We start from the raw sequence: 60,832 nt of genomic DNA on the forward strand, positions 1-60,832 counted from the left end.
CTCAAGAGCATAATGTATAAGTTGATATCACTAATGAAGATAACACATAATTGGACACTTATGTAATAGACATGACTAGAACTTATCAGATCGCTAGAAAGGCCACAGCTTGTATAACAGTGTTGAACCGTAGGACCATCATCCAGTCCTATGAGAACTATGTGACTGACCCGTCTCGTCCACTTGTTGAACACGTACATGACATCTACGAGAGATGTATGGCAGCTATAGATGCGGGACTGGAGATCACGCAAATTGAGGTCGTGAATAACCTTATACATTCACTTCCACCTCAGTGGGGAAACATGGGAGTCATTGTTAGGGACGAGATGCTAGAGGGTAACCATCCAGAGCACCCAAATACGATTGAATTTGGTATATATTGTCAAACTTTTCTAAAAAAATGGAGTGAGAGTTTAGAACCCCAACCGGAGATAATTGAGCCTAATAATGAGGTTGAGCCTGAGCTCGAGCCCGAACCTCGGTTTGAATCAGACTCAGAGGTAGATCTCGAATGGGAGCATGAGGATGACTTTGGGTTGGACTTAGAGGATGATCATGAGTATGAACCTGAGCCACAAGTTGAGATGGACCTAGAGTCAGGGCCTGAGATGGAATACTCCTCCGAAGATGAGGCTCCACCAAAGAAGATTCGCAAGATTCATAGGGATTAGAAATTTAGATTTCCATTTTCTTGTGATATCTTTTCCTTTATGATTTTGAAAAAAAAAATTCTTTAATTAAATTCTAAAATTTAATCTTTATACCTTTTACTAAAAATATATTGAACTAACTTTACGGCTAAGGTACACTGGTTGAGTAACGTTTCCGTCCATGCGGGTCGGGGCATTACAGCATGGTATTAGAGCACGAGTTTAGTCGATTCTGTAGACTTAGTGTATTTTATTTATGAGATGAAAAAATATATTGAACTAACTTTACGGCTAAGGTACAATGGTTGAGTGACGTTTCCATCCATGCCGGTCGAGACATTACAAATCCAGCCATATTTGATCGAGTACAAAAAATTAAAAACAAGTCACAATGGATCACATAACCTAATCAAGAGCCACACGACTCATGAAGGTATGTAAAATGTGGTATTTTAAGTACTTTTGGAGTATTTTTCATTTAAAAAAAATGAAACACTTCAAAAAAAAATTCCAAAAAAAAAAATATATATAATATTCTCGATCTTTATAAAAATTATCAGAATTTAATCTAGTCCAAAAAATATTTTTGATTATTTAAAAATTAATTTTAATTGCGTATAAGAAAAAATCAACAATATTTGAGGGACTAATTTGTAAATTTCTAAATTCCATTTGAAAAGTCAAACGGTAGTTTTATTTGACTTTTCAAAATTTTAACCTTTTTTTAATAAAAAAAGGTGGGGCTTTGAACGTCTACTACACGCCCATTTGCAGCGGTTATTCAATGGAAAAAATTTCGTTGATTCGTCTCTTTAATCTATTTTGACGCTTTGAGTTCATCTGTGTGGTTAGATTTTACAATATCAACTTTTAAGGCTGTGTTCTGGGCCCAAGCAGATACGATCAAGACTGAAAAATTGGAAAAAAAAATTACTGTTCATCTTTAAAAGAAAAGATAGAATCTTCAAATTTTTAACAATATTTCGAGAGGTCATAACTTCTTCATTCCAAGGCCAAAATTTATATTCTCTATATCGTTAGAAATATCTCGAGAATATCTATCTAACCATAGCATCACAAAATATAGTGTGGAAAAAGTTATCATGTGATAGAATTTCAGATTTTATCGTTTTTCATGCAAAAGATCATATCTACATCTAAAATTCGGGAGGCCATAACTTTCTCATTTCAAGCCCAAAATTAAATGCTCTTTGTATCATTGGAAAGATCTTGAGAAGATATGTACAATCATACCAAATGGACAGTATGAAACTCAAAGTATAAAAAATTATCACTTGATGAAGTTCAGGATTTTATTAAGTTTCATGCCAAAAAATCATATTATCATCCAAATTTCAAACCCTCATCACTTCTTCGTTTTAAGTCCAACATGCTAATCTTACTGCATAGAGATCAACAAATAGATGGCAATAAATTATCAAATGATGCCACTAAATATCACATAAGGTTTCAAAACTTTTCACACAAGATTCATAACCCAAATTGTATCATGTAATGGAATATTTAAGCATTTATGACAACAAGAAATTCAACCTTATGGCTCTGTTACCAATGTAGGAAATCGCAGCATGCTTTGACATGAATTTCAGATTAAGAAACTTACTTGAAATGATGAATTCCAAGATTTTTGTGTGGTTGAATCATCTTGGCCTCCAAGTGTCAAAATCTGCATTTTTTTAATACTCTAATAGTCCCAATCCCGATCACAATGGAAAGGAATTATTATCCACAATCTAAGTGTTTTTTTTTGTGAGATTTTATGCTAAAAATATGGTTCTAGAGACTTTCCAATTTTAGTGTCAATTTCCTTACGAATTTTCACCTATTTTTCATGCTGTCTTTTTGTCCACATTTTTCATATCATCAATGGAAGTTATATGGGAGTTAAAAGGAGGTTATTTGAAGTTGTAGATTTGAATTCCAAATTCAAATCACTCCTTCCAACCCTTTCAAAATTTTGCAGGTTGGATCACCCCACATGGACGACCCATTACCCGTATTTTCCAACATTATCCAATTCAACCCAATTGAACTTAAAAAAACCAACTCAAACCATCATATTGAGTGTTTTGGATTGGGTTGCCTGACCCTAATATAATCTCTCCCCACAACCTTAATTCTTTCATCCTCCTACAACATAGTCCAGTCAAATGAATAGAAGTTGTCTGGTAAAAAAGAACAAAATAAAAGTAGCGGTCTTTGTTGTATCTTTGATTCCTTTTGTTGGTGTTGTCATTGGCGTGGTGGCAGTTGTCAACCGCAATGCATATTCCAACAATGATCAACAGACAATCTTCAACGAAGGCTGTTACCACCATTTGTGCTCCTACCTAGGACAAGGATGCCTACGTTAGGAGTCTCGACACTATCGTAAATAATCAAACTGCCACCCGAAAGGACTACGTCATGACCGCAATTCAAGCCACTCTTGACGAGGTGAAGAAATCATCTGAAGTCACCAGCAAGATTGTTGGCAATCTTATTCCATGGTAGGTGACAGGGATATGCATACACTCTAGGATTGTGGAAATGAGATCGGTTTATGCCCTTCAATCATCATGCCTAAATCAAATTGAGAAGCCTGAGAACAAATCTGCCATTGAGAATGGCATGGTAAATGCTAATCTCAGTTTACACACAATGCCATCAACATAATTGCCGAGCTTCCTGAAGTCCTAAAGGCGTTTAGTATTCATCTCTTGGAAGCCGGATAGATTGGTGAAGATGGGTACCCAACTTGGTTCCGGTCTGCAGACCGTAAGTTGCTAGAAGCACACATGCAGTTGTCGCCAAAGATCTTCATGGACAATTCAAGACAGTTGCAGCCGCTATTGCTACATTCCCCAAGAACTTCAAAGGCAGGGTACATCTATGTCAAAGCTGGTATCTACAACGAGTTCATCATCATTGACAAGAAGAAGCCCAATGTTTTCTGGTGATGACTCTGTTGATAGATAGTCACTTTTGCAGCCATTTGTTTTTTTTTTTTTTTGTTTGATTCAATCTCTTTTTGGAATGCAATTTTGCTCAGAATTTAACATAATTGAGGTGGCAAAATAGACTAATAAGATCTTGCTACGTGGAGAAGAGAACTAAAAAGAGAATACAACAAACATCACATATTAAAGATTTGTCGCTCTGGATTGACAATTTCAACGAAGAAAAAGTTGGTATTTATTGAAGTCCATTGAAGGAATTCAAAGGAGACAAAATTCGTCTTCAACCTTCTCTTTGGAACTAGAATTTTTGGTAATAAATATTCAATTTTATTTTATTTTTATTTTGTGTTATTAGCATATCGGCTATAAACATCTTGTGTTTAGGATGATGATGTAAACCCTAGCTAATTCAAGACCTCTCTTTTAATTGAGTTGATTGACTAATGCTATGGTTTTAATTTGTGACTTAATTTGTTTTTCAGAAGGTTCGAAATTGGTTTAACCTCTACTTGGCAATCAACATAATGTCCTACAGATGTTAAGAAAAATTGTATATGCTTTATGCAGTCAAATTAGATAATCTTGTTATTGAATGCCTTTATAATATTTAAATCTGGGAAGGGCATATTTCAAATCATGTGCAGAAATATGTCTGAATTAACTTGCGAGAGGTTGTTAAACAATATAGAATTAACCATTGTCAATCTATGGCAAAAATCAAGTTAAGATAGAAGTTGTAGATTATCACGGATACTAATGGTGGTGAAAAAATCGATGTTTCGACCCACTTTAAACATAGAAGGGAGAATATATGTTTATACGAAATTTAAATTTATCAAAAATAATTTACTATTAGTCACAAATGATATATAGTCTAGATATATAATAAATAAACTTTCTAGCCTAGCAATCAATGAAGCAAGAAATTAAATGTGCTGAAAAGTAAATAACACCAATTATTGTTTACAAAGGAAGAAAAAAAAACATGACGAATTCCTCAATTGAGAAAACCTCCGGCACCCTGTTCCACTAAATGATCCAATATAAAAAGATTGATATTACAAATGTGATCAAGACACAAGTAAACTTTAGTAAGCTCTCACTCTCAATCTATAATTATCCGAATAACTTATCGGTTGTGAACTTTGTCTAAAACCACTTGATAAATTTTCCCTTGTGGATCTCCAAGAACGAAATTATTATTCTTTAACTGGAACTCTAATCGCCTTTCAGTTTCATTGGAACTCTGAAGACTATATATGGTAGAGGATTTTGTGATGTTTTATTTTTCAGATGTGTACGAGGACTCTAATAATGATTTGTTTCTTCTAATCTAAGATCTTCTCTTTGTTTTTTTTTTTCCTCAACACACAATGAAACACACGATTTTCTATTGTATATAAATATTATTTTATAATTTTAGGATCCTTAGGAGTGTTTTGAGATTGAAATAAACAAAATAGGATTTTCACTTCCTAGACTACCTCAGAGCGCCATCTTGACATTCATTGAGCAACCAATATCAGGAAAATGTGATCAAGCACCTTCTGGACATTCATCGAGCATAGAAATTTGGAAAAATGAGCTCGAGCACCTTCTAGAAACTCATCAAGAAAATGTGCTCAAGCACTTTAATGATTTTTTTATGACACTCAACCAATTATTATAACCCATCAACACGGGAAAAAAATCATGAAGAATTCTTCAATTGAGAAAACCTTCAGGCACCCTGTGCCACTAAATGATCCAATATAAAAAAAAAAAAAAAAATTGATATTACAAATGTGGTCAAGACACAATTAAACTTTAGTAAGCTCTCACTCTCAATCTATAATTATCCGAATAACTCATCAGTTGTGAACTCTAGAACTTTGTCTAAAACTTCCTAATAAATTTTCCCTTATATCCAACAACGAAATTATTATTCTTTAACTGGAACTCTAATCGCCTATCAATTTCTTTGGAACTCTGAAGACTATACGGTAGAGGATTTTTTTGATGTTTTATTTTTCAAATGTTTAAGAAGACTTTGATAATGATTTGTTTCTTCTAATCTAAGATCTTCTCTCTGTTTTTTTTCTTCAACACACAATGAAACACACGATTTTCTATTGTATATAAACATTATTTTATAGTTTTAGGTTGTTTAGGAGGGTTTAGAGATTGAAGTAAACAAAATAGGATTTTCGCTGCCTGGACTACCTCAGAGCGCCATCGTGACATTCATTGAGCAGCCAATTTCAGGAAAATGTGCTCAAGCACCTTCTGGACATTCATCGAGCACAGATGTTTGGGAAAATGAGCTCGAGCACCTTCTAGAAACTCATCAAGAAAATGTGCTCAAGCACTTTCATGATTTTATATGACACTCAACCAACTATTATAACCCATTTAGTTTTAGGTTGTTTAGGAGGGTTTAGAGATTGAAGTAAACAAAATAGGATTTTCGCTGCCTGGACTACCTCAGAGCGCCATCGTGACATTCATTGACCAGCCAATTTCAGGAAAATGTGCTCAAGCACCTTCTGGACATTCATCGAGCACATATGTTTGGGAAAATGAGCTCGAGCACCTTCTAGAAACTCATCAAGAAAATGTGCTCAAGCACTTTCATGATTTTATATGACACTCAACCAACTATTATAACCCATCAACATAATCTCAATTACAACTCGATTTAATAATTTTTGGACACGGAACTTGCCACATCTTACTTAGACCTAACAAAATCCTCCTTTGACATTCTGCGATATAATTATTTATAAACACTACCAAAGAATAAAACTCTAATCCCCAACATGAATTTAACAAACCAAACAACTCTTACGACCACACTCTATCTCAAATGCTTTTTCATACATGTTTCCCGAAATACAACAATTCAAACAACACATGAAACGCAAGAGGAAACTACACGTATGAAATCAACAGGTTATCAAATAGTTAAAGAATGCAAGCATAGTCATGTAATGACTCGAGACACATGCAACATAGAATACCCACATGCTTATACCAGCAAAAAAAATAAAAAATAAAAAATTAGATCATCATTATACTACTATCCCTTTTTGTCACAAGTGATCAAAGGGGCACTCAAGATTCCTCTTTTCTTTAAAAAATGATACAATTATCAAATATGAACTCCTAACAACTTATCAAGTGAGCATCACAAGAATAAGAAATTGATCATGCATACGAGTAACAATAATGAGATAATCCTACAAAACTCTCTCTACGCTCATATGAATTTCAAAGTATAATAGACCAATGCATATAGTGTGCATGCTTATACCAGCAAAAAAAATAAAAAATAAAAAATTAGATCATCATTATACTACTATCCCTTTTTGTCACAAGTGATCAAAGGGGCACTCAAGATTCCTCTTTTCTTTAAAAAATGATACAATTATCAAATATGAACTCCTAACAACTTATCAAGTGAGCATCACAAGAATAAGAAATTGATCATGCATACGAGTAACAATAATAAGAAATTGATCATGCATACACTATATGCACTATTACTTTGTGAGCATGACTTAAGACCATAATTTTCTAAAATATAAAAAGAAATCATTGGTGTAAATATATATTTTTTCGAAATAAAGAAAGGCAAATTCAACACAACTATGACCTATTTAAAGAAGATAACTCGAATTAATTTTTCATATAAATTTGTCTCCCTATATATATGAGCATAATTTAAAGCTCATGAACACAATTTATATATATTTTTAGCTGTTATCTTTATTTTAGTCTTACATTTTTCTTTCAACAACCTCTCTCTCTCTCTCTCTTTTTTTTTTTTTTTGTAATAATTATTTTTGACACTTGGGAATATAGAAAGAGCTAAGGTTACCTAGTTAAAACTGAATTGACATTGAAGGTCACTCCACCACACATAGTCCTGAATCTCACACACAAGTTCAATCTCACTCACAAAGAATTAGTGTGTGTAGTGAAAATGATACATGAAGTAAACTATATCAAGTACTCCAAGCCAGTTCAATACTAAGCTAATGGACATTTTTGGCACACAACTTATAAGTGCAAAGTTCAGAAGATAACAAATTGAATGTGTTAGATCTTTTTGTTTTATAATTTTAACTGTTTTTAATTAAAACAAGAAAGCAGCAAAAATGAGTCAATAGAATCAGAAGATAAATAAACTAAAGTGAATCCGTGTAAGAATAAGTGAAGAACATGACCTAAATAATGCACGCATATAAAATACTACTCAATCAGTAGCACAAACACCAATGGTTTTCCTAAGAAATTTAGGCTAAGACCATCCATAGGTTTCGTACAAAGTTTTGTCAATTGGTTTTTAGTGGAGATATGCTCAACATGATCAATGAGTTCATTTTAAAAAAATAAAAAATAAAATTCAAAGCCTTCTAGAAGAAGAGGCTATCTTCGTCTAGTATGTCACCATTTCAGTCAAAAGATTGACTTAAATGGTTTTAGAAAAGCAATGACATCATTACACCAAAAATGGTCATTTGCAACACATAAAAGGGAACATTCGATAGTGAAATGCTGCTAAAGGGATCTATTGCAACATTTTAATAAGAGAATGTTGCAATTAGTTAGTGTCATTGAGTCTTGGCAATTTTTTTTAAATAAATATTGCCAATGTTACTTTTCTCAATGTTTTTTGAACATTGCGAAAAGTTTTACTTTTGGCAACGTTCAAAAAACGTTGCAAAAAGTCTAATTTTAAACATTGCAGAATATCATATTTTGCAATGTTTGTCGAACGTTGCAAAGAGATATATTTTGCAGCGTTTTTCGAACATTGTGAAAAGTCTAACTTTCGCAGCGTTTTTCTACTTCCCAACCATACCCTTGCCTTTTCTCAACAGAGGCACACACAAATGGGTAATCTTTCTACTTCCCCACCCTAATAGGACGTTGGTGAACACAATGGCTTCCTGAAGAGGATAGTGATGGAATTTTAGCAACAGTCATCTTCTATTGCTATTACCAATGGATTAACAACAATTTAGCGACGATTTATTTATAATTTTTTTGAAATTATATATTAATTTACTGACTGAATTACCAAATGGAAGTATTTTGTTGGAACAATTCCGTTGCTAATCTATTAGTAAAAAAAAAAATAATGAAGTAAATAATACCAAGAAAATTTTCAACAGATATTCTGTTGGAAACTATATAAAAAATAAAATAATTATTGAACATTTTTTTCTTATAAAGAAATCAATTAAAAATTTTAATTTTCTCCCTAATATTTTCAATTTTCTCGGTTTGAAATTTTTCGTTCTCAAACATATATTCTCACCCTTCCACACATTTCCCTTTCTAAAATTTCCAAATCCTCTCAAAAATACTAAGGGAAAATTACAGTCGAGGTACCAAACCTTTCGTTTATTAGTATACCTTGCCCAAACCTTTCATTTGTACCACCAGAGGTATCAAACCTTTCAAAAATTCGCACCCGAAGTCCAAATGGATGGAAACCGTTAGTAAATCCGTTAGTTGACCTAGAGTCAACATTTTAACCAAATTTTGACTGCATTTTTAAGGGTAAAATGGTAAAATTATATTTTCTACAAAAAATAATTGAAATGAAAACATAAAACACAAATACACTTTATCTTCTCCACATACCCTGCACACACCCACTCCCAAAACCAAAACCAGGAATCGGAACCACCACTGCCACTCACCTCACTGTCGAAAATCAACACCAAAACACCATGGAAAATAATTTCCTCTTCCATTCACTGTTTTCAACAAAATCAGTTTGTAAATGTGTAAATTTCTCTATCCATTTCTATGTAATGAGGTCATCTTCAGTTCTTATCCTTCAATTCTGTACAATCCTGTTAATCGACTCACCACTTCTGCGCTACAGGTTTTAAAAACTTAGAAATGCGAGTACAAAAACTTTGCTCACCGCTCAACCCTTTCCGGCACTGATTCTCCAATCGGCGGTACCCTACACTTGCACAGAATTTATGCAATTATTGATTGGCAAATCTCGCAAATGATGAGAAGCATATACTGAGTTTTCGTGTTGTGGGTAGGAAGCATAAGCTGAATGATTATCATCTGTAATGTCTATCTATGAGACTGTTGCATTTCTGCATTTTTGGTCGTTCAAGCTGGTGGATCTAGTGATGGCAGATTTCCAATGACTGCCATTTTGCTCAATTTGTGAGGATGTGGTGTATTTGTTTGAAACAATGATGTAGAAGGAAATTATTTGCCATGGCATTGGTGGCGTTTTCGGCTCGGTGGTCGTGGTCACCAATGCAGTGGAGGTGGATGTGGGTTGGATTTTGGTTGATTTGATATGGTTAGGTGAAGGGAAGACAGGTGGGTGGAAAGAAGATGACTAATTTTATTTCATTTTTTTTTGTTTTTTTAATTTAATTATTTTAATTCTTTAATATAAAAACCTAATGTTACATTTTTACCCTTTAAAATTTGGTCAAAATGTTGATTCTAGGTCAACTAACGGATTTACTAACAGTTTCCATCCATTTGTACTTTGAGTGCAGATTTTTGAAAGGTTTGGTACCTCCGGTGGCACAAATAAAAGGTTTGAGCGAAGTCTGCTAATAAGTGAAACGTTTGGCACCTCGGCTGCACTTTTCCCAAATACTAATGGCCTCTCCACCAACTCTCCTGATCTCAACCTCCCAATCTGACACGATGGTGCAGTTGATCTCCACCCCATCTTCCCCTCATTCCTCTCCAACCTCTCCTTAAACATTCACCATAGCTTTTCCCACCGCCGCCCCTTGTACGAACTCCTTGTTTGCTCTTCCTTCGCCCACCCTGCCTCTTGCATCCGCAAGAACTTCTCATACTTTTGTATCCATTACATTTCCCTAATCGTGCTCTCCCTTATTTCCCACCCTTTTTCGTTACTTGTTCTCTTAGCCCTACTTGGGTCATGGCTTTTCCTTTACTTGTTCCATGGCTAAGCATTTGTAATTGGATTCAATCAAATTAGGTCGAAAGTAATGGGATTGAGGATATTGGTAATCCTATTTGATGGTTATTTGAATATTACGGTGAAATTATAATTTTTCTTGGTAGAAGAATATACGATGAACTGCCTCATCATTAGGGAAAATTGGATTGGGATTTTTGAATCTAGATTAGATCTATCAGCTGCTATTTAAAATCTGTGTTTTGGATTTTTTGGTGTAGGGGGTTGAAGAATAGGAGAGTGAACTAATTGCAGCAGGGGCACAAGTTCAATTCCAAGCAAGCTAATAATCGATTGCATTTAGCCTGCTTGTCCTGCAACTAAATATATGGTCGATTTTTGCACATTTAAGTGTGTGAGTTTAACCTTCTTTTCCTTCAACAAAATATATGGTTTACTCTTCAGTTGATTCGTGTTATTTAGGTTCCGTTTTAATTGGAATTTGTTTAATTGTGTTTTTATTTGGGTTAATTTTCGATGGGCCAATTTGTGAAGTGTTTCTCTTGCTATGGCATCTTTGGTAACATGGATCGATTAATTCTTATTAGTACTAAGTAAGACAACTGTATGTGCAAATCCTTGTGTCCTTGCTGTTTTCCCATGTTATTGATTTCTACTTACAGTATTTCTCTCTTAGAATTATATACTGTTGAGCAATGCTTTGTAACTAGGGATGTTAAACTGGCCAAGTGGCTCATTAGCTTAACCACTTAGCTTGTTAAAGCTCAGGCTCGTCACGAGCCGAGCAAGGGTAAGAGCCAATGAGTCAAGCTCATGAGCGGCTTATGGGCACGACTCGCAAGCCATAAGTTCACAAGCTCAGCTCATAGGCTAGTCAAAAATTGTGAAGAAAAGTTTGAAATTTTTCAAAAAAAAAAATATGGAGCTCGTGGGCTCGGCTCGACTTGGCCCACAAGCTCGCCCCTTGAGCACAAGCCAAGCTCGAGCTAGAGCTCGACTCGTTATTAACAAGCCACAGGACGAGCTGAGTTGAGCTCATGTGTTTAAGTGCCAAGCAGAGGCGAGCCAACTCTGCTTAGCCCGTTGCCATCTCTATCCATAACTCTCTAGTTGTAAGGTGATTCTTGAAACATTTCACTTCATGATCCTCTTCTTGAAATAACAATAAGGGCTTTAGAAACTGTGAAAACCAAAATTGTTTATGCTCATAGTCATGAGCAGCACTAAGGGCTTTAGAAACTGTGAAAACGAAATTAGTTTAATGTATATAAATATTGTTATACTCTATTTAACGTAAATTATTCATTTTAATTTCGTGGCTTGTTATATCCTAAGTTTCAGTGCCGTGAACAACTTTGTTAGTACAAAAAGTAGGTAAAAATTATGAGTTCATATTGAAAACGAATTTAAAGAAAAATACTTATCATATAAGATAACAAAGTATATTCTTGGAGTTTATTGGTTTTCACTAGTTAGGTGACAATTGAATTTATGAAACTGGTTTTCTACTAGGTATATTATTACAAGAATTACTTATATCCAAAACGTTTTATTGCACATTGACTTTAATCCAAATGCCTTGTGGGTATGCCTATAAGGGTAGAAAAATTGCGCAACTTTTACTTGACAAATTTGTTTGAACATTGATATTTTTATATTAACTAACTTGGTTTAGGCTACATATTAAAAGTAGCATAATGTACTTTTCTGTTTCATGTAAGTCGTTGTTCAATAGGTTTGTCCATTTAGTGTTATTTATCATATTTCTTGAAATAGGTATTAAATCTCATTTGTTTATAGCTCCAGTTTGATCCCCATTAAATTACATTCTATTTTCCTCTCTCTTATTTTCAACCACACAATTTTTCATAAAATAATATTACACGTAAATCGAAAATTTTTCCTTCTTTTTCAACCACTAATTTTTTCAACAAAACACTATTCCTCACATTTTCATTACAAAAAATGGGGGCCAAACAGGGCTATAGTTAAAAGTGGGATCCATGGAAGAGTAACAATTAAAAACCTCTTCTTTACTTTTTTTGTGGAAATAATTAGTAGCATTGTTCAGAGGAAATACAGTTATAAAAAAAATTGATGTGCTTGCTTCTTTGGTCTCCGTACATGCATATAATTTTATATTTTACGTTATCAGGCTTGCCATTTGATTAATTGCTCAATTTCTTCAATGTCTTAAAAACAGTTTCTTCAATAAGGAAAAAGTGCTCGTGATTGATGTTATATAGTTCAAGTACTTTAAGATTTTGGATAATGGAGTTTTGTGAAAAAATTAGTATGTGGTTGTTAAGGCTAAGCTCGTATGAAAGATTGTTGAGAAGAAAATTTTGGAGGCCGATGAGGCTGTTTTACTCATTGTTGAGTCTATTTTTTTTTTTCATTTTTTAAATGCATTAGATTTTTAAGTGCTTTAGAATATTGGATTTAAATTTTGTACGAATATTGTTACATTTTGGAGTTCAATTAATAATGACTATTGGAGTTATAAGATATTGTTATCTTTATCATGTTTTATTGTTGATTTATGTAAATTGTTGTACAAATAAGAAATTGAAAAATTGAAAAAATATATAAAATGGCCTACGACAACGGTCAAAAAGTGTTGCAAAAATTTGGATATAAATATTGGCAACGGTAAAAAATGTTGCAAACAGGTTATTGGAAACGTTCAAAAAATGTTGCGAAAAGGTTATTTGCAACACGAAAGAAAGTTGCGAAAAGGTTATTTGCAACGTGGAAAAGACGCTGCAAAAAAGTTTTTCAAAACGCTAAAAAAAGTTGCAAAAATGTTATTTGCAACTCAGAAAAAACACTACAAAAAAGTTTTTCTTAACGTTCAAAAAACATTGTCATATCCTTCACTCTATGACAACATTGAGGTTTGCAACATACGATAAAACGTTGCAAAAGGCCTTTCGCAACCTTTCCTGAACGTTGTGAAAGGCAATTTTTGTTGTAATGCATGAAATCATTATAGTCCAAACCTCTCCTATTTTTGTAGTCTTGTTTAGGCATAAAATGTTATCAAACTTCTTAGATCTACTAGAGAAAGTACATAGTTATGCATTGGATTTATACGTTTCTATTTTGTTGACTTTATTCTCTAAGGTAAGGACTTCTCAATATTCAGCTCCTTCATCTGCCCGCACTGGACTTTTGGGCCCAAACTTTTTTTTTTTAACCCAGTAACCCAATTCTCTTTATCCAGCCCAGAGAGAGAAGCCCAATTGTGCAATGCCATGACCCGTTTTAGACCCATTCATATCAAAATTCAATTGAATCAATTGTTGACCCAAACCCATTCATTCATTTCAAAATCTCTACCCTTCGTGACTTTGTTTGTGACGACTTCGCACTTCGCTACCCACTTCCCTCTCCACTGGTAACAAAGCCCGTCGTTCCCTTCCCTCTTCGACAACCATCGTCTTCGACAGTCGTCACAGTACAACCGCCTTTCCCTTTTCCTCTCCGACAGTCCATTATTGTATATCTCTTACTCGAGGCTCTCATCTTGACATCTCACAGCTCCGACTCTGACTCTACATCCTTAGCTCTGCTAAGGCGCCAAGCGCCAACGCCAACCAGCCGAGCCAGCAATAGAAGAAGCCAAATTCCAGAAAGTAAAAGGCGAAGCCCCAAAATTTTTTTCCCTTATTTTTTTTTTTGTTATTTCAATTTGTGTAAATTGTAATGATATTTGTTTATTTTTCTTTTTCTTTTGTTTTTAACATATAAAATTAGCACTTTGTTCTTTAATTGCTCGAAGCGGCACAAACTTCCAGTGGACCACTAGTTCATTGTTGCCTCTAGGCTCTGGCTCTCTCGGAATCTGTGATTGTAAGTTCAAGTTGCCTAGTATTTGGAAATAGTATATATTGCGTTGTAAAATTGTGATTTGATTATGTGAAATTGTGAATTGGAGTATTGAACTGTGAATTGATTAAGTGAAATTGTGAATCGCACTAGACAAATGGTATATATAGGTATTGGCGTATTGCACTATGAATTGATTATGTGAAATTGTGAATTGCACTGAATTTTGTGAGTTGCTTCCAGTATTTGTGATTCATTTGACATCTCGAATTACTCCCACTCCTAGTAGTAATTGGGTGATCAGTGGATGAATGATAGCACAATTGTTTATGTGGAGAAAGATATATTTTTGAAGCTCGATAATGAAGTTATTGTACAATGATATCAAAATATGAAAACTCGCAAAGAACAAGTGTAATATATAAATTATGTCATTTTTAATATTAATGTACTATTGTTTTATTTTTTTATCGTCATTAAATCCATGACCAAAACCTCAACATTCGTCGTCGAAAAAATTTTGCCTGCACTGAACTAAAATCCTGGCTCCGCCCCTGTTCATAATTTAAGTTTGTTCTTCAAGTTTAGCTAAAAGTTTTTCCTCCTTTAACTGAAGAATGTGTAAATTCTTAAAAGTAAACCTATTTAGCTTCTTCAATTTAAGATTCTCCTCAAATAATTGATCATAAGACTCTTGGATATTTTGCTCATCTTTAGATTTTTCTGTGAAGATTGCGTTTGTTCAAAGATCTTGACTTTCTCATCCTCCTTTCCAATTTCACTCTTTACTATGGAAGTCTCACTTTGATTCTCAGAACTAGACTCATTATCAGTGAGAGTGACATTCATTATTTTTCATTGAGTCTTCTTATAACTTGGACACTCGGCTCTAATATGTCAAAACCTTTGACACTAATGCAATCTAATAGTTTGAGACTTCTTGGTATACTTAGTATCTTTCTTTTCTCTTGTATTTATTAGGATCACTCTAGAATTTCTCCAAAGGTTTCTTATTCTTCCTAAAATATAATTGAATTTCTTAACAAATTATGTGGCCATCTCATCCGCTGTATTTTTTGTCATTAGTCTCATCACTCATCTCTTCCTTGACAATGTTGATTGTTATAGACTTATATTCTCTTATACTGAGGTAGGGTAAGCTCGTAGGTTTGGAGAGAATCCACAAATTCTTCTATTATAACCTGATCTATGTCTTTGCTTTCATCAATAGCTATGATCTTTAGTCTATATACCTCTCAAATAGAGACCTTAGAACCTTTCTAACTATTCTAGTCTCAGGGATCCGTTCACGTAAGTTGAATCTGGTGTTAAAATATATCATTCAGTTTGGAATACAACTAATCAAAATATTCATCATCTTTCATTCTTATCTAGTAAAATAGAGTTGTCAACATTTGCAGCATAGGGTTCTTTGCATTTTAATTTACTCGTGTGGTTTCAAGAATGTCCCAAGCTTTCTTAGAAGTATCTCACATGGACATACGTTTGAACTCATTAGGTAAGATAGCCATAAATATGGAATGAACACCTTCTCTATTCTAATTACACTCAGCTAATTCATCGTTAAATCCATTGAATATATCCTTAGCTTTATCAACACCATCGACTCTTAAAGAAGTGATTGTCCAACCTTGATTACACTCACCAAAACCCTTTCATCCAAGGGATTTCAAGAAAGATCTCATCCTAACCTTCCAATATGCATAATTGTGTTGGGAATCTACTTAATCATGCTCAACGTAAATAAAAACGGATTTCAATTCTCACCAAGAATCCCTCTGTATTTAGATAGAAATTGTACCTTTCATTGATTTTACAAACTCCTTTGCAATTCTTGCTTTGATTCTGCAAACTCCTTTGTTATTCTTTCATTCCAGTAACCATGATCTGCCACTCATAGCTGTCTAATTATCCAGTCTCCAACGGTGATCCACATAGAGAACAAGATTGCAGGATTATGGTTTGCTTGTTGTGCTAGCAAGAATGAATTCTGTACAAATTTTAAAAATCCTAGTCATATTTATATAAGTCCGAATGGCCTTGGCCTGACCTGGCCCAATATTTAATTAACTCATTTAATTAAATTCGGTTCGTGAATTAATTAGCCCGATTAATTAATCCACGCCCATAAATAAGCAACCCAATTAATTAATTTATCCAATGTTTGTTAAATTAATTAATTGACAAATCACAATTTTTCAGTTCTCTTGTTGTGTGAGACCCATCAGGTTCCCGATCACGATACTTAACAACGTGAAATATTATTTTGATCTAATCAAAATTGATAAATTAAAATATCCTTTTAATTTATCATCAATTCACACTCGTCATCCCAGATTGACATCTAGCAATGTGTAAAGACAATACATGTGACGGGAAATGTCACGTGGTATGGCAAAACCAAACTCGTTTGTTTACCTTAAAACTATAATTCTTTCGTCAATATGATCCGATCAATTACGAAATATGGAAGTACGTCAATCTCCATTATTGATCATATCTTTCACTCCACAATTAAGTCAATATAAGTCGAAAACTCTTTTTCGACTTATGAGTATACCTTAGCCAAAGACTTCATTATCGACTTAATTGAATGAAATGCAGATCATAATCTCTTACTATCTAAGAGTGACGAATCCTCTATTGTTCATTCACAACCTTTATATGATTCTTGACATACCTGAACAATGTCGTATTAACGGCTCTTGGCAAAGCAACATCCAAAATCATCAAAGCATGACTGTACTCATATAAGGTACTATGACGTCTTCAAGTCAAAGGACCAATCCCACTACCGACGTTAGAGATTAACCACTAACACTCAGATAGTTATTCATGTGGAAGCTCTTAGTGGGTCTCCAATATTTTGTTCTATAACAAAACATCCATGTATTCATTTAAGTGTCACCACACTTTAGTTTGTGAGATCAGCTACTTACTTCACAAGGAAGAAATGCCACACGTGATAATCTTTCCGTAATAACGATATCTGTATCTCATTATTACTTACGACCACGAATGATTTAAAATTTAATCATATATAATTTGTATCTCACAATCAAAACTCCTTATGATTAGCAAATTACTAAGATTTGAACCTACAGACTCTATTATTTAATTCAATTGAATATTAATTAATTAGATAATAGATATGTCATAAATCGCATCAACTATATACTGAAAGGTGTTTATGTCCAAAATCGATTGGACTTAGGGCATAACACTTACAAATTGCCCCCCATCAATGTATTGTGGGATAGATAAAGATCTACAAGTGCTCATCTAAATTGTCACGGACAAGAATCAAATTAGGTTATAATACCAATTGAAAAAAAAATGTTGTTTCAACCTACTTTATACATAAAGGGGATGAATAGGCGTCTATGTGGATTTAAATTTATCAGTGATAGTATGCAATAAATCACAAATTATACAGTCAAGATATACAAGAAATAAGCTTTAGAAAACAACAATCAATGAAGTAAGAAAGTGATGTAGTGAAAAGTAAATACTACCAATTGTTCACGAAGGAAAAATCTTTAAAGAACTCTTTAGGAGAATAAACCTCTAGCACCCCATACCACCAAATGATCCATTTCAGGAAGATTGAAATAACAAATATGGTCTAGACACAACTAAACTCTAGTAGACTTCGACTCCCAATTTGATAATAATTTGTTTTTTCTAATCTATAATTCTCTCTCTCTCTCTCTCTCTCTCTCTCTCTCTCTCTCTCTCTCTCTCTCTCAATATACAATGAAACACAGGAGATTTCATCGTTAATTAAACATATTTTGCAGTTCTAGGTGGTTTATGAGTATTTGGAGATTGAAATAAGCAAAATCGGTTTTCCCCACCCGTGTTCATCGGCCACATCAAATTCTAAAAAATGTGTTCGAGCACCTTTAGACATTCATCGAGCATAGAAAATCTAAAAATTATACTCAAGCACCTTTTGATCATTTATTGAATACATATAAGTTATTCCACTTCCATGATTTTTGATAACATACTCATCCAACTATTAACACCAATCAACAAACCACAATCACATCTCAACTTAATGATCTTTTAACATGGAACTTACCATGACTTAAACCTAACGTGGGACTATGATGCCTTGCACAATTTTCATATAGATAATAAGTAGAACAGGGCCGGACCTGATGAGAGGCCCAAGAGGCCTCCGCCTCAGGCCCAGATTTTTAGGGGGCCCAAAATTTTTTCCTTTCATTTTTTTTATTCTTCTTTTTAATAGAGATGGGAGTCGGGAGACCAGACCTGGAGACAATCGTCCACCACTTACCCTGCACCCCTGCAAAATTCAAAAATCAAAGCCCTTCTAAAAGAGGAAAGTGCAAAGGCGGGGCCGCAACCGGCCGGCGCCCGACGGCTACAGGCATGAGGCACGGCTGACAGCTCTCATCTCGCCAATGATTTTAGAAAATCAACAACCCTTAACCAATTAAGTTTAACCCTTTCTGCAGTGCCGGTAGTTGTAATTATTTAATTTATTTCACGCTGCGATTTGGCGGATTTGCAACTTTGCCTGTGTGGCTGTGCCTGCGCTTGCGTTTGCTGAAACAACTCTTTTTTATTTTCTCATCTTTATCAATTCATATGAGTAATGCTATTATGCTATGCATTAATAGAAAATGAATCTTATAAGTAAATTATAACCTTAGCCAAACATGCTCAGATGCTCTTTTGTTTCAACTGAACCTTTAGGCTTTAGTTTCTGCTTTCGCGTTCCTTTCGTCGTAGGCTGCTGGCTGTGTGAATTGTGATAGACTGATAGTGTGATGATAAGTTTGTTGAGTTGGGTCGGGTATGGAGAATTGGAGAAGCCCTGACTCGTATCTTGGTGGGGCAAATTCAGGTCTTTTATTTCAACTGAACGGCTAAACCTTTAGACTTTAGTTTCTGCTTTCGCGTTCCTTTCCTCGTAGGCTTCTGGCTGTGAATTGTGATAGACTGATAGTGTGATGATAAGTTTGTTGAGTTGGGTCGGGTATGGAAAACTGGAGAAGCCCTGACTCGTATCTTGGTGGGGTAAATTCAGATGGCATGATTTGCAACTGGATTTTCCATATTTGGGAAGGGTAGAAATGTAGAATTTCTTGCCTCATTCCATTTTCAAAGGGGCTTGTTTTCCCCACATCCACTCATTCAAATTGTAATAAATCTGAATTTTTGGTTTAACTCTAGTTTAATAATCACATTAGACAATATTAATGTACTAATATTTTTGGACCAATTTGGGATCCTTGCAGGTTATTGATAGTTGTTGAGTGACTTGAATCAAATACCATGGCTCCTAAATATGCATCTGGAGCTCAAAAAAAGAAAAAGAGAGAAAGAGTAGAGGCATTAATTCGAAGCCAGACTGGAGATATGGAGAAGTACTTTAATAACAAGAAACAAAAAGAGAAGGAAGGAACACCAGAAAACTTATTGATTGAGGAACAACAGAATCAGAATGATAATGACAATGTGGATGAATGGAAAGAGAACGAGGAAGTGATTGAACCTGCCAATGTGGATGAATCAAAGCAAAATTAGGCAAATAATATTCAACATGAAGATTTAAATCAAGACAATTGTTTTTCTTTGAATTTTGAAGATCCCGAAAATTGGAAGGACATCCACATTGATCAAAAGACGAGGGACTTTTTAGTTGAAATAGGTCCAAAAAGAGTTGATGGCATCTTGTTTCCCAAAGATAGTCAAGGTAGACATTTTGAATCATAATACTATAAGCGGCTACTTGCAAATGGGCAGATAACTGATAGAAGATGGTTAGTGTATTCCATTTCTTTAGACATGATATTTTGTTTTTCCTGCAAGTTGTTTAAAACAAAAAGAACGTTGAAAAGTATTGGTCAATTGGGTAACGAGGGATATAAAGATTGGCATAATATGCATCGTCGCCTTACAAATCATGAAGTGTCTAAGGAGCATATAGGCTGCATGACTAGTTGGATGGAACTAGAAAATAGGCTTCAAACAAAGGATACAATTGATAAAAATATACAATTGGCCATCAACAAAGAAAGAAAGCATTGGAGACAAGTACTAACGAGGATAATTGCTATTGTTAAATGACTTGCTAAAAATACTTTGGCATTTCACGAAAATTGTGAGCAACTTTACGTGGAGAACAATGGACTTTTTTTGCAAATGATAGAAATGGTTGCTGAATTTGATTCAATAATAAGAGAACACATTCGACGTGCTCAAGCACGTGAGATTCAGTTTACATATCTTGGTCCTAAAATTCAAAATGAATTGATACAAACTTTGGCAGGCGAGGTGAGAAGTGCAATTGTCACAAAAGTAAAACATGCAAAATATTTTTCTGTCATACTTGATTGTACTCCAGATGCGAGTCATGAGGAGCAAATGTCTCTAGTAATACGATGTGTGGATGAATCAATGGACTCTTCGATGGTACAAGAATATTGGATTGAATTTTTGAAAGTAGACGATACATCAGGACTGGGACTTTTCACTGAACTTACGAATGTGTTAACGAATCTTGAGCTTGATGTTGACAATATAAGAGGTCAAGTGTATGATAATGGAGCTAACATGAGCGGGAGACATAAAGGTGTACAAAAAAGGTTACTTGAAATAAATCCTAGAGCTTTCTATACTCCATGTGGTTGTCATAGCCTGAATCTAGCATTATGTGACATGGCAAATTGTTGTTCTAAAGCTATGTCCTTCTTTGGAGTGATACAACGCATCTATACAGTGTTCTCTTCTTCTCCCAAACGATGGAAAATTTTTAAAGATAAGGTTGAAGGTCTAACACTTAAGCCATTGTCCCAAACACGTTGGAAAAGTCATGTGGAAAGTGTCAAACCTATAAAAGAGCAATCTGTATAAATAAGAGACGCTTTACTTGACTTGGCAAACATTGCTGAAGATCCTAAAACAAAGAGTGAAGCTAAGTCATTAGCAACATATGAACTTGAAAATTTTGAGTTCTTACTTGGTATGGTTATTTGGTATAAGTTGTTGCATGCTTTCAATACTGTGAGTAAATTTTTTCAAGCAGAAAATATAGATATTGATGAGGCCATCAAGCTTTTAGAAGCACTTATTTTGTTTCTCGAAAATTATGGAGAATCTGGATTTGCCAGTGCCATGGATGAAGCTAAACAAATAGCGGTTGAAATGGGAATTGAAGCTGTTAGTTTGATGAAAGTGGCAGTGAAGAGGTAACACTATCAACTGAAGAATCTTTTCGAGTTGATTACTTTCTCTTTATAATTAACCAAGCTCGATCTTCACTTCAAACTAGGTTTGAACAATTTAAACATTATGAAGAGACATTTGGATTTTTGTTTAATTCGGAGAGATTAAAGAGTATGGATGTTAACAGTTTGTTGAAATCTTGTAAGAATCTTGAGCAGTATTTGAGCCATAATGGACATTTAGACATTATTGGTGATGACTTATGTACGGAGTTGTTAGTTTTGAAGTGCTATTTACCTGGAGAAACAAAAAGAGCAATTGATGTGCTAAATTACTTGAAGAAAATGAATGGTTGTTTTCCGAATGCTTGCATTGCTTACAAGATTTTGCTCACTATACCGGTTACAGTTGCATCGGCAGAAAGAAGTTTCTCCAAATTGAAATTGATCAAACCTTATCTTCGATCAACCATGTCATAGCAAAAATTGAATGGATTAGCTATGTTGTCCATTGAAAAAGAAATGGTTGAACAACTCGACTATACAAAATTGATTGATATTTTTGCCTCAAAAACCGCAAGACGAGTTGTATTTAAATGATGGTTTAGAACATTTTCTTATACATCTTTGTATTGCTATTTGATTATAATATAAATATTTTGAATTTCATTTTTATTTGTTGCTTTATTATGGATTTTATGTTAAAAATTTAGTTCCTTGAAACTCTTATAAATAATATGAAAAAAAAAATCATTGTTTGCTATGAAGTAGGGGCCCAAATTCTGAATCTCGCCTCAGGCCCCGCGAAACACAGGTACGGCACTGAAGTAGAATAATCAGTAGGCTTATGGAACATCTCATTTAACAATTGATTATGTGATTATTCAATTTTTAGCACAAAATGATAGAACACAAATTAGAATCTAAATCCTTGTGGGAATGATACTTGTAATGATTTTAAATTTTACTTGTCAATGACATGTATGTTTGTAGGATTTGAACAAACAAGTAACTAAAGTGAAAAACGTTATAAGTTAGGAGTTGATTACATAAGTTAGGACTTTTTAATTTAAGATGATTGATCCATACCTACAACGAATTAATGATACGCTTTTGACCATAACAACGACGAGAAGAGAAACTGTGAAAATAATAAAACATAAGAAAGAAAGAAAATATTGAATATCGTTTCTCACTCCATTTAGACGGTTTTCTACTTTTCCTGTCATATCAACTAGGGGTAGTCCTAAACATATTGTATTTGAGATGAACTTTTGTAGATATTGTATATTTTAATTTATGTGGCAACCTTTTGCGTGCTATAAATTTTAGCATTGGAGTTGGTCAAAGTAGATGGAGCATTCCAATACTCGAAACTAACCAAAATTAATGGATCAATTACATATATACACACAGTACACAAACCAAAAAAAAAAAAAAACTTAAAATACGATAAATCATGCAAGTAGACAAAAAATAAAAATAAAAAAAAAATCGCTTGATGAATAGTTGTTTTTACTAATCAAAATAAAAAATAAATATGTTACTTATTTTAATAATAATTATGTAAGAATTACTTCTTGAAAAGGTAATCAACTTATAAGTAAATAACTATGTCTTTAAACAGATAATGTTTTTCTAATAATCAAGGTTAAACACAAGTATATTACATAATTTGCCGCTAACTTAACTTTTACTTAAAATATTTTTTATCAATCCCTTTTAATTCCAATAATTCTTCTCTTGTGATTAAAATGAATTTCATAAAAAATAGGATGATAATAGTGTTTAATAAATTTAATGAATTTAATCAAGATACACTATAAAGCACAACTTTCATGCAACCATAAAAAATAGGATGATAATAGTGTTTAATAATTTTAATGAATTTGACCTAAAAAAATGTGTCAACGAAATCCCGACTGCGTTCCTTTCATGCAACCATTACCTGTATACTCGAACACCTCACTAGGAGGCGAAGGCCACGGGTCGAGAAAAGGGTTCGATGACCATTTACACTCCAAAGGTGAAGTCAACTGCCAGGCAAAATATATAGAGTGCAAGAGACTGGATAGGGGTTTGGTTAGGGTTAGAAAAAATATAACTTAGGTGACATGGATTCACATATATATAGAGAAATGGATGGGTCAAGTGGGGCTAATGGGACGAGTTTCAAGCCGAATACAAAGTCATTTAATTAAATATGCCCAATCAATTGAATAATTGACGCCACATCAACATATATGGGACTCTCTCCGTCATGCGTATGCCATGCAATTTATAGGCTTAACAATAGTCCCCATGTCCGAGTCTTACATTCTCATGTGCAAGTCGGACTTCGAAATGTAAGCTTTCAAATAGGCTAGGTCTTATAAATTGTCTCATAAAAAATAAGTAACTCCAATAAGCGAGGACTTACATACTGTCTCGAAATATGCATAGATCTTAAATAGGCAAAGGCTTATGAATTGCCTCAAGAATATAAGTTGATCCAATAAATGAGGACTTATGAACTACCTCAAAAATATCTGTGCGAGTCTCAATAAGCGAGGACTTACATATTGCCTCGAAAGATGTGTTATATAATTTGTTGAAATTTTAGCAACATCACCCTATAATATGGATTCAACCAACCTGTAATACAATACAATAAATCCATTGCACATGTACAAAATAAATATAAGGTCCCTTTGCACCTCCAAATAATGACAATAAAGAGAAATAGTAATAGTTAAATTTCTCCAAAACATAATGTGTAGAAGGTCTATCATGCATCATAGTAAATCATATGCTTCCAAAGCTAGTGTAAAAGTATTGTTAATGGGAAGCAAGTAACATGTTGATGATGTAGATAATGTGACATACGTACTGGCAGTAGTGAAAAATAGAGTTATAACAAGCTAGCAGTGATAATGTAATGATAAAAAGATACCAGTATCACAATAATCCCACAAGTCTGAGTGGAATATTTATATGTGGGTTGGACTTGACATATAAGCCACTATAATGAAACTAATGCAGAGGCGAGACTTTGAATATGAGCAGTAGAGACGATGTTCTGAATGTAATTAGCAAAAGATATGCATCAGATATGATAGCAGAAGCCATGCTATGAATATATATAGTTATGATAAGTTGATATCCTTAATATGGGTGGTACATCCATGTTAAGGGCTTTCTCCATGTTGTTTGGGCCAGCCATAGAACGAGTTAACCTCTAAGGTAGCAAAGTGTGGCTCTTTATGGGAGGTATCACATTTGTCCTTGTGGAGGTTGTTTTACTTCCTTACAAAGGGGTGGCTCTTCCGTGTAAGGGTTTCCTTTATGGTGCTTGATATAGCCATAGAAGGTTTTGTCTTCGTAGATATTAAGGTGGGCCCATCAATTTCCTTACGAAGCGATAAATGACATCCTTGCATGGTGAATGGTTCATCAATGCCAAAAGCTTCCTACATGGTGGATAGTTTATTCATCCATGGGATAATATAAGATCTCTGAAGATAAGTTGATGTGACATAGCTGAAGTAGAAGCAAAGCTCTAAAATATATGTAACTGTAATGCAATAGCATGATGAGCTCTCTAAAAATAGATATAGTTATGTTATAGCTAATGCAGAGACATGGCTCTGAGTATTAAGTAGCTTGTGATAAGCTGATGTAGAGGCATCATGAAGTTTATTAAACTATCGAAGACTTATAAGCTGGCCTCAAATAGACGATGTCTTATAGCTTGGTTCAACGATATCATCTCGCATAGCGAGGTATCTTGTAGAGTGATGAATAAATATTAGTAGAGGGCTAGTCATGAACTGTCAGAGTCTTATAAGCTAATCTCGAATAGACGAGGACTTATAACTAAGTTCGTCAATAGTGAAAAAGGAGAAATAATCATCTCGCGAACACAAGAATAAACATTCGGTGAAGCAAAGAATAAGCATTCGGTGAAGCAGAGAATAAACATCCCACTAAGAGCTCTCAAATTAGCGAAGTCTTATAAGCGGCTTCAAATAAAAGATGTCTTACAGCTAGGCTCCAGATAGTAAGAGGTGGGAATAAACATCTCATGAAGTTAAGAATAAGCATATAGAGAAGCAGGGAATAAACATTTCTCTAATAGCTCAAGAACTGTCGAAGTGTTATAAGCCGCCTTGGATGGACGAGGTCTTACAGCTAGGCTAAAAGATAATGAAAAATGAGGAATAAACATCTTGTGAAGCCAGGACTAAGCATTTGGATAAGCAGAGAATAAACATCCTGCTAATAACTCTCGAACTATCAAAGTCTTATAAGCACCTTGGACTCACGAGGTCTTACGGCTATGAATAAACATCTCGCGAAGCCATAAATAAGTATATGAGAAGCGATAATAAACATCTCGTAAATCTAGAAATAAGCATATGGAGAAGCAAGGAATAAACATATTGCTAATAGCTCTCGAACTATTGGAGTTTTATAAGCAACCTCAAATAGACGAGGTCTTAAAGCTAGACTTGACAACAATGAGAAGGCATGAATAAACATCTCGCAAAGCCATGAATGCTTAACAAGGCACTGAATAAACATCTCTCGAATAGCTCTCGAACTATCGGAGTCTTATAATCTGGCCTCAAAAGGACGATGACTTACAGTTAAGCTTGATGATAGCGAGATGTGAGGAATAAATATCTCGTGAAGTCAAGAATAAGAATCTGACGAATAGCGTTCTAACTATCGAAATCTTATAAGATGACCTCGAATAGATGATGTCTTATAGTTAGGCTCAAATCATGTTTGATTAATGCAGCCATACAATGAGAAATTTTAGCGTTGAGCATTTGGTCGAGCATCTTGTATTCAAAGTTGCTTTCTAAATTCTTGGAAGAATTAGCTACAAGCAAACACTTTTTCAAGAAGAATGTTGGGCTAAGCATTTTAGCAAATAGATAGTGCACGAGCCATAGTTTGAATAGATTTTGGAGCTTCGCAACATGATTTTTTAGTTGGGTTGCTACCTGTCGAAGCTACGGAGTCCTCGACGACCCTCGATGGTAGCAATCGAAGGCTGAAGATTGGCTAAGTTTTCAGCTAAAGTCTCGCCTACATTTTTCCTATCATTTTTCTCTACTATGAAACCAAAGATAATAGTTCTTCAAAATTGGATTTTATAGCTCCAAGTATTTAGATTCCCACAACAACATTTTGTATTTGCCATAAATTTTTTGGCTGAAGAATTCCTTTTCTGTGTTGAGATGACCTTCGAAGCCATTTTTTCTTCATCTCTTGTTGTTGTCTTTGATATTTAGCCCCTGTTTGACCCCCATTTTTTGTAATGAAAATGGGGGGAATAGTGTTTTATTGAAAAAATGATTGGTTGAAAAATAATAAAAAAATTTCGATTTACGTGTAATATTATTTTATGGAAGATTGTGTGGTTGAAAATAGGAGAGAGAAAAATAGAATGTAATGGAATATAATTTAATGGGGATCAAACAGGGGCTTAGGTGGAGAATCTGCTTCAAAAATATTTATGCTTGAAAAAACTTCATAATATTATAAAATAAAATTTAATTAATTAAATTCCATACCCATACCTACCTAACCCCAATCCCCACAAACCCTGTTCATATTTGTCCCATTTCATTTTTCTCACACACTCGTCCCCACCTTATATCAACATCGACAATCATCGAGCGCAGTGACAGGCACACGATGACAAGCACATAAGCGGTGCGATTTGTTTCTTTTTCCGTCCCTAACCTATACCAACATCGTCGACTACCGTGCACGGTGACAGGCGTATCATCGTTGACAGATGCTCGACGACAAGCACATAAGATGTGCAATCTGCTTCTATGTGGTGCGTTCGAAGCAGAACCGGGATGCTGACATTATATCAATGCACCCTGACGTTCACAGGCTGTGAAACTGGAGCTGTCCCATGCACGCAGGTGGTGTTGGTGTTTGGTCAAGTTGCTAGCGTTGCAGGATATGCAAGCGCTATGTTGGCGGCCTTGGGTGTCATTGTTGTGGCTCTTGTTTTTTTTTTTTTTTTTGGCGATGTTATCGTGGAGATGTTGGATGAATAGTGTAGTTTATGGAAGCGTCGTCACAATGCTTAAATTTGCACACATTGATGGGGGGTTGCAAGCTTTGCAGTGGCGGTTTGCAGGTCATGGTTTCAGTTGTTGTTTTCTGGTGGCGAGGTTGTTACCATGGCGGTGGATGAATAGTAAAGTTTAGGGTTTCAATTGTAATTTTTTTAATATGTGCCAGATTCATCTTGGACTAGATCGATTGGGAGGTGGTGGTGATTTGTTTGTGGTGATATTTTGTGTAGGGCATTTTTTTGGTTGATATTGGTGATGGTGGTGCAAGGAAAAGATGTTCAACGATGACGGGAAGTTGAGGAGGTAGAGGTGGCAGTGATGGTGGCTTTGCTGGATTTGGTGGTCAGTGTGATTTTTGTTGGTGACAGCAATGGTGGTGGTGAATTTGACAGTTGTGGTGTGGGGTGAGAAAAGTGCTAGTAACCAAACTGTAAACAATAGATTGATTATTTTGTGGATTGGTGGTGGTGGCAACGATGGCAGCGGCGACGGTGATTATAGTTTTGAGAATTTTTTGGTTGGTCTTGGTGGTGTGGTCTGGTGATGTGGTCACAAGTGTTATTATGACCATTAAATTGATTAATCCGTGATCAATAAACAATATATAACCAATGAAAAAGATCAATTATGATCAAAAAATAATGTGTGACTTAGAAAATTGTTAATTTGAAATTGATAATTTGATAATTTGTGACTGTATATTAAGTTGTGACTTATAATATTTGTGATTTGTGATCGATATATAAATCACAACTTATAAATTTTTGATTTGTGATAGTAAAATAATTTGTGACATATAAAAATTTTGATTTGTAACCAAAAAATAATATGTGATCATTAATTTGTGATCAAATTGTATAAATCTGTGACTTAATATATTTAATTAATAAAATATATAATTAATTAATTAAAACTAAGTAAATTTTAATAAATATATGATTTTCAAAATTTGAAACCTTTGTTCTTATCTTTGAAATGAGTAAATACTTAACATCTTATATATGAATATTTCTCTTTAATTAAATATGGTCAATCAATTGAATATATAGTTGACGCCGCATGGACATATATAGGATCCCCTTCGTCATTTGTATGCCACGTAATTTATATTTGTAACAAATATGTTTATATATACACGAAGCGCAAAAAGGGAGCCTTTGCTGGTAGAGTTGAATGTAAAAATTGCATAGTTTATTGATGGTCAACAGAATACGTATTTAGAATACATTTTCTGGTATAGAAAAATTGTTATGCCAGAAATAGCTAGGTTAATTATAAATGCAAATATAAAAAATAAAAAATGATACATTCGATCTAATAAATATTTTGTATTAGAATTGAGAAATTCTAAGTCCCAGAAAGAGCATATGCACAAAGAAATCGTGAGGTACAAAGTGATCCTAAATTCTTGACTGTCCTACACTAATGTGCGTTGATGTTCACAATCCGAGTTGGAAAGGTACACCTGTGTTCTTCAACCACTGGGAACCAGAAAGAAATTGGCCGGGAGTGTATTTGGCAGCTTCGCCTGCATTGAGAACTTTGAATTTTGTGAATTCTTTACTTCTTTTACTGGTGTCGGATCCAGGGCCGCGGTTTGCAAACTCATAGAACTCACAAGTTTGATGGAAGTTTGCGCCGTCCCATTTCATATAGCCCTCAGGGCGGATCAAATCACCCAACTCGCTTTGCATAGTGACGGTAAGGGCTTCTGCCTTCCATGGGCGCGCGAGGTAGGTGGGAATTTGGAATCTCAATGGGAAGAGTTCCTTTTCTGGAATTATCCTGCAGTTCTGTAGGACCAATCCATTGGTACCCCTAGCCACTTCTCTTCCATCAGCAGTAATGGTGTTTTGTTGATTGGCATTTGGCTTCCTCACTATGATCAAACTGTTCTGAATAACTGCATCGCCCATGCCGAAGATGAAGTCGACCGTACCAGAAATGACACAGTTTCTGTAAAATTGACGGAATGCGTGATAGTATAATGTATCTTGGTAGCCCTCAATGCTGCAGTCGAATATAGCGGCCATGTCAGATTGGACACGAAGAGCCACAGCTTGGTGGCCATCTGGACCAGCATCGTTGCGGAACGTCAATCCCCTAGCGATGAATCCGTTTCCTACAGCAGCTGCATATAATTGTGTTTCGTTATCATTGATTTTCATTTACCATTCTGTCATGACTCGTGATATATATATATATATATATATATATATATATATATATGTATGTATGTATGTATGTATGTATGTATATATTTAAACTTACAGAATGTGGCAGTTTTCATTGTGCCAATCTTCATGATTCCATAGTTTCTGTTCCCTGTGATAATGCTTTTCCCAGGGCCATCACCATAAATGAAAACATTGGTCTGCTTCTTGTCCATGGTGATGAACTCTTCGTAGACACCTGCTTTGACATAGATGGTGTATCTGCCGTTGAAGTTTTTGGGGTAAGCTGCAAGAGCAGCTGCTACTGTCTTGAATTGTCCACTACCATCCTTGGCGACAACTGCATTAGGTGCGACACCCCCTTTCTGGTGTGCTTCCATCAACTTACGATCTGCAGCACCGAACCAAGTGGGGTATCCATCTTCGCCAATCTCGCCCACATCAAGCAAACGACGACGGTTGGCCTGCAGATTTATTGGCACATTAAATGTCTTTAGAACTTCAGAAAGCTCAGCAATTATGTTAATGGCATTGTGGGTAAGCTGAGTAGCATTTATCATGCCATTCTCAATGGCTGATTTGTACTCGGGCTTTTGAATTTGATCGAGGCACGACGACTGAAGGGAATAAACAGCAGTCATCCAACTCCGAAGCTCATTTGCACGATCTTGAATGGTGTGCATATCGCTTTCACCTACGCTAGAATACGATGCCTGAAGTGTATCGATGGCATAATCTAACAAGTCCTTACAGTCTTCGACTGCCATGTGATCGTAAGGATCATCATCCTTGTTAACAACAGTCTTGCCGGTGACATTAAATGATTTCTTCACCTCGTCAAGAGTGGCCAGAATTGCTGCCATGATGTAGTCCTTCGGGGTGGCTGTTTCATTATTTGCTACAGACTCGAGGCTCCTAACGCAGGCATCCTTGTACGTTGTAGGAGCACAAATGGTGGTAACAGCCTTCATAGAGGCTGACATGTTATGTTTATCATTGTCGGGAGAGTCACTGCGGTGGACAACTGCCACCATGCCGATGACAACACCGACCACAAGAACCAACGATACAGCTGAGATGGCAACTTTTCCAACCATTATATCGTATAAATATAAATGTTTCTTCTATTTTGTATTTATATTTCTCCTCTCCTTTTATTCAATTTTTTTTTTTCCTCTTTGCCCTGACAACTTCTGTTTGTGTCAGGACGATGTTCCAGACAATGAATGAATTGAAGCTGTGGATGTGGATTATATAGATGCTAAGTCAACACGAAAATGGGTGACGACGAATGGCCTATCGACATTTGAGCTTATCCGGGAAAAGTCATAGATATATTAGTGGAAGATAGTTAACGAGTTGCCTAATCATGCGCTAATTTCAAATAATTTAAAGGAAATAAAAACCACAAGCTAAGGGGGTGTCCACAATTGAGATTGCAATGAATTTTGAAAGTCATTCTAAATTTAGGTATTTTCAATTGAGATTTTATTGGATTTTAATTAAATTCATTAAAATTTAGGTGTACCCTAAATTTTAATGAAATCCTTTAAAATTTACTCAATAATTAGTGGATTTATAAAGATTTCATTAATAGAACGATTTTAAAATATTTGGATGGATTTCAAGCTTAAAAATACATATAAGTAAATCTTTTGAAATTTCACCATATTTGATGATATTCTTATGAAATTTGTAAGAATCTATTTAAATTCACCAAATTCATTAGAATTTATAATCATTTAAAATTCATTAAAATTTTAGTTGAGAACACCACCGTAAATTAATTCAAAGAAACTTAGCCGCTGATTGGTATAGATTTAATTAATTTTAATAATTTATTTCATGGGATCTACAGCTTTTATCAACTTTTCTATCACTTATTTTATCAATTTTTTTTAATATCAAAATCTACTAAATATATGATTTTTTGCAAAACAAAACACGACTTCATTTGAAAATATCACAACACTTATTATTTCAAACTACATAAATACTCTTATTTATTAAAGTACTAACTGATAAAGTGCTAACTGATTTATAATAATCTATCAACAACTAGAAGGAATACAATCCACAGAATTAATTATATTAAAGAACTTGCATGTTGATATCTATTATTTAACGGTGGTTACTAAGCTAACAAACCCAACCCAAATCATGATGGAGTCCCCGAGTTTGTGGTTCAACCATTAGATGAAGGATGGATCAGTACCATTTGAATTTAATATTTTTGAATATTCAAAGATTGATATTACGCCTCATCCAACAAGGCTCCAAGAATCGATCACGTGGAAGCCACGTAACAATCGAACTTAATCTCTGACTCTCCATCACTATCCTACTCGACCTATCCGAAATCCTTGGGTAATTAAAATAATGCACTCCATTGACCACCCATGAAGGGGTCAAACCATACATGAATGAGGTGAGGCAAAATAACCTTCTATGGCACCAACCCGAAGCTAATAAGTCTCAATCACACAGTCGTAAGGTGGCTACATTTTAGAATCATTGAATGCCCCTAAACTAGGACTGGTGGATGATGTCTATGGTAAGGCGTTTCGGCCATCAAGGTGAAGCTGTGTTTCCTCATCCAACGATAATCATTTCACCTCTTTTAAACGTCACACTTAGCCCTCGTTTGGTCTCCATTTTTTGAAATGAAAATGAGTGGAATAGTATTTTTTTTTTTTTAAATGAGTGGCTAAAAAAGAAGGAAAAATTCTCGATTTACTTGTAATATTATTTTATAGAAGATTGTGTGATTGAAAATAGGATAGAGAAAAATGAAATAGAATTTAATAGGACCGAACGAGGGCTTAATGTCATTTGAAGGTGATTCAATTTTATACACTCATAATAATATTGCTCTTTCATTACTCTTTTATACACCCTGGTACATGTACATTATTGTGGCTTACATCTTCTATTCATCCCACAACTATTTACATATATTCAAATTGATCGTCAGAGTGCTCACGACAGCCTCTTCCACCTCTGAAGCCTTGGCCACATTCTTCTAACAATTTGTACTAGTTTGTAGGAGATAAATTATGTGAATATGAGAGGAGTTAGAATCAATTGGCTAGTCAGCTACCTCAACTTGGGCCTTCAACTTCGTCTTTTCCTTGTTTGTAGCCTCTAAAGCATCAAAGGTTATATTTTGAAGGTTTTTGGATGTCTTCACTTGTCTCGTTAAAAGATTAAGTTCAGATTTGAAGAGGTGGACTTCATTTTTTAAATATTTATTTTCGCAAGTCATGAACTCCAATTTCGACAAAATTATCCTGAATGGTAATCCTCTAATCTCCTTTGAAAGTAGCAAGCTCTCATCGTATTCATCTAACTCATAAGATATCGCTGGTTTATCTTCGTACTCTTGGTATTGTGGAGTTTAGCAAGAATATTTCAGCAAGCTCGCCTTTCTATCCTCATGATGAGATTATACTTCATTTCTCGGGAGCTTACTTTCTTCCTTAACTTGTCAAATCTGCTTTGAGATCCGATAGCTTGGCGGTTCTACCATCGCTTGTGAAGCAAACTGTTCGAGTTATTGGATGCTCAAATATTGTGACACTGCTAATCGGATGGAAATAAAAAACTTACGGTAGGCTCAGGATGGGTTTCTCCAGATTCCAAGTGAAAGTCTATTTTGGGATTTAATGCCATCGCACGTGAGAAAGAGTTTTTCGCTGTTAAAGCTCTTAGACTTTCTCCCATCTCCTGTGTTCTCGTCGTGAAGATCTTCATCCGTTGGTGGAAGCGCTTGGCTGAAGAGCTAGCTTTGGGCAGTTTTGCCATCTCTTGTTTTCATTCTGGATTTATATTACTGTCCTCGTGATTAGCACTTAGAATTTCATTTCGTTTTGGATTTGTATTACTACCCATTGTCCAACCCTAATCTCCTCTTTGTAACTTGGGAAAATTTATTAAATTAATTTCGTTTAGTATGTTTCAACATTTCTATTGTTTGTCTTATCTGTTTAGCGTTGGGGAATTAGCGCTGGGATGGGTGGCGGAAAGGAAGGGTGATGACAACCAATGAGAAAAGGGTGAGGAGCCACCAAAGGTAGATACGGATGGCGAGCCACTTCAGCAATTGTGCTAGGTCAGGTAGGTGGTTAGAGCTACAATAGGGTTTATGCAGACATTTCCTTTTTCATTTTTATTTTTTGTCTTTTTATATGTTAAATAAATATAAGAGCATTAATGTCTTTCAATATAAAAAAAACAAATATATCATTTTAAAGGTAAATGGACCATAGCTGATGAGTAAAGACCAATGATACTTCAAAAGCTAAAAGATTTATTTGGCGCTGAGTAAAAGGTTGGTGACAAAGTTGCAACAAGGTCTATAAATCGAGTGTCAATTTCAAAATTTCCCAAATATGGCAACTAAAATAAAAGAGCCACTTTTGTGGCACTGTTTCAATGAAGTCGTGTAATTTTTATTGAATAATTGATGCAAAATCCCTTGGACCTCAAAAAAGCGAAATACCCCCCATCTTTGCAGAATGATGCAAAATGTCCTAGATGACCTTTTAAGTACGGAAGACAATATTTTCTTTTATTTTCTCAATAAATTTGTTGTAAACTGATAAATATACCCCCCTTTGAATGTACCAAAACAGGGTAGCCTGTGGACTTGTATTGAGCATCCTGGTAAGATGCATCTGGCTGCTTGTTACCATTTAGGAGTTGTTTGGTAGCCATTTTATTTTGTCATTAATACATTTTTGAACAGTTGGTAGTCACTTGTCTGGCAAACCATGCGACAGTGTGCAATGCATAAACTTTCCTTTTTTCTCAAACTATCCCTCCCACCGACAGAAGAACTCTCTCAGCTTGGGGCTGAAACCGACGACATTCTGCATCACAATCCTTATGACCACCAAACCTTCCACACACAGAGGAGCCGATTTTCACTGTGGTGACTGTCGCGACAAGTAAGAGTGCGGAAAAAGGTGCTCGACGTCGACCATTTCTTTACAATCAGTAGCCTATACCAAATCACCGAAACGAAGCATCTCCGCCCAAAAAAAAATGGAGCCCGTCGGCATACGGGTACTTTCACTTCCTTCACCATTTCTCCCACACTTTCCATTGGTTTTCCCTCATTCCTGAGGGACCTGTTCTACTTTCCAGCCAGGAGCCATTCCACAAGGCATGTCGTCCGCTGCAAAGGAGACGGCACGAGCTTCGGGCTCGAAATCCTATGCCTGGTAGAACTCGGACGCAACCCGAGCATTCATTGCAGCCTACGAAATCGTCATTGCTGAGGGACATCGAAACTGTCGATGTTTTACCAAACACGGCAGGGAACGAGTGTCCGTGCTCTTCAACTCAGTCATTGGCCACAACTAGAGCAAGCAGCAACTGCGCAACCATTGGGATGCAATGCGTCGAACCCACAAATGTCTATCGGAGCAGGTGAACTGCAGCAGGGTCGAGTACAATGAAGCCACCAGTCGAATCATCGCATGGGACGAATGGTGGAACCGAAAGATTAAGGTAACGGTTTCACAACTTCTCAAAAACTCGTGGTCGTAAATGTGCATTTCTGTGCTCGTTCAATGCTTTTTTGTGAATTGGTTTGTGTTTACATTGTCATCAGACTGTTTTGTAGGCTTTGAAGAAATGTTGAACAAGTTATTAATATTTATCAGCAGTCCATAATTATTTCAAAAGATTTAAGCAAACATAAATGTAATCGTTGTCCAACTTTGATAACTTGCTTTTCTTGATTTGGGGATGATTGGTTGAGCATGTTCGTGCAATCATAACTGACAACTCTCATCCTAATTCTTGATGTGGTTCAATTTCTAGTTTTAAAGTTCTTTAATTGTAATGAAATATTTGGTTAATACTTTCCATTTCATATTGCAATCTTTGCAAATTGGTGGCAGCAGTTACACTCGTATTAAATCATGGTGCATTTTTCATTGATTTCATTTCGATGTGTCAATATGGCAAGGGGATAGTGATGATATTCAAACAAGTTTCTCGTGGTCTAAAGTAGAAACATTCTCGTTGTTCTTTTCTAATAACTCTCTTCTCATAAGCTGGCTGTCAGTGCAAAAGAATTTCCACACAAACTAAGCTCAATCTTCGTATTTATTTATGGAAGTACACATCCTAGTTGGTTATAACACTTTTTTGCTAATTTTGATTGAAAGCCTTTGTCAAAGATTGAACTCTTAGCTGGCTGACAGTCCAAATGACTTCCCACAAACTAAGCGCAATCTCAATATCTGATTTATTTACTATTAAGTAAGAGAACATTCTGACTGTGTTATAAAGCATACGAAATGTTTGCAAAAGTTGGTTGTAAAATTTTGGTTAGGAGATTTAAGCTCATTTCCTGCTTGATAGTGCTTTTCATCTACTTGGTTGTTGAAAAAACAATGAATGAAATTAGATAGGATGCGGTGTCTTATATTTGTGAAGAAATGCTAGAAGGATTCATATACTTGTTTAATAGTGTTAGATCTTTAGATCATATTGTGCTTATCACCTGGTATAATGAAAAGTTTATTAGTTCTGAGATATTCTTTGTTCTCAAAGGTAAACATGAAAATATAAACATGTGTCAGCTCAAACTGGTTCACATTTCTTGCGTTTTATCTTTATTGATACATTTCAAATTTCATTTCATAGATACTATCATTGTTCAACCCATGCTATGCAAGTGAACAAAGACTTCAAGAACAATGACATCGACGAGATCTACATTCACTATCATCAGCTATTCAATGACAGCTACGACGAAAACAAGTATGCTGTCACTCCAACGAAGTTGTACAGAACAGGATTCAGCCTATTCGAGGATAGTGCACTCGAAGACAACAGGGATGCGATCTCGGTCAATGGAGAGAGTAGTGGTTCGAGCGACGAGGCCAAGCAAACAAACATGTTAGGGTTGGCGTGAACGTTTCCACCACCACAAGCAGCAGTAAAAGGAAATCTTCTGACGAGAAGCGACGGGGCAGGAAGAAATAGATCTCTACTCGTGAACTATCTTTCTCAGTTGACTGTCATCAGTGTCAAGAGGAAGTGGCAGCGAAGATTAATACGATGATGGCTTCAAACGAAAGCGCAGGCGCTACCTGTGTTGAAGAGTTGTTGGCGACATGACAACTTGAGCGACGTACACCTTTGTATTTTTCGCATCCACACTTCTTGCATAGAAGTGTTATCAGGACATATTCGCCATCATGAAGGACATAAATAAGAAATTTGAGTGGAATAAGTGGATGTTCAATGACTGGTAAAAGTAATTATGCCAGTGATTGTATGTCTTTGATGTAACGCCCCGAATTCTTTTTCATTATTATAGTTATTTTTAAATAAAAATGAGCTCAAGGTGCTACCAAAACTTTTCTCTATCTAATTTAAGTGGACATATATCGAAAATATTCGATTTCAAATTATTAAACAACATAATAAATATTGTGCATAAATATTAACACAAAGATATTCTTTATATAAATTGACGATTGTCCTTTTTAGAAATTTTACTTGATGACCACATTAGCATCGCTCCGTCAATTTTCCACGCGTCCTCACAACCCGTTCTTATCTGAAAATATTGTAAGAGTGAGTATTTTGAAAACACTCAGTAAGAATACGTGCACATCCTTTTTCACATGATATAAGCATAAAAATAGCATAACATACCAACATTTCTTAGGAATTTCTTAAGAATCCCCATATCCCGTAGGATTTAATTTCTTTTCTTTGACCTGACCGTCTATCCCGAAGGATTTAACTTCTTCTCTTTGACCTAGCGGTCTATCCCGAAGGATTTAACATAGCATTCGACCCGAAGGCCTTAAAGTATCTCATGCCATAATTTACATAGATATCAAGGAATAAGAATTTACCACTTGTACCATGTATTCTTACCCCAATTTGATATCCAAGAATTTACTTGAAACTGACTTTGTGAAAAGATATAAATATTATACTCTATTAAATTCTAAAAATATTAGTGGTGTGGAGTGTACAATATACTATTGTTGTATAATATAATTTTCATCTTAAATACACCTATTTATATATTCCACACACGTAACTTACGTAACATCAAAAGGCATTTCACGTTAATGGAAGAATAATGGAGTTAAACCACCATAAGTGGACGTTTATGATTACGGTTACAAATTGAAAATCCACCTGATCATTAATTGAGGATTAATGTAATTAAACAACTAGGATTTAATTGAAAATCAAAAGTGAATGTGATGGTTACGGTTATAAATTTGAAAGGATACCTCCACGTTTAATTAGAGTTAATGTCATGGTTATGGAATGTATTATAAATTTCTAAATCAATTAAAGTGGATGACATTACGTAACCATACAATGAAACTATTCATTTGGTTATTATTTTATATTATATATGTATTAATATAATATTTGAGAATGATAATTTTCTTTCTATTAGAATAACTCGGGCATAACTAGCTCGAAATTACTTTTTCTTAAACCCAAATTATATTGTTTAACACAAACTATAAAACGAGTGTAATATCAGTATATTTTCATCAACTTTAGAAATACTTAAATATTCTATTCAAATAATTTTCTAAAAGTGATCGTAACTCGTAAGCAGATAAATTATTTATACGAATACGCGAGTCGAGTCTACCACTTCAACTTTGGACTTTTAATATAATGACAAATCTTCACATTTTCATTTACTAAATAATAAGTTCAAGTTCACATAGTAAAAAAATGCCTGGTGCTACATCCCTTCTCCCTTAAGTTAATTTCGTCCTTGAAATTATCTTATTTAATCGAAAAGCTCTCGATACGTGACTTCTATTTCTCTTCTTTCTAGTGACTTGATAAGTTCTATCCATGTATATCACATAAACATTCAATTATGCTCTATCTTTATAAATCAACTTATGCATTCTGCTCTTGTAATTTTAAATAAAATGACTAACCATCATATCTTTATGTACAAAAATAATAACTTGCATAATACATTTCTTTCTAGCATTATAAGCATTTCATCGTATGAAGCTTAAATGATTAATAAATCATGCTTGAAATTAAGCTTAAACATAACATTTCGTTCATACCTTGGGTTCATCGAACGGTAGTAGATTGATGAGCGCTAATGCCATGGGTCTGGATCTTACTTCAATACTTGTTTAATAAAAATCTCATGATGTATAAAATAAAATAAAATAAAATAGCAAGTAGACACTTATTGGCAGGTAACTAATAAAATATTAATAATCATTTCCTTTAAAACTATGAAACCGTAATCCATGCTTGTAACAAAGTGCAACGATGTTCATGCTAATACCATCATTTTTTTTTAGCAAGAATTTACTCAATATAAAAGTCTTCGATGTCCTGGCATATTGTCAGTTTACTTCATTTAAACGTGAATGGCTATCATATTAACTACTTTAAGTTGGCAACAGAGGCATGCTTCCATGGATCTAGGCATACTTTACTAATGATAAACGCAAATGACAGGATAGAAATTGAATGAATGATGACTTTAACATATAAATCACTGCCACATTGGTTAAACACAAACCATTAATTAATTAGTGCATGTAAATTTGGTAAATTGTTCAATAATGCTGTAGAATCTTTTATCTTCGTTGGTCATATTATCAAATTTTATATCGACGGCAGAATAGCATAAAAACTCTAGACCAATTGACCAAACCAATAGCCAAAATATTGAGCAAGGAAAGGAAAATTATTCAGAATCCAACTGCAGAAACCCTTGGCTTCGTTGACGCAGAAAAAAAATCAACAAAAGTTTTCCTCGTTTTTTTCGAAAATTTACTAACTATTAGTTCTAAAAAAATAAAATGGCAACATCATTTTTTTAACACACAGACCACTATGTCTTCAAAATAAAATAAATTATCATTCTAAGGAAAAAATTATACACATAAATCACATAACAAGATTAAAAAAAATATATACTATTTTTTTCTAAATAAATGACAAGTCTACAGAATCGGCTAAACTCGTACTCTGATACCATTCTGTAACACCCCGAACTCTTTTTCATTATTATTGTTATTTTTAAATAAAAATGAGCTCAAGGTGCTACCAAAACTTTTCTCTATCTAATTTAAGCGGACATATATCGAAAATATTCGATTTCAAATTATTAAACAAGATAATAAATATCGTGCATAAATATTAACACAAAGATATTATTTATATAAATTGACGATTGTCCTTTCTAAAAATTTTACTTGACGACCACATTAGCATCGCTCCGTCAATCTTCCACGCGCCCTCACGACCCGTTCTTATATGAAAATATTGTAAGAGTGAGTATTTTGAAAACACTCAGTAAGAATACGTGCACATCCTTTTTCACATGATATAATTATAAAAATAGCATAACATACCAACATTTCTTAGGAATTTCTTAAGAATTCTCATATCCCGTAGGATTTAATTTCTTTTCTTTGACCTGACGGTCTATTTCGAAGGATTTAACTTCTTCTCTTTGACCTAACGGTCTATCCCGAAGGATTTAACATAGCATTCGACCCGAAGGTCTTAAAGTATCTTATGCCAAAATTTACATATATATCAAGGAATAAGAATTTACCACTTGCACCATGTATTCTTACCCCAATTGGATATCCAAGAATTTACTTGAAACCCGAACTCTTTTTCATAGTATTATATTATTTTTAAATTAAAATAAGCTCGAGAGACTACCAAAACCTACTCTATCTAATTTAAGCGAAAATATATCGAAAATACTCGATTTGAAATTTATAAATTTAAAATATAACATAACATATCGAATGCTTGAACAACATATTAAATAAAATGCATACGATATTTTTCAAATAAAAGTGGACAATTATCTTTCTAGAAAATTTACTTGACGACACCATTAGTATCACTCTGTCAATCTTCCACGCATCCACACGACCCGTTCTCATCTGAAAATATTGTAAGAGTGAGTATTTTGAAAATACTCAGTAAAATTACTTGCATATTCTTATAACATGATATAAACATAATATGGCATAACATACCGACATTTATTAAATTTAGAGCAACTGGTCGCGATTCCAACAGCTCAAGGAATTTCTTAAGAATCCCCATATCCTGTAGGATTTAAAATATTGACCCAGAGGTCCATCTCGTAGGATTTAACTTCTTTTCTTTGACCTAACGGTCTATCCCGAAGGATTTAACATAGCATTCGACCCGAAGGCCTTAAAGTATCTCATGCCAAAATTTACATATATATCAAGGAATAAGAATTTACCACTTGTACCATGTATTCTTACCCCAATTTGATATCCAAGAATTTACTTGAAACTGACTTTGTGAAAAGATATAAATATTATACTCTATTAAATTCTAAAAATATTAGTGGTGTGGAATGTACAATATACTATTGTTGTAGAATATAATTTTCATCTTAAATACACCTATTTATATATTCCACACACGTAACTTACGTAACATCAAAAAGCATTTCACGTTAATGGAAGAATAATGGAGTTAAACCACCATAAGTGGACGTTTATGATTACGGTTACAAATTGAAAAGCCACCTGATCATTAATTGAGGATTAATGTAATTAAACAACTAGGATTTAATTGAAAATCAATTAAAGTGAAGGTGATGGTTACGGTTATAAATTTGAAAGGACATCTCCACGTTTAATTAGAGTTAATGTCATGGTTATGGAATGTATTATAAATTTCTAAATCAATTAAAGTGGATGACATTACGTAACCATACAATGAAACTATTCATTTGGTTATTATTTTATATTATATATGTATTAATAAATATTTGAGAATGATAATTTTCTTTCTATTAGAATAACTCGAGCATAACTAGCTCGAAATTACTTTTTCTTAAGCTCAAATTATATTGTTTAACACGAGCTACAAAACGAGTATAATATCAGCATATTTTCATCAACTTTAAAAATACTTAAATATTCTATTCAAATAATTTTCTAAAAGTGCTCGTAACTCATAAGCAAATAAATTATTTATACGAATACGCGAGTCGAGTCTACCACTTCAACTTTGGACTTTTAATATAATGACAAATCTTCACATTTTCATTTGCTAAATAATAAGTTCAAGTTCACATAGTGAAAAAATACGGGGTGTTACATTTGATGTCCGTGAGCAATCAATGTAAAAACCGTCTTATTTTTGTATGATCTTTTGTCTAATTGTTGTACGTTATGCGCATAAATTTTTAAGCTGCTTTTGAAACTGTTTCCGCGTATTGCACTCAATTATTGTAGGCAGTAAAAAAAATTCACATTCTTTTATAAACAAATGTAGGCCCGAACTAAGGGAAGGACAAGTTTGTCACATTCACAATTTATCATGTCCATAAAAGTTTTCACATCACTTCTAAAAATGAAGATTTTTTTTGGGCCAAAATCCTGTACCACTAGGCACACACTACACAAGGCAAAATGGGGGTGGGTGAACACTATAGTGACACAATTTGTGCAACTTGCAGGCACCATGGAATAAATGCATGTGATGTGATAAGAGTGTAAAATATAATATTTCCTCTCTTAATTATTGCATTCGTGTGATTATTTGACACGAAATATAATCATTATACTTATACTTTGATTCAGGTTGCATTTTGGTAGAAAATGTGAAATTAGAAGAAAAGAGCAAAAAATAGCCGAAATGGAAGAAAGTGAAAGTTTAGGGGTCAAGTTGCAAATAATCTAAAGATGAGACGTGCGATGGAATGTTGATTTGAGAAAGCTAAGAGTTCATTGGTTGCAATTAGAAGTCAAAAGAAGTTAAATATGACCATAACATATTCACAAATTAAATTCCAACCGCATAAAGATTTTCCAGACTTTCAGTCGGAGATTGAGATCAACTTTTAACCTAGTAAACGTTAGAATTTGGAAAGAGCCATTTCTAGAAAAAATTATAGCCCTTTGTGTTAGATTTTCAATTCACTCCCACTTGTCTGGGTTACCGGGCTGCCTGACCTTTGAATTGCTTGAATCAGATATCAGGAGAGAAAGTTATATCCAAAATACTGAAAGCAGTCGCACAAAACAATTTTTTGCCTAATCTTTAGTTTCCTAATTCCGTTAAAAATCTTATGGTTACTTGATCTCCCACGAATTTGAAGCCCTAAATTATCCCCAAAACACCAGAGAATGCCCCTTCATCTGCTATTTCTTTTCTCTCATCTTGGACACAAGAACTCCATGAAAGACTAAATATTTTGGTGAAGCCACGAAGGATCTTGATTGGATTTGGGGATTTTAACATCTTTTCATTCATGTAACGTGCTTTTCATTGTCGACTAATCTTGGGATTTAGATTTCTACCTTATTATACTCTTGAAGTTTGTTTAGCTTTTATTAAATTGTTCAAGGATTCAATTATGTTTTTTCTATTGAATGACGAAAATATTTGTTTGATTTAAACTTCAATTGATTTATTGATATGATTTGATTACTATTTTATGCTTAAGGTATATAATCGTTTCTTGAATCATATTTCAATAAATCAAAGAGGAATATGTTCTTAGGAAGCCTAAATTTTAGAGTTATAAGTGAAATTAAATTGATCTAGATTTTCTTCATGAATTGATTTTGAAAGTGGTTTAATTCTTATTAGATTTTTCATAGAATTAGTCATGCTCTTTCTATAGTTTGATTGAATATTTATTGAATTCCAATTTAAATTAATCTCATTGGTGTGATTCTTTACTACCTTATGCTTGATATGTATGGTCGCTTTTGAATCTAATTTCAATAGATTAAGTGGGAATGTATTATAGGAACCTAGATTTTTTGGTAAGATGCATGAATGATTGGTGTTGATTGATCCAATCCGGGAGAGTAAGTTCCAATGCTTCACTAATCTCAAACTTTGATATTAAATTTCATTCAAATTGATAAATTTCTCTCACAACCACGAAAACCCTGGTTATTCAAATCCTTGAAACAATTCGTCCATCTCCATGTGGAATCGACACCCCAAAGCTGTGCTACACTATTGCATTATTCTTTAGGCATAGTCATGATGTGGTACCCATCATGCACAAGTTCTATAAGTTCGTATGGATCGAGGCATTGAGAAAAAGTGTGAAGAGCTTTGAGGTTTTGTAAAGGCTTCGCATTATTTGCAAGTTTTTGACTCGCAGAGGTTGTCATGTTTACGTAATTCCAAATGTTTGGCATTACGGATGATTTTAACTTCAACCGCATTCTGTTGTTGGGATCCGACGCAGAGGACGACATGGATGAAAGGCATTTCCTGAACCATTTGGCGGTCAATGCAACAACATAGATTACGTATTGTAGAATCGCTGAGCGACACACATCAATACTATCACAGATAGTTGTGTCGTATCCAACGATTCCATTCACAAGAAACAGTCACATGTTCATACTGGAGGCATGAGTGAGAATGGCCAGATGTGCTATCAAGAATTTCGTATGTGTCCCGCAATACTGCGACCTTTCACACATGTGTTGCGCGACAAGCATGGCCTGCACAGTAGTTAGCAGATCAACATAGACGAACAAGTTGGCATGTTCCTGTGTATACTAGCTCACAAAAAGGGATATCGGTAAGTGACTACGATATTCAACCGCTATATACCGTGTGCCACTACGTGAAAGAGGTTCTATGTGCGTTCGTTACGCTGTCAGCGTGTCTCATTTGGCCGAGTCCGAACTACAATGAAAGTTTGGAGCCTCACTAGCCTGATTTGAACAAGCATCCACTGTTCTGAGACTGCATCGGTGCTGTTGACGGAACGCGTGTCAAAGCAGTATTACTGCAACACGAGAGTCTACACTTCATAGGACAAAAAGGAGAGCTGACCAGAATGTGTTGACCGTAAGCGATTTCAATTTATATTCCACGTTCGTGCTAGCAGGACACATTGGGAATACGCATGATGCTAGAATTCTTGGGCGTGCTATCCACTTTTCGGACATTCATTTTCTGTTGATGGGCCCAAGAAAGTACTATTTGGTGGACTCAGTATTTGCTACATTGCCCTGGGTATATAGCCCCGTACAAAGGTTTGAACATACTGTTTCACTTCCAACAGTTTCATGACAAGTGAACGGGACGACATCGTCGATTTCGTAATGCTCGAGAGAAGTTTAACTTCAAACACTCGTCCTACAGGAACATCATAGAACGTGCATTTGGGGTGTGAAAACAAAGATGGAAAATCTTGGATCATATGCCTAGCTACCCTTTCCTAATGCAAGTTGCCATTGTCATAGCCACGATGGGGATATATAATTTCCTACAACGATCAAGAGTGGTGGACGAGGCGTTAATGAGAGCAAGGGAAGATGAAGATGTAGCGAAGGTAGAGTTACCCAATGTAGAAGATAAGATGCATGCCGAAATGAATACACTGGAACTTTAGCGAAGTGAATGGGACAGACTACGGGATTACATGGCACAGCAGGTGTGATTAGGATCCAGTTTTAAAGTATTCCAAAGGTCCCTTCAAAAAAAAAAAAATTTCCTTTCTTTTGGACTTGATTTTGCAGGCGACAGTGCCTGACGGATTAAATGTATCATGTACGGTAGTTTGTACGGTGTAGTTTGTTGGAGAATATTTATGTGCTCAATATTTATTTGCATGCCTAGAAAAAAATAAACCCCATGCGAAAGGAAAAATAATGCCTATCAAAGGTAACTTGGGTGTACGGGTTAGTTGGGTGGAAAAATGGGATTGTCTTTTACCAATTATGGGGAATCTTGTTATTGACTATTGTTGGAATGTGTCTGCCATTAATAAATATGTTTCTTGGCTTGCACTATGAAATCCAAATTCCCAATTTACATGGGCCAGAGAGAACTTTATATTAATGACAAAAAAGGGTAAACCTGGCATTTTACACAATTTGCATAGGCCCCACACCAATGTGATGGAAAAATGCATTTGGAAAATAATGGTAAACAAACGGGGGCTTAGTATACTAACCCATACATTTTATTTGATGCTCTTGTCATTATCATCCTCGTTGTATGACTTGATTTGAAAAAATTCTGCCCACATATGTCTCAAGGAAATTTGATCCATTGTATTGTTCTCGATCAGGAACTGTGCTTGAGTTTTCACTATCAATTATTAACGGGGTGTTTTGTATATTGACAATTGGATCCACTAAGGTAACACCCTTCTGATTCTTGGAGCTTTTTGCTCTTGGTTCCCTGTTCGACTCATCCAAACCATCCGTGTTCTCACTACAATATCCATTGAAGACTTTTCCTAATCCCTTATGTTTATACTTGCTATCAACAACCATATAACCACGAAAAATTGTTCGTAACTCGTACCCATTAGATCCATAACCCGACATGCATATTACGTGTTTTCATATTGGCCATAAAATTCATTGGGAAAAATAAAGAATAATTTTTTACATCAACTTTGTCGCAGTATTCAGTACAAAAAATCCCATTTGTGAAAGGAATAGATGTTAGAAGTATTACCTCCACAATTGGTGTTGTCGTATGCATTCTAATAATTCGTTTGGGAAGATATCGCAAAAAAATGTCAAACAAAGAAATGAGATTGTACTTGAAAAACGTGAGACGGCTAAATAAAGAAAATGAACCAAAGTTGAGACTATTTATAGGAGGTACTAACCCTTAAAAACTCAGCAATAAGCATAATCATTGGAAGTAAATAGACAACTATGCATATCCAAAGAAAGTCATGAGTAAACCACGGAAGTCCAAAGGAATCGTGGGCCATTAATCGAAAAATGCACGGATAAGACCCACACATGCAAATAAAAAGGATGATAGTTGGCAACATGATCTCCATGTTCCCTCTTAACACACAGGATTAAAGTGAAGCCAAGAGCCCTTCAATAGCTTCGCTAATCAAGATGCACAACAAATTCCTAGATTCATTATAAATAATAAAATCAAACTTAGGAGACTATGTGGTTAGCCTTCAAAGGGCTAATCCGCAAACTTTGTTATCACTAAACGAAGGGAGTTCTCATGTAGAAGTTTGCTAACCATCCTCCACATCTAGATTGACTATAGGCTATCAATAAGGGCACCTGAGCAAAGTCAATAAAGTGTGATTCTATAATTGGATTAGTTAGGAAGCAGTCACTAAGAGGTCAACAGTTGTTATCCTCTCCAAAATTACTAGATTAGCCCAAAACTTCAAAGAAACACACACACACACACATATACACCCCTTCATTCGAAGAAGAAAGTATGAAATTCAAATATCTCATTTTCAAATAGCGATTTTTATCTCTTTTTCTAGTTGAAGCATCTAGAATAGTAAATTTAAGAGGCGAAACTCAAAGTTAAGTGAGAGAATTTGCTGATTGTATTTACATTTAGTATGTTTGGGCCAATTTTTTTTTTTTTTTTTTCATATGACCGTTGGTTTAGGGAAAACATTTTTTTTTTATCCATTTCATCTTACACAATACCAAATTACCACTATTCATTGCACGATTTTTTGTATTCACTTTCCCAACATTGCCCTTCTCTCGTAATCATTGAAAAGTCAATTGCAGTGGGCTTGTTAGAATATGACAATAAAAAAATAACCTATAAACGTCGAACAAATCTGGGACAAGAATAAATGGTGGCCCACATGCTGTGATGGAAGAATGCTTTTTTATTTTTTTCATTAAAGTGGGGCTCAATTGTGGACATGTTCTTCAATTGTAATTGTTTTATCAATAAAATCGTTTGATTTAATTTTTATCATCAACTGTGACTTGTACCCTTAGATCCATAGCCAAACACGTATTACGTGTTTCCATACTGGCCATATAATTTATTGGGAAAAATAAAAAATCATCTCTTGCATTTGCTTTGTTGTAGTATCCAATAAAAAATACCATTTGCAAAAAAATTGTCTAAGGACCCTAGGGCAAGGTTTATGGAGTCCTGAAGAACTTCTGTGCCAATAGATAGTTTTCTTGAACCATCAATAAGAGGGATCTTAGGTGGTGGCATGACCTTTTTTTTTGGGTGGTTTTGGGGTTTGATTTGGAGGAACTTTCGATCCCGACTTGACCAATACAAGTGACTTTGGGAAAGGATGGTTCTAGAATAGTTTTAATACATTTTTATATCACACAGATGACGGTGATAAACAATATGTGTGAATGATCGAGATGTGGTGGTAGTGGTGGGTAGGAGAAAGATGGGGGTAAGTGGAAGAGAAGGGATTTTTTTATTTTACTTGTTTAATTATTTATTTGAATTGATTTGCACTTTTTTTAAAATAATTGGGACTATAGTTGTAATTAATTCTTAGTTTATTCAAAGAGGAGTGTATATTGTCATTTCACAATACTTTATTGAGAAAGTGGAGGAAAATATTATCTTTTGCACTTGGAAGGTTATCTAGGGAGCTTCCATCAATATGAAGGAATATGAGGTCTTCCGTAATAGAGGCAAAGGTCATGAGGATTTTGTGTCAATTACTCTTTTTCTTAATTTAACACTAGTTTGGATTATTTACAAAAAAATTCTTTGTTTTAGCGCACACAGATTGGGGAGGGCGAAATGGTGAGGTGGCAATGGGAGTCTGGACTCTCTCTTTTTTAAAATTTGTGTAGTAAAAATAATTTTTATTTATTCCATTGTTGTTTTCAAATAATTGTGTATTTCAATTTTTAAATAATACTTTTCAGGTGGTTATATTATCACCACAATTTTTATTTGATACACCACATTTTAATTGCAATTAAATTTCTCAATCTTTGTTTGTTTTAACATTATTTTCTTAACTTTTTTAGTTGAATTCTTATCTTCAACCTTCCATTAATTAGTACGTCTAGTCTTTGATGATTATTTATATCAAAATATTTTGCTTTCATATTTTGAAATGAAGGGAAAAAATTTTAGCACTTTTTATGTATTTAATTTTTGAAAAATATGATGGAAAAATAAGTTTTTTATGCTATTTTAAAGGACTTTTGAACATAAAAATGTTATCAGAAAATATGTTAACTTATGAAAAGTCTGAGATTAAGAATGACATGAAAAATTGTTGAAGCATAAATGCTATAATGGGCAAAGATCAAGAACCTTAAATATAATAAAAATGTGGTGCAAAAAATAAAAATTATGGTGTAAATATAATTATCCTACTTTTTATCATTATGTTTTAAGGAGTTAAATTGACTTGACACTTTTATCTTTTGCAAGGCACATGCAATGCAATGCATATATGTAGATCAACAAAAAATTTGACAAAATATGTTATTAAAAGCGTCTCCAAGAAACTCTCTATTTTTAATTAATATATTCTATCATTTGAAGAGTATCTATAAATTTAGATAATTAAAATTTTGAAGTACCCTAACAAACTCTTTATACTCAATACTTAATTTTATTACTCACAAAAAAATATTTATTAATTTTTCTATCCTTTAGTTTAACAAGCTTTTCTTTAATTTCTTACATTAAAAATTGAAACACTTTGAATGCATTTAATTATAGATAGTGAGTTGGGTTCATCAAATTTGGAGAGTCAATTCCACTCTCTAAATTAAAATTAAAATTAAAATTTAAAAAGTCTCTTGACCATAATTTTGAAGGTTAACTCTTTAAAATAGAGAACATCTTATATTTTAATAGTTTTTTCGAGATGTTCTAAGTCCTTAATTTGCTAATTTTTGAAAGGTGGGTGGGACAAATACCAGGAAAAATGGTTTGGGGAATGTGATGCAAGATACTTTAAGTAAATATTTTATTGTTGTTAATTAATTTATCTTTCATAAGGAATTTTGTTAAAATATATGTATCTTCAGAGTTTTTGTTTTAAGTCTAAATTAGAATTTCGTGTTTAAATATAGAGTTAGGATTTTATTGTAACTTGGTTGATTTTGAATATTAATAGAAACACTGAAGAGTTTCTTTCAATTCTCAATTCAACCTCTATTCGTGCGCTAACCAACAGTTAGTGATTCATGTTATTGTTAAATCTCGTTTCTATTTGCAACAGTTGGAATCAGACCACAGCTACATCTTTTTGATAGAGACCCGTTGGCATTCATGAAGCGTTGATGGATAGGATTCATAATAGAGAATATGACAAAAAAACTACCAACGAATCAATTTGTTAGAGTGGAAGGACATGTTGAAGGCACAATAATAGGTATCGCTGGGTGCCATTAGAGAAAGTCAGTGTTAGATCGATGACAATATGTATCCACATGACAGAATTGTGGACATGGGTGGTGTGAACCGATGTGGAACTAGTAGTGGAGGGGGACTCCTATGACGATAATTATCCTTTTTGTCCCTTTCTGTCTCAAGCTAGATGTTGATTTAGATAAAGATTATAACGATCCACATTTATTAATGAGGAGCTCGACATTGCATGGTTTGAGAACTTCAATGTAGTCCTGATGGCGACAAATTCCAAAATCCTAGAAGATCAAGTTGGTGTTTTTGACAATAAAGAAAGTAAATCATTGGAGAAAAGTTATTCAATACTGATAAGTGTTCATAAGAATTAGAGAGAATTAATTTGAAAGAAAATCTAACTAAGATTGGAATAATTTAATTGAATATCACAGAAAAAATCTGGAGGAAGAAAGCTTAACAAATTCTACCCAAATTGTTACATAAAGTGACTAACTCTTGGAAATGGTCTTGGGTTTGGAGTTTTTCATTGCTTTGGAACCAAATTTGAAAAATCCAAGTAAAGCTAGATTGCGATTACAAGCTATTGTGTGAAAGATAGAGAGTAAAATTTGATCGTCAATCTTTTCCATCCAAAGGAGAACAATGTAAGATACATTTAAGTTAATACTTTATTACTCTTAATTAATTTATCTTTTATTCAATTAGGAGTTTTGTTAAAATATATAGGTTTAAGAAGTTTGTATTATTTAAAAGTTTAATTAGGATTTTGTGTTTAAATAGAGAGTTATTGTAAGTAACTTGATTTTATATATTAATAAAACGTTAAAGAATTTTTTTCAAATTGTCCTAGTGTTCGTGCACGAATCAACTATTAGTGCTCATGCTTTGTTGTTGCATTTCACTTAGGATGAGATTGATGCTTATGTTAAAGGTTTGTGATGAAATACGCAATTTACCTTTTTTGAAAAGATCAGAAGGTACTCTATATGTTGAATAATGTTACTTGTATATAATAAAGTTATATATTATAGTTTATATTCAGATTAGGTTTCAAAAATAAAGTGGGAAATTTATTTTTTTTTAATGCTAATTGTACATAAACAATTACACAGTGGTTTATATACATATGCGGTGTCAAAAAGAGGGAATTTTTTTTTAATTATTGAAGAAATTCTAACCCAATCATATATCACCGCATCATGTGTATGTAGCACAAGTTTTTGTTTATTTGGTTGAAAATGCAATTATATATCACCATATCATGTATATGTAAACTAATATATAGATCATTATGTACATGCAACGCAATTTTTATACGTTTGTCTGGTAAAATTTTTATATATTATAAGTTGTGGACTATGCATAACATGAATAAAAAATGTATAAATGTTGTGAATTCTACAAAATAAAATTATGTTTAACTGGATTATAAGAAGTCCCTGTTTGATGCTACTTAATTTACTTTTACCACTTTGTGGAACAGTTGTTTATTGATTATAAAATCAGCAGCCACCAACAACCATTCAAGATGATGTGTGTTGTCACATTTCTTTTCCCTTTTCATTTTCCTCTTTGCTCTCTTGTACAATAATGACACACATTGAAATTTCCACACATATTTGTCTCATTCCTAAGTAAAAAAACCTATAAACAAAGATTTTCACGAAATAACGAAATGTTAATTATTTTTAAATTTATAATATAGAAATCGAACGGTTCTAATACCACTTTCTCACACCAACATTTCGTCTACCCACGATATTTGCTTCTTTTATTTCGAAAAGATTATTATCACATCTCATATACTTCCTTATACATTCATGTTACAAATCTGTGCATTCGTTTTTGTGATATGATGGGTTTAAAATCACCCTAACTTAATTTGTGTGCCATGTAGCCACGCAGTTGTTCCCACAATAAATCTTCTTTTGAAATTGCATCACTACAACTTCGTCCTACTGATCTAGGAGGTCTACCTCTACTTCCTCATCACTTTCTTGTTCCACTCTACAAAAGGCTTTGTCCAGATTGCCGTTGCGCCATAAAAATTGTACACCACCATTGTCGCAACAACAATTGATGTTTGCACACGAAACAAGTAGCTTGGATGCGATCAAGAATTTCCATTGCTGTTTAAATACCACAAGATGAGTGATAGAAATTGAAATATTCTTGTGCATTGTGAAATCTTCGACGTCTTTCTATTGGCACTATATGGAACTCCTAGAAATGATATTGAATATCCAAACTTTTGTATGGAACCATATAACCCAGTCTGTGCGCAAATCCAGAGTCCATGAGATAGTACTTCCCAGGAGCTAAAATGGGAAAATTAATATTCAAATTATGAATTGCGTTCACCGAAATGCGACTATCGTGTGTATTTCCTGTAGTCCTAGGAAGCATGAACATAAAACATAGGTTAAAATCGCATGCAGGAAGCACGTTTTGTGTTGAAATTCCTTTGCGTCCTTTGAAATTCTCTCGCTTATGATGCGATAAAATGGCCCTCATGTGCATACCTTCAATTGCTCTAATGCAGTCATTGTCACACAAAACATATGTGAATTAATCAATATTTGAGGAATATTGCATTAAAATAAATCAAAATCATGCATCTATGAATGAAAACGTAATATCACTTCATTGTTGTCACCTGGAACACTAGATATTCATTAGGGTTAGGATGATGATATTCGGCTCCCTGATTGTAATCCGAGTCGGGCTTGATAACATTTCTAGCAAATGTGACCACAACTCAAACCACTGTTTTGAAATAGTGGCTGATCGTTTGCAACGAATGGTCAAAAATGTTCGCACCGTCTGCATCTTTTTGCGTGAGCTAGGACACAAAAACACACCAGCTTGTTCGTAGACTTCAATATTAGCACTACTTTGGAGATTATACTCATCACAGAACATATGCAAGAAATGAGTGAACATATTTAGGTACATCCTAAACACTTGAAAACACGTTTGTGGATATGCATAATAATTTTGTAGTATGAACAGATATCTGCTTCGTACAAAAGGAAAAATGAAATCTTGGATCATTTTAATGATGCAAGTAGTTACGAACCATTTGTTTGGAAATGTGAACAATATTTAAGCCAAGTTCCAATGTCCTCTTCAAGTTGTTGCATGACGACCTCGTCATCACAATTATTAGACACATCGGAGTTTGGATGAAGATTGGATGGAAATGATATTGTGACACATTGTATGTTTTCAACAATAAAAAAAATTTATTTAACTAATGGCAAACACTTGAGTGTAGTAGAGGCATAAATGGTTTTTTGGCATACAAAAAATGTGTGCAATGAAATTTTAAAAAAAATGCACGTTCAATGCATTTGTCCATGAACTACAGTTGTATATATAGGCAAGCCTTGTAATGGTGTTATTTCATACATGAAGAGACAAGTGCCTCTAATCAAACAATCTTCGAATATGTTGTATGCAAATTGATTACAATTTCTGTAAAGGTGATGGACAAGATGGATCACCGTATTTTCCACGCAAAAGTACTAGTGTAAGATAATGGTAAAGTCCATAACATGCAAAAGAGTTATAAAAATCTTTCAAAACACAAATACATATGCAAGCAAACAGCAAAGGGTTGCAGAATCTGACACAAAATGGGAAATGCAATTCATGGAAAAGTGGAAAAGCTAGACAACAAGCTAAAACCAACAAGAGAGAGGGAAACAACTAACCAAACTAGACAACATAAATATTCAACTATTTAGATAACATATTACCCATCGAAAGAAAGACAACGTGATGAACCAACTATATGTTCCTTATGGTCATCATAGGACCATTTCAACCAATGTATTGTTCTCTCCTCGCCTTTAGCAGCCCTTCATATATCTCTATTTCCATGAATGCTGAGGAAGGATAAAGCAAACATGAAAAGATCGTTGACAAGACCAGCTGCATCAATTTTCAAAATGCCATTGTCAACCGAAAGATCGCTTAAACTCTTTTTCCGAGTGTACGACTGCAATTCTATAGACAGGTCTTCCATTTGATCCACTGAAGTGGAGATCACGCATGTCCCGTATTTTTTTCCCCTTCTCCAAAAGTGATGTGGACTTACGTTTTTCACCAGTTCGCTTGCTCGATCTTTCCTTCGATGCATTTGAATGGCCAATTTTTGGGTCGTCACTAGAAGTACTACTTTTAAGAGATTTTGGCAAACGATCCTTGTTCACTGTCACTGTCATCATATATCCCGAACCCACGCCGTGACAACTTGGTCGGGATCAAAGCGTACTTAATAAAATCAAATGTGTCACCTAACAAACAACTTTACCGATCGAAAATTTCTCCAACATCCTTATTTTTAAACCTATCGTACTTGGGGTTTTCCTATAAACAATAAAATGGAGAAAAGCTCAATGAGAAATAGCTATAAAAAATCCAACGTCTGAAGAACAAGGCACACGTGCAATTGTGTGAAGATAACAACCCGAATACAACCATGAAATGAATCGAGCACCACAAAACAAAGCACATACAGTATAGAACTATCATCTTGACAAATTAGCACAACAATTCTGAAAGCAGTGTACATTCTTAAGTGGATGCTGAGAGTGAAAGAGGACTAAATGAACAGGCAAAATCACCCATAAAACATGGTGCAAAGTCTCCCGACAAAGGAGAAGGCAAGCGCAATGCTAACTCTGCTACAGAAAAGAGAGCTAGTGGATGTGAGAAGATGCAATACAATAACTTTAGAGGCAAGAAGACATATAACCTTTCGCAAATTAACTTCTAATAATCTTACAAGCAATAACAATACAGGCAAGGCACATGACAGTGACCTTATGGTCAACTTCTAATGAATCAGCAACGCTTAGCGTTTCACATGTTTCAATACACGTCATTTATGTAGTTGTTCGAGTTATGAAAATCAAATTTCTTTCGTATAAATCCAATCCAACAACACTAATCGAACCACAATCAAACAGCATGAAACAGAAGTCGTAACTCTGTAGAGAAAGGCAATTGTGCGAAAAGGCCAAAAAAAGATCGTTTAGCATTTACCAAGTGTTTTGCTTTTTACTTGATTTTTTTACCCCACCACTCATCATCAGCCACCACATGATTATCAGTTGTACTCCACGCCTATGCAAGCAATACAGTAGTTCGAACAACAACTTGTGATCAAACTTCATCAGCTACTAGCATTCTTCAGTTAGATGATTGTCCAATTCTTGTTTGCCTTTTGGTTGAAAAGTGATAGGATGCGGTCCCAACCAGCCTTTGTGAAGCATTTGCCATGACATCACCTTCCGCTACAGCCAATTCACAGGCGGCTATGGAAATTTGACGTTCCTTCATTGTCCATTTCATTGCAATACGTAACAGCTCCTCCAACTATGGTTTCAAAGGAGGTTTTCTCAATAGTTGAGATAGGACAGTGGTTGTATAGCTCTACAAGAGCAAAAATAGGGAAAAGGATTACAACTAAGAAATAGCATTCTCTTAAAAAAAATACATACAGAGATGAAAAGGGAAGGTATTTTTTACCTTGGGATAAAGATTGTTCCAGTTATGACATAGGAAGCCATTCACTTTGACAATGCCTACAAGTGTATGCTTCGGTAATTGATCTGGTAAATTTTTTGAGCAAATGATTCTCGTTACTTAAAAATGGTAGGGAAGAACCAGCAAGAGCAAAGGAGAAACTAGGATGAAGGAAAAAATTTTAATGGAGATTTCAAATCTGTAGGAAATGGAAGTCACTTCAAGATTTTTTGGCCGTCAAAATCGAAAACTTTGGGCCAGAGCTCTAAAATTCGGTTGCAGGCATTTTAGGTTGCAGATATTATAGAACAAGTGTTCGCTCTTTGGTTGTCGTTCATAGTTGGAGAAGTGGATACACAATTTGATTTTGGATGGAGCAAAGGATGTGTCGAGATTTGTCATGTAGATGGTGGGGATTAGATGGGTTAGGTAAAGTGATAAATTATGGCATCAATGGAAATGTAGAGCAATAGGTCCTGAGCTATATTTGAAAGTGGGAATCAAGGTGTCGAAGAGCTCAAATTTTTTATAATTCTGCATTGTTCATTTCTCTATTTTAATTTGAAATAATGGATGGCGAACAGGCGCTTAATAAATTTTTATGCCAAACGTACTCTAATTAAACACTTTAAGGAGTGTCAGATAGTCTAATGGTATTTTCTTTTTCTTTTTTCATAACAAGTTATAAGTAGGAAAACTTAATTATTCAAAGTCTAGTAAAGTTAGTAGTAATTTTGTTAAGCATAAATCATCTATCACATGTACCAAAATTATTTTGGTGACACGTGACTTTTCTTATACATACGTAATATCTCACGTCTATTTGCCATACAGCCTTTAGAGCTTTTAACATAAGCATAATCATCATTACCTTTAAACATGTTAACTATAAATTTCAAATCTCTAATTATTTGTATGTATAGTCCACCTCCACAATCATTACGTGTGTACCCTTTAACTCATGCCATATCAAATTTTTACCATACCAATTCTTTTTCCTTTTCTACATGACATCAATTTTTGTGCTTTAATAACATTGTATGTCGTAATTCGTGCTTTGATAGACACCATCAATTTTTCTGCATTTTTTTTTGTATATGACTATAATTATTAAATTCAAACCAATATTTCACATATACTTATAAATTAATTAATATTATCATTGTGATGAGCAATTGAATGTTTCATCATCGTTTGTTATGTTAGCAATAAAATATCAATTATTGAATTCATTCTTAATTGTTGTTGCTCTCGATTAAGTACAACTCTATATATAATACATGGCTCTTAAAGAGTTCATATTTGTAAATAATAATTCGTTATTGCTCCTAAAGTAGAATAACATTATAATTTATATCCTAGAAGAATATTACTGGCTCCTGAAAAGTATAAATTATAATTTTCAATATTCTAAAAGAATATTGATATATTACTCTTGAAAAAGAAATAGTAAAATACAACATGCTTCCAAAATAGTACATGCTTTGAAGAACACATTTTTTTAAATAATGTTTAACCCTGAAGAAAAATATGTAATTATATTATGTTGATATTGACTATTTGATTAATTATAATTTGATGCTTAATCATATTGTTCGAAACTAATTGTATTTTCTTTTGCTTTATTGTGTAGTTAATTAAACGACAAATATCACAAAACATGAATTTGCGGCACTTAACATATCTGACAAAAATTATTTATGATGGGTACTAAATGCTTTTATCTCAAAAGATTTGAGAGAAATAATAAAAGAAGGAAACAAATAATCCCTATAGGATCGTGCAAAAGCACTTATCTTCCTTCGTCATCATTTTCACGATGGATTGAAAATTTAGTATCTCACTAAGAAAGATTCATAGGTTCTTTGAGAAAACTAACTGAAAGATTTGGTCACCAAATGACTATAGTCCTTCCCATAGCTCGTTATGAGTTGATGCACATTCGTTTGCAAGACTTTAAAATTGTTAGTGAATATAATTTTGAACTATTTAGAATATGTTTAAGATTAACATTGTGTGAACGAAAAATCACTGATGAAGATATGTTGGAGAATATTTTTTTCTAGCTTTTCACGCCTCGAATGTGCTCTTACATTAGCAATATCGAGAGCATGGTTTCAAAAAGTACTCAAAACTTATTTATGGCCTTCTCATGGTTGAACAAAATAATGAATTGGATAAAAAAATCATGAGTTACGTCCAACTAGTTCTGTATCATTGCTTGAAGCAAATTGTACAATATTACCTGAAGCAAATGCACTATCAAGACAATGTCATAAATGTGGATTTGTCAAAAGGTACAAAGCAAATGAAAAGCAGTACATCCAAAAAGGAGCATGAAAGAAGTTACTTTAGATATGGAATAAAAGGGCATTGGACATATACCTATCATATGGCAAAATATCTTGTGGATGTCTATCAAAAATCAATTAAAGAAAAGGAAAAAGCGAAGACAGATTTTGTTGATTATGATGGTCCAATTAATGTAACACGTTTGGATGTCTTTGATTTCTTTATTGATTTAAATGAAAATATTGACCAACTGATTGGGTGTGGTGTAATGAAAGATATAGATTAGTTTACTTTCTAGTACTTCCTTTTGTTTTAAAAATTCAATTTTAAATATGTTTTTACTCTTCGCAAAAATTTAAAACTCTATTATGCATCGCTAATTTCATAATATAAAATTATATTTACTCCTCTAGATTTAAATTTAAGTTTTTAAAATACATCTATTTTGTTATATTTATATGTTCATGATTGATTTTCATGATACCTGCTTGATTCATAGTGATTCTACACATTCCATTCTTCAAGACAAAAATATATTTTTTGGCCTTAACATTATCAAAAAATAATGTTATTATGATATTGGTCATCGAATATCGTTGAAGGTTTTGGAAGAACTTGTATTATTTTACCAAATAATATAAAACTATTTTATTGACGATGCAATTTATTCTAATAAATTCAGAAGAAATTTGCTTAGTTTCAAAAATTTCAACTACAATGGATATCACATTGAGACGATGCAAGAAAATAATATTAAATATTTTTGCATAACTTCTTTTGTATATAGCCAAAAGCAGATAAAAGAAAATTTCATATACTCCCATCTGGCATGTGTTATACATTTATAAAAATAGTTAAATCATATATTGTCATGAACCAGAAGTTCATTAACTCAAAAAGTTTTATACTATGGTATGATCAACTTGAACATTTAGGAGCCATTATGATGCGTTAAATAATAAACAACTCACATGGACATCCTTTAAAGAACCAGAAAATTCTCTTATCTAATGATTATCCATGTGTAGCTTGTTCACAAGGTAAGTTAGACTATTAGACCTTCGGCTACATAAGTTAATATTGAATCTTCAACTTTCGTGAAAAGAATTCGTGGAGATATGTGTGGACCAATACACCCACCATGTGGAGCATTTTTTTATTTTATAGTATTAATTGATTCTTCTATTAGATTGTCACATGTTTGTCTTCTTTCCATTGAGAATGTAGATTTTGATAGACTATTAGATCAAATCATAAAATTATTAACGCAATTTCCTGATTACTCAATCAAGACTATTGTATGTCAAATTGAGATTGTTATTAAACATTCAGTTGCTCATGTTTATACACAAAATAGTTTAGTGAAATCGTTTATTAAACATCTACAACTTGTTGTTAGACCATTCTTATGAAAACAAAACTCCCAACTCTGTTTGTGGTCATCTCATATTACATGTAGCATCATTGGTTTGTATAAAACAAATTGCCTATTATGAATATTCAAATTTGCAGCTTGAATTTAGTCATGAACCTAATATTTCTCACCTAAAGATTTTTTGTTGTGCTGTCCAAGTCCTTATTTCGCCCTACAAAATACTAAAATATGTCCCCGACGAAGACTTATTTGGGTTTTGATTCACTATCTATTATTAAGTATCTTGAACGTCAACACGCTTTGAAAATTGTCATTTTGATGAAATGATTTTCCAAATTTTGAAAGGGAAAAACTATATCCTGAAAAACTAGGTAAAATTTCTTGGAATGGAACAACTCAATCTCACTTTGATCACAAAGAAATCAATGTGAGCACGACGTAGAAAAAATAATCCATCTGCCCAGAGTTATAAATCAATTACGAGATGTATTTTTAACATGAGAAAGGTGGCAAAGTCATATATACTAGAATAAAATATTTTAACAAAAATTAATGTCACTATAGGATAATCTGTTGTAATAAATGAATCTTAAATACGTCAGAAGTGTGATCGACCAGCTGATTTAAAAGACTCTATACCTCCAAAAGAAAAGTACAAGAGAAAAATCAATCAGAAACTTCAAATGAAGTAACATTAAAATTGATCAATCAAATATTGAAAATATGATTCCTAAAGAACCATAAGTGTCGAAAATAATGAGATTTCAATAAATTTATATTATCTTATAAATTATGGAAATGAAATAATATTTTATAGACAATATTTTTGTATTTAACGTTGCTCTTGATATTATGCAAATAAGGATCCCAAACCACAGTTTGTTAAAGACTGTCAACATAGAAATAATTGGTTAAATTGGAAAGAAGCTATACAACCAAAATTTAATTCCTTGAAAAAACGAAAAGTGTTTGGACTTGTAGTTCAGACACCTAAAAATATAATCCCTATAGGATACAGATGGGTCTTTATACGAAAGAAAAATGAAAATAATGAAATTATAAGATACAAAGTTCGACTCGTAGTTCAAGGTTTCTCACAAAGATCAGAATTGATTATGATGAAACATATTCTCCCGTAATGAATACAATTACTTTTAGATTCTTAATTAATTTGATTGTGTCACAAAGGCTAGATTTGCGCGATTATATATTGTAATCCAGATTTTTTATTAACCATAAAAGATTTTTCAGAAAATATTAAAATAGGAATCCAAACACATGAATATGAAGATGTTATTTCAGGAGAAAATTTATTAATAAGTACAGGATTTTTAGGGAGATGTAGTAATAATTCTCAAACAAAATACAAATTATACATAGATAAAGTAATAAATTTAATGAGTAGTAAAGGAATAAAAATGATTAAGCCTAAAACCTATGATTCAGAACTTTTAGCAGGATTATAATGGGATTTAGAAAAAATTTTGGAAACTCAAGAACCAATTTTAGCTCCTCAAGAAGCTATAACATATAAAGATTTACATGGAAGAATTAGTTTAAGGTTTGGAAATTATAGTCATATAAATAGAAATAATGATTCTGAAACAGAATATAATAATAATAATAA

At 33.9% G+C, this 60,832-nt stretch overlaps 3 protein-coding genes and 1 long non-coding RNA gene across 4 annotated transcripts; 2 read left to right on the forward strand and 2 right to left on the reverse strand.

The window, feature by feature from the left end:
* Nucleotides 1-20,582: 20,582 nt before the first annotated feature.
* LOC111373185 (zinc finger MYM-type protein 1-like) lies at nt 20,583-22,075 on the forward strand. The gene is made up of 3 exons (XM_022995685.1): nt 20,583-21,201; nt 21,325-21,619; nt 21,703-22,075. Exons 1-3 carry the CDS (start codon nt 20,583-20,585, stop codon nt 22,073-22,075), a joined length of 1,287 nt encoding a protein of 428 aa, XP_022851453.1.
* A 6,914-nt stretch (nt 22,076-28,989) lies between these two features.
* On the reverse strand, nt 28,990-31,060 carry LOC111373189 (pectinesterase-like). Its single transcript, XM_022995688.1, has 2 exons — nt 29,953-31,060; nt 28,990-29,812 (listed from the first exon to the last, which is right to left on the reverse strand). Exons 1-2 carry the CDS (start codon nt 30,950-30,952, stop codon nt 29,121-29,123), a joined length of 1,692 nt encoding a protein of 563 aa, XP_022851456.1. The 5' UTR covers nt 30,953-31,060; the 3' UTR covers nt 28,990-29,120.
* Nucleotides 31,061-34,393: 3,333 nt separating this feature from the next.
* On the forward strand, nt 34,394-37,220 carry LOC111373190. Its single transcript, XM_022995689.1, has 3 exons — nt 34,394-34,922; nt 35,004-35,369; nt 36,516-37,220. The coding sequence occupies exons 2-3, from the start codon at nt 35,314-35,316 to the stop codon at nt 36,784-36,786; spliced, it is 327 nt and encodes a 108-aa protein (XP_022851457.1). The 5' UTR covers nt 34,394-34,922; nt 35,004-35,313; the 3' UTR covers nt 36,787-37,220.
* Nucleotides 37,221-54,077: 16,857 nt separating this feature from the next.
* LOC111373187 lies at nt 54,078-55,976 on the reverse strand. Its single transcript, XR_002698907.1, has 3 exons — nt 55,542-55,976; nt 55,056-55,445; nt 54,078-54,377 (listed from the first exon to the last, which is right to left on the reverse strand). It is a non-coding gene; the product is annotated as an uncharacterized LOC111373187 (long non-coding RNA).
* Nucleotides 55,977-60,832: the final 4,856 nt, after the last annotated feature.

Source organism: Olea europaea, unplaced genomic scaffold (genome assembly GCF_002742605.1).
Source record: "Olea europaea var. sylvestris unplaced genomic scaffold, O_europaea_v1 scaffold1082, whole genome shotgun sequence".
Classification (NCBI taxonomy): Eukaryota; Viridiplantae; Streptophyta; class Magnoliopsida; order Lamiales; family Oleaceae; genus Olea; species Olea europaea.

What these genes read in the sequence shown, in the direction of transcription:
- LOC111373185 (XM_022995685.1), top strand. Translation starts at nt 20,583, where the DNA reads ATGGTTGCTGAATTTGATTCAATAATAAGAGAACACATTCGACGTGCT. An exon ending in TTTTAAAGATAAGGTTGAAG is followed by an intron (nt 21,202 to 21,324) that starts GTCTAACACTTA and finishes ACATTGCTGAAG; the next exon opens with ATCCTAAAACAAAGAGTGAA. An exon ending in ATGAAAGTGGCAGTGAAGAG is followed by an intron (nt 21,620 to 21,702) that starts GTAACACTATCA and finishes ACTTCAAACTAG; the next exon opens with GTTTGAACAATTTAAACATT.
- LOC111373189 (XM_022995688.1), bottom strand. Translation starts at nt 30,952, where the DNA reads ATGGTTGGAAAAGTTGCCATCTCAGCTGTATCGTTGGTTCTTGTGGTC. An exon ending in AATGAAAACTGCCACATTCT is followed by an intron (nt 29,813 to 29,952) that starts GTAAGTTTAAAT and finishes AATTATATGCAG; the next exon opens with CTGCTGTAGGAAACGGATTC.
- LOC111373190 (XM_022995689.1), top strand. Translation starts at nt 35,314, where the DNA reads ATGAAGCCACCAGTCGAATCATCGCATGGGACGAATGGTGGAACCGAA. An exon ending in GGTGGAACCGAAAGATTAAG is followed by an intron (nt 35,370 to 36,515) that starts GTAACGGTTTCA and finishes TTCATTTCATAG; the next exon opens with ATACTATCATTGTTCAACCC.